Source organism: Zea mays, chromosome 5 (genome assembly GCF_902167145.1).
Source record: "Zea mays cultivar B73 chromosome 5, Zm-B73-REFERENCE-NAM-5.0, whole genome shotgun sequence".
NCBI lineage: Eukaryota > Viridiplantae > Streptophyta > Magnoliopsida > Poales > Poaceae > Zea > Zea mays.
The window spans coordinates 223,655,594-223,726,774 of NC_050100.1; the positions used below are offsets into that span (position 1 = coordinate 223,655,594).

The 71,181-nt window shown below is 45.3% G+C and overlaps 4 protein-coding genes, 1 long non-coding RNA gene and 1 other non-coding gene across 6 annotated transcripts; 3 read left to right on the forward strand and 3 right to left on the reverse strand.

Annotated features, from left to right (window-relative positions):
• The first annotated feature begins 2,163 nt into the window (after positions 1-2,163).
• On the forward strand, positions 2,164-3,994 carry LOC100284620 (uncharacterized). Its single transcript, NM_001370677.1, has 3 exons — positions 2,164-2,683; positions 2,776-2,894; positions 3,193-3,994. The coding sequence occupies exons 1-3, from the start codon at positions 2,393-2,395 to the stop codon at positions 3,689-3,691; spliced, it is 909 nt and encodes a 302-aa protein (NP_001357606.1). The 5' UTR covers positions 2,164-2,392; the 3' UTR covers positions 3,692-3,994.
• A 20,464-nt stretch (positions 3,995-24,458) lies between these two features.
• TRNAM-CAU (transfer RNA methionine (anticodon CAU)) lies at positions 24,459-24,548 on the reverse strand. The gene is given in 2 exon segments: positions 24,459-24,494; positions 24,511-24,548. It is a non-coding gene; the product is annotated as a tRNA-Met (tRNA).
• Positions 24,549-25,130: 582 nt separating this feature from the next.
• On the forward strand, positions 25,131-34,094 carry LOC100273659 (uncharacterized). Its single transcript, NM_001148073.1, has 17 exons — positions 25,131-25,268; positions 25,393-25,567; positions 26,078-26,142; positions 26,266-26,335; positions 26,475-26,546; positions 26,653-26,856; positions 27,186-27,259; positions 27,348-27,431; positions 31,251-31,338; positions 31,423-31,504; positions 31,791-31,864; positions 32,035-32,142; positions 32,220-32,284; positions 33,157-33,270; positions 33,464-33,563; positions 33,648-33,701; positions 33,791-34,094. Exons 2-17 carry the CDS (start codon positions 25,430-25,432, stop codon positions 33,884-33,886), a joined length of 1,488 nt encoding a protein of 495 aa, NP_001141545.1. The 5' UTR covers positions 25,131-25,268; positions 25,393-25,429; the 3' UTR covers positions 33,887-34,094.
• A 2,225-nt stretch (positions 34,095-36,319) lies between these two features.
• On the reverse strand, positions 36,320-39,324 carry LOC100501504 (uncharacterized). The gene has a single exon (XM_020538740.2). It carries the CDS (start codon positions 38,082-38,084, stop codon positions 36,690-36,692), a length of 1,395 nt encoding a protein of 464 aa, XP_020394329.1. The 5' UTR covers positions 38,085-39,324; the 3' UTR covers positions 36,320-36,689.
• A 6,044-nt stretch (positions 39,325-45,368) lies between these two features.
• On the forward strand, positions 45,369-45,625 carry LOC109939600 (uncharacterized). Its single transcript, XR_002262099.2, has 2 exons — positions 45,369-45,479; positions 45,581-45,625. It is a non-coding gene; the product is annotated as an uncharacterized lncRNA (long non-coding RNA).
• An 11,037-nt stretch (positions 45,626-56,662) lies between these two features.
• LOC100384188 (uncharacterized) lies at positions 56,663-57,244 on the reverse strand. Its single transcript, NM_001176764.1, is given in 2 exon segments — positions 56,663-57,026; positions 57,112-57,244. Coding segments are annotated over 2 exon segments (291 nt in total). The 5' UTR covers positions 57,227-57,244; the 3' UTR covers positions 56,663-56,850.
• Positions 57,245-71,181: the final 13,937 nt, after the last annotated feature.

Genomic DNA, 71,181 nt, shown 5'->3' on the forward strand with positions numbered 1-71,181 from the left:
TTCGGTAAGCTGAAAGCAATGAGTGCATTGGAGCACAAGGAGCCTCGGTGGCTTAGATCACTCATCGATGCTCTCTAGGGCATAAGTGACCTCAAAGAATTATATTATTTTACTCTTGGACATTTTAGGGCACTAGAACCTCGAGGTCTTAGAATGCCCGAAGCTTGAAGGGTCTCGAATCTCTTAGTGACTTTTCACTTTGGCAGCATTGACAACCTCTTTGGCTCAATAGATTCCAACATAATTCATCTTCCATGGTGACACACCATTTATCATCAATAAAAAAGAGATTGCATTAATATGTCATAGAAAAAAAACATCTAAAAGGATTGTACTGAATGGTTCCATTTGTTTAAATAAGAGGCTTGATTGGGTTATCACAAGATTGTGTGATCATGAGATGGCGAGGGGGCACATGCTCGATCAATGGGCCATCCAACCCGACCCGACCTGATCAATGCAACGGGTGGGTATGTGCCATAATTTTTGACACGCGACAATAATTCACAGGCCAAGTACAACCGTATGAGCCATTTTTTTGACCCAAAAAAACCGACCCAAAGCCAAAAACCCTGACCCAAATCCGAAAAACTCGACCTGACACATTAAACTGGGAGGCATGGGCCAACCCGACCTAACCCACCACTGGACGTCCTCCTAGTCGTCGACGCTACGCAACTCAGCCGAGCTGCTGATGTGGGGTGTGGTGCCGTGTGTGCAGCTCTAGCATGTGGCATGCACATGCTGTGGTTGGAAAATAGATGGCAAGATTAGAAATGGCAACAGTTAAATATCCATGGAGTATTAATATCCCATACATATATCTATGATGAAAAAATAGTCCAGAGATTATTTATATTCACTGATGGGTATAGATTCACCCCATATCCATACTCATGTGGGTATGACTCATCCATCAGATCACTCATACACATAAAGATTAGACATATACATTATACAAATGCCAAGTATATCTAAATACCTTACAAAATTTCTAGCATCATTCAATCATCTATTCAAGAACACCATAGATAATTGGATAAAGTAGCAACACTAAGATAGTACCACATAACACATTACATGTTCCATTATATGATCATTAAATAGTTGTTAAGCTCTGTATAACATTATCGTTAAAGGTTGTTAAATAGTCAAAAGAGATAGATGACTGAAGCTCAAGTTTAATTTTTTGGGCTAAATTTATGTCGGGTATTTTATACCCACGGCTTAACAGGTATGCGTGAGGGCCAAACGTTTTAATACTCCATCCGTTTCGTTTTAGTTGTCGCTGGATAGTGCAAAATTGAACTATCCAGCGATAACTAAAAAGAAACGAGGGAGTACATGTTTACCCATTGGGTGAAGGTTTTTATCTAATAAAAGACTTATGAGTAGAATATTTAAATCATATACATATCCTAATAGAGTATTGGGCATCATGTCGTTGTTATCCATTGCCATAGCAAGATTGATACAATAGCACGATGCTCTCCCAACCCACTACATATATGTACTGCTTTACACTGTGTATGCTAAGAGCAGCTCCAAAAGAGCACTAAAAATTTGTTCCCCAAAATCTCTTATTAGCGTCTATTGAAAAATAAAATCCACTAAAAATATGTTATCTCACAGCAGATCACTAAAAACTTGTCCCGAAAAAAATTAAAAAGGGACATGGGCCAACAGACGTTGTATTGGGCCAGTACGTACGCACTATTGCTCTTGGTTTTGTGCATGTGCCTCCACCAGCGTTCAGCAACAGACAGGAAAAAAGCGCGTGCCAGGGGAGATTGGGGGCACAACTCCGAGGCGAATATTTACGGGAGATTGAGTTCGATATGCATGGTCACGAAAAAGATTAGGAAGATAAAGAGGAGCTGTTAGAGGCATCATGAGATGAGTTTTCACCCTAAAAATACTTTTGGGATTAGTTTCCGTCACTTGTTGGAGTTGCTGTAACATTTCCGGTGGCTCAAAGTTTCCTAAACAGAAGAGATGTGGTTCTAAACAAAAGTTTGCACGTCGATCGCTTGCTTCCACGCGTGCATCCTCCCCTGTCCTGATGGCGACTGGCAGGGCAGGCCGCCACTGGGCATCCGCATATCCCTCACGCGGTCACAGTTACTCCGGGACCCACATGTCATCACGTCAACCTTCGCCATGCCCAAAGCTTAGCCTCGAAGCGTCTGTACTGTGTGCGTCCTCTCCTCGACCTCAACCCCCACCCCGCCCTACCTACAACCCTATTAAATTCCGCCTTCCGACCCGTAGACCTGATTGATCCCCGCATCGAATCCGGCGGATCGGGAGCGGGAGAGACCACTCCCAAATCGCGTCGCGTCGAGAGCGAGAGCGGAAGAGGTGCGCGCGGGGGAACCGACCGAACCGACTGATGGAGTCGACGGCGGCGCCCGCCGCCTGCGAGATCGCGCGCCTGCCGGATGACCTCCTGTCGGCGGCGCTCGGCCGGACGGGGCCGCTGGACGCCTGCCGCGCCGCCGCGGTCTCGCCGGCCTTTCGCGCCGCGGCCGACGCCGACGCCGTCTGGTCCAGCTTCCTGCCGCCCGACCTGCCCCCGCTCGCCGATGGGGAGCTCCCCGCCGACGCGACGGCCACCAAGAAGCAGCTCTTCATGCGCCTCTCCGACCCCGCCAGACCCGTCCTCCTCGCCGACGGCCTCACGGTACGGGACCTCGTCGCCATCGATGCATCGGCTCTTGTGTTGTGATGTGCTGTGCCTGTGATGTCCCGCACTGATGTGGTTGCTCCCCCCAGAGCATGTGGCTGGACAGGGCCACCGTGGCCAAGTGTTACATGCTGTCCGCCAGGAAGCTGACCATCATTTGGGGCGATACGCCGCAGTACTGGCGCTGGATCCCCCTCACCGACTCCAGGTCTGTGAAATCAAACAAATAACCCCTCTGGCTCTATTTATCCATCCATCCATCCATCCATCGTCGGCTCTGATGCGAATGTGTGGTGTGGGCTCTACATCCAGTTTGACGGTATCTCTAGTCTAGTCTGGATACACGGCCGGGCCAATAGTTGCGCGTCTGTGCAGATGTCCAGTGGAGATTATTGTTTCGAAGCAGTCTGGTAGTGTTAATTTGTACTAAAGAAGAACCGTGCCCCTGTTCATGCTTCTTCCAACATGCACAATTCCAATGCCGTGTTTTGTTTTTTGTGTGCCAGGTTCTCAGAATGCGCAGAACTCCAGCACGTTTGCTGGCTGGAAATCCGCGGCAAGATACCCTGCGACATGCTGTCCCGGAACACCACTTACGCCGCCTACATGGTGTTCAAGATGTCCGACGAATCCTATGGGCTGGACTATCCGCTCCAGGAGGCTGAAGTTAGCATCGGGGCAACCAGGTCCACTCGTCAGGTCTGCCTAGGGTACGTCGACGACGACGAGGACGGGGAAGAGGTGCCTCAGAACTACCGGTCGTTCGGGGCGGTGGGAACTGTATTTAGACCAAGGATCGGGAGGCGGAACCGTCGCCAGCCTCCTGGAGTGCACGTCCTGCACCCTCAGACAAGAGCCGGCGGCTGGATGGAGATGGAGATGGGTGAGTTCAGGAACGAGGAAGGTGAAGATGGCGAGGTGTCCGTCAGCCTCATGGAGACCAGGGGCGGCAACTGGAAGAGAGGTCTTACTGTGCAGGGCATTGAGATCAGGGTGAAGAAGTAAGGATGTGAAGGTTGTGGGGATCGGGCTTTGCGCATCAAAACAAATAAAAGGATCTTAGTTAGATTTGTAGTGCGTGTTCTACTGCACTGCAGCACTTGCGTATGTGTGTGTCTTGCCTATGCCCAGCAAAAAAAAAAAACAAAAAGTTCTTCTTGAGGCAAAAGAACTGCAGTTTTGTACACAATATTGTTGTGTCCCAGATCACTCGGTGCTCGATGACTGGCCATGTTTGCTTTTGAAAGTGTAAACTAGGTGTGCTTGTTACGATCACACAAATCACCAATGGAGAACACCAATTCTCGCTACGCCAACCGCTCCAGTTCAGCGCTCACCGTCAGTTTAGCCTAAGGTTCCAGCCTGGCTCGTTGTATGGACGATGCCGTAGTTTACCAGGTTATTACAACTGATGGGCCATGGGCCGGATAATGTGTACATCACATCACTAGAATGGACGACCAAGGAGGCAGTCGAGCGGGGTTGGGACAGGGCCACAGGGGCGTGGGCGTCCATAGCCAAGACGGCGACGGAGGAGAAGGCGATCACCACAGACACGGTATGATCTCGTCGGAGTTCACTCAAAAATGTTCTGATGCTCTTTAAACCTTTCTTTTACATTGTTTCTTCGTGTGATCTTTGTGTGTGGTTTGGTTTCGTTTTATATCTTGGACTCTTGCACGTTGTTGTATATCTTCAATGGGTATTCTAGTGTATTTCTTGACGTGTTCGTTATCTTGAGCACCACTTTTTCTTCGTTCAATGTTGCATCCTTTGAAGTATAACCAAATATAATTACAAAAATTATAAGTCTAAATTACACCATGTCATACCTTATACATAATGAGCTCTTTCTTTAACACTTAGTTGAGCATCTTCAACATGTCCAAACCATTTTCTCCTTTATGATCAAAGTTGCTCACACTAGTGTCCGTATAAACTAAACCACACGTATATCAACATAAACATATATTACTTCATATAAGATGTCACTACCAAAACCAAACAAAGTTCTTTCACATGTTGGCGCCATGAGAGATGAAAAAGGCGATCATCACGAATGTAATAGGGTCTCGTTGAGCTCCGTGATTGTGTTGCAGTGGTGGAGCTATGGTAAGACCTTACCTCGACAAAGACAGTGGGTGATGACGGTGCATGGCGTCTCCTCTCGCAGTGTCTGCGAGACGTCCCGCGACGGGAGCTCCTCTCGTAGTTCGACAATAGGTTGTCGCATGAATCATGATGCTAAAAAGGTATGATGGAGTAGTTCTGATGGACACAATTATAGACAAAAAAAATAAACTCTCATGCAAGTGATAAACGTAGTAGGGTCTCGTTACAACTCCGCAATTGTGTTGCGGTGGTGGAGCTATGAGACCCTACCACGACAAAGACGGTGCATGGCGTCTCCCCTCGTGTGTCTGTGAGACGTCCCACGAGAGGAGCTCCTCTCGTAGTTTGACAACAGGTTGTTGCATGAATCATGATGCTAAGAATGTATGATGTAGTAGTCCTGATGGACATAGTTATAGACAAAAAAAATAAACTCTCATGCAAGTGATAAATGTAGTAGGTTAGAGCTCCGCAATTGTGTTGCGGTGGTGGAGCTATGGTAAGACCCTATCGCGACAAAGACGGTTGAAAGGGAATTAGGCTTACACCTATTTTCTAATTAATTTTGGTGGTTCAATTGCCCAACACAAATAATTGGACTAACTAGTTTGCTCTAGTGTATAAGTTATACAGGTGCCAAAGGTTCACACTTAGCCAATAAAAAGACCAAGTATTGGCTTCAACAAAGAGAGCAAAGGGATAACCGAAGTGTGCCCTGGGCTGGCGCACCGGACTGTCCGGTGCACCAGGGGACTTCACGCTGAACTCCTCACCTTCGGGAAAATCCAGAGGCGCTCCGCTATAATTCACCGGACTGTCCGGTGTACACCGGACAGTGTACGATGTCCCAGGGAAGAGCAACTCTGGAACTCGCCAGCTTCGGGAATTTGCTCCGCTATAATTCACCGGACATGTCCGGTGCACACCGGACTGTCCGGTGAGCCAGCAGAGCAACGGCTATTCGGCGCCAACGGTCACCTGCTACAACATTAAATGCGCGCCAGTGCGCGCAGAAGTCAGGCACGCGCGAAGTGGCGCACCGGACACTCTACAGTACATGTCCGGTGTGCCACCGGACATCCAGACGGGCCCAGCAGTCATAGCTCCAACGGTCGGAACACAACGGCCTGGTGACGTGGCTGGCGCACCGGACACTGTCCGGTGTGCACCGGACTGTCCGGTGCACCATCCGACAGACAACCTCCGTCAAACGGCTAGTTTGGTGGTTGGGGTTATAAATACCCCCAACCACCCCACATTCAAGACATCCAAGTTTTCCTACTTCAACCACTTACAAGAGCTCTAACATTCAATTCTAGACACACCCAAGTGATCAAATCCTCTCCAAATTCCACACAACGCCTTAGTGATTAGTGAGAGAGATTTGCTTGTGTTATTTCGGGCTCTTGCGCTTGGATTGCTTTCTTCTTTGATTCTTTCTTGCGACTTGCGATCAACTCAATTGTAACCAAGGCAAGAGGCACCAATTGTGTGGTGGCCCTTGCGGGGAAGTTTTGTTCCCGTTTGATTGAGAAAAAGAAACTCACTCGGTCCGAGGGACCGTTTGAGAGAGAGAAAGGGTTGAAAGAGACCCGGTCTTTGTGACCACCTCAACGGGGAGTAGGTTTGCGAGAACCGAACCTCGGTAAAACAAATCCACGTGTCACACTCCTTATTTGCTTGCGATTTGTTTTGCACCCTCTCTCGTGGACTTGATTATATTTCTAACGCTAACCCGTCTTGTAGTTGTGATTAACTTTGTAAATTTCAGTTTCGCCCTATTCACCCCCCTCTAGGCGACTTTCAATTGGTATCAAAGCCGGTGCTTCATTAGAGCCTAACCGCTCGAAGTGATGTCGGGAGAACACGCCAAGAAGGAAATGGAAACCAGCGACAAGCCCGCTACAAGCCACGGGAAGGCTTCATCGGAAGAGTCCCGCAACAAAAAGAAAGGGAAGGAGAAGAAAGCCTCCTCCCACAAGTCGCATCGGAGTGGCGACAAGAAGAAGAAAATGAGGAAGGTGGTCTACTATGAGACCGACACTTCATCACCTTCCACCTCTGGCTCCGACGCGCCCTCCATAACTTCTAAGCGCCATGAGCACAAGAAGTTTAGTAAGATCCCCTTACACTATCCTCGTACTTCTAGACATACTCCATTACTTTCCGTTCCATTAGGCAAACTGTCAACCTTTGACGGTGAAGATTATGCTAGGTGGAGTGATTTAATGAAATTTCATCTAACCTCACTCCACAAAAGTATATGGAATGTTGTTGAGTTTGGAGCACAGGTACCATCCGTAGGGGATGAGGATTATGATGAGGACGAAGTGGCCCAAATCGAGCACTTCAACTCCCAAGCCACAACCATACTCCTCGCTTCTCTAAGTAGGGAGGAGTACAACAAGGTGCAATGATTAAAGAGCGCCAAGGAAGTTTGGGACGTGCTCAAGACCGCGCACGAGGGTGATGAACTCACCAAAATCACCAAGCGGGAAATGATCGAGGGGGAGCTCGGTCGCTTCCGTCTACGCCAAGGGGAGGAGCCACAAGACATGTACAACCGGCTCAAAACCTAGGTGAATCAAGTGCGCAACCTCGGGAGCAAGAAATGGGATGACCACGAGGTGGTTAAGGTTATTTTAAGATCACTTATTTTCCTTAACCCTACTCAAGTACAATTAATTCATGGCAATCCAAGATATACACTAATGACTCCCGAGGAAGTAATCGAGAATTTTGTGAGCTTTGAGTTTATGATCAAAGGCTCAAGGAAGATCAACGAGCTTGACAGCCCCTCCACGTCCGAAGCACAACCGGTCGCATTTAAGGCGACGGAGGAGAAGAAGGAGGAGTCTACACCGAGTAGAACACCCATCGACGCCTCCAAGCTCGACAACGAGGAAATGGCGCTCGTCATCAAGAGCTTCCGCCAAATCCTCAAGCAAAGGAAGGGGAAAGATTACAAGCCCCGCTCCAAGAAGGTTTGCTACAAGTGTGGTAAGCCCGGTCACTTTATAGCAAAATGTCCTATTTCTAGTGACAGTGACAGGGGCGACGACAAGAAGGGGAGAAGAAAGGAGAAGAAGAAGTACTACAAGAAGAAGGGCGGTGATGCCCATATTTGTCGCGAGTGGGACTCCGACGAAAGCTCTAGCGACTCCTCCGACGACGAGGACGCCGCCAACATCGTCGTCACCAAGGGACTTCTCTTCCCCAACGTTGGCCATAAGTGCCTCATGGCAAAGGACGGCAAAAAGAAGAAGGTTAAATCCAAATCATCCACTAGATATGAGTCCTCTAGTGATGATAATGCTAGTGACGAGGAAGATAATTTGCGTACCCTTTTTGCCAACTTAAACATGCAACAAAAAGAGAAATTAAATGAATTAATTAGTGCCATTCATGAGAAGGATGGCCTCTTGGACTCCCAAGAAGACTTCCTAATCAAGGAAAACAAAAAGCATGTTAAAGTGAAAAATGCTTATTCTCTAGAAGTTGAAAAATGCGAAAAATTATCTAGTGAGCTAAGCACTTGCCATGAGACTATAGACAACCTTAGAAATGAGAATGCTAATTTGTTAGCTAAGGTTGATTCTATTGCTTGTAATGTTTCAATTCCCAATCTTAGAAATGATAATGATGATTTGCTTGCTAGGATTGAAGAATTGAATATATCTCTTGCTAGCCTTAGAAATGAAAATGAAAAATTGCTTACTAAGGCTAAAGATTTTGATGATTGCAATACTACCATTTCCGACCTTAGAAGTAAAAATGACATATTGCATGCTAAGGTTGTAGAATTAAAATCTTGCAAACCATCTACATCTACCGTTGAGCACACTTCTATTTGTACTAGATGTAGAGATGTTGATATTAATGCTATTCATGATCACATGGCTTTAATTAAACAACAAAATGATCATATAGCAAAATTAGATGCTAAAATTGCCGAGCATGAAATTGAAAATGAAAAATTTAAATTTGCTCGTAGTATGCTTTATAGTGGTAGACGCCCTCGCATTAAGGATGGCATTGGCTTCCAACAGGGAGGCAATGTCAAAATTAATGCCCCTCCTAAGAAATTGTCCAACTTTGTTAAGTGAGAGCACCTAGAGGGGGGGTGAATAGGTGATCCTGTGAAACTTAAACTTATAGCCACAAAAACTTGTTAAGTGTTAGCACAATAATCGCCAAGTGGCTAGAGAGAAGGTCTTGCACAATACGATAATCACAAAGAATTCAACACAGAGAAGACACAGTGATTTGTCCCGTGGTTCGGCCAAGTACAAAACTTGCCTACTCCATGTTGTGGCGTCCCAACGGACGAGAGTTGCTCTCAACTCCTCTCAAGTGACCCAATGATCAACTTGAATACCACAGTGTTATGCTTTTCTTTTCTTATCCCGTTCGCGAGGAATCTCCACAACTTGGAGCCTCTCGCCCTTACACTTTTGATGTTCACAAAGAATCACGGAGTAAGGAAGGGAGCAACACACACAAATCCACAGCAAAATGCGCACACACACGGCCAAGAATCGAGCTCAAAAGACTATCTCAAAGTTCTCACTAGAACGGAGCTCGAATCACTGAGAATGACAAAGGAATGCGCAAAGACTGAGTGTGGATGATCAAGAATGCTCTAAGGTTGCTTGGTATACTCCTCCATGCGCCTAGGGGTCCCTTTTATAGCCCCAAGGCAGCTAGGAGCCGTTGAGAGCAAATCTGGAAGGCCATTCTTGCCTTCTGTCATCGGGGGCACCGGACAGTCCGGTGCACACCGGACACTGTCCGGTGCCCGATCTCCTTCCTAAAATGGCGCAGCCGACCGTTGCAGATCTGGGAGCCGTTGGCGCACCGGACATGTCCGGTGCACACCGGACAGTCCGTTGCCCCCTTCTGACCGTTGGCCCGGCCACGTGTCGCGCGCAGATTCCGCGGCCGACCGTTGGCCCGGCCGACCGTTGGCTCACCGGACAGTCCGGTGCACACCGGACAGTCCGGTGAATTTTAGTCGTACGTCGTCGGCGAATTCCCGAGAGCGGCCACTTCGCTCGAGCCAGCCTGGCGCACCGGACACTGTCCGGTGCACCACCGGACAGTCCGGTGCCCCAGACCGAAACAGCCTCTTGGCTGTACACAGCCAACTCTTCTCTTTTCTTCTTCTTTCTGTTTTTGATACTTAGACAAGTATATTAGTACACAAAACCAATGTACTAAGACTTAGAAACATACCTTTGCTCTTGATTTGCACTTTGTTCATCCATGGGCATAGATTCACATTTAAGCACTTGTGTTGGCACTCAATCACCAAAATACTTAGAAATGGCCCAAGGGCACATTTCCCTTTCAATCTCCCCCTTTTTGGTGATTTATGCCAACACAACATAAAGCGACTAGAACAAGTGCAATATCACTTCAAATAAAACTCAAATTTATTTTGATTCAATTTTGGCATATATGGATCATCCTTTGCCACCACTTGGTTTGTTTTTGCAAATCAAACTCAAAATCCTATCTCTAAGTCAAATCCACTTGTAGAGACATAAAGAGAGGTTTTCCAAAGAAAATTGATTCAAGATTCCAAAAACTCCCCCTTTCTCCCATAGTCAACACTTCTCCCCATAAGAGGCCAACTTTTGACAAAAGAGACAATGCAAGAGTTTTGACAAACCAAAAGCTCTATCCTACTGTTTTCAAAGTTTCTCAAGTGGTAGCTGATCCATTTATCGCTTTGGCCTTTATTTTCTCCCCCTTTGGCATCAAGCACCAAAACGGGATCAATCTTGGCCCTTTAACCTCATTGCCTCACCAATTTCTTCAATTAAGAGCAAAATAGGCAATAAGAGTTTAAAGATGAACTTGGAAAAGTTACTCTTTTCATCGGAGTGTAGTGGAAGTCTTGCATGGTCCAAGTCCACCTTTTCCCTTTCAATCCTTCTTTAAAGCATCAAACTCAAGCACAGGATTAGTCTCAAAGGGTCAAGTTGTAACACATCTCCCCCTAAACATGTGCATCACTTTGCAACGGACTTGTGAGGTCCAGGGAGTGTTTGTACACCTTGAGCACCACAAGAAGCAACAAAATGCATAAGGAAAATGATCAAAGGCATAAACACAAGTATGCTATAAATCAATCCAAGTTCCGCGAATCTAAGACATTTAGCTCACTACGCAACCTGCAAAAGGTCTTCTCATCTAGAGGCTTGGTAAAGATATCGGCTAGCTGGTTCTCGGTGCTAACATGAAACACTTCGATATCTCCCTTTTGCTGGTGGTCTCTCAAAAAGTGATGTCGGATGTCAATGTGCTTTGTGCGGCTGTGCTCAACAGGATTTTCCGCCATGCGGATAGCGGCTGTGCTCAACAGGATTTTCCGCCATGCGGATAGCACTCTCATTATCACATAGGAGTGGGACTTTGCTCAGATTGTAGCCAAAGTCCCTGAGGGTTTGCCTCATCCAAAGTAGTTGCGCGCAACACTGTCCTGCGGCAACGTACTCGGCCTCAGCGGTGGATAGGGCAACGGAGGTTTGTTTCTTAGAGTTCCACGACACCAGGGACCTTCCTAAGAATTGGCACGTCCCCGATGTACTCTTCCTATCGACCTTACATCCAGCATAGTCGGAGTCTGAGTATCCAACCAAGTCAAAGGTAGACCCCTTGGGATACCAGAGCCCGAAGCAAGGCGTAGCAACCAAATATCTAAGAATTCGCTTCACCGCCACTAAGTGACACTCCTTAGGATCGGATTGAAATCTAGCACACATGCATACGCTAAGCATAATATCCGGTCTACTAGCACATAAATAAAGTAAAGACCCTATCATTGACCGGTATGCTTTTTGATCAACGGACTTACCTCCTTTGTTGAGGTCAGTGTGTCCGTCGGTCCCCATCGGAGTCTTTGCGGGCTTGGCGTCCTTCATCCCAAACCGCTTTAGCAGATCTTGCGTGTACTTCGTTTGGGAGATGAAGGTGCCGTCCTTGAGTTGCTTCACTTGGAACCCAAGGAAGTAGTTCAACTCGCCCATCATCGACATCTCGAATTTCTGCGTCATCACCCTGCTAAACTCTTCACAAGACTTTTGGTTAGTAGAACCAAATATTATGTCATCGACATAAATTTGGCACACAAACAAATCACCATCACATGTCTTAGTAAACAGAGTTGGATCGGCTTTCCCAACCTTGAAAGCATTAATAATTAGAAAGTCTCTAAGACATTCATACCATGCTCTTGGGGCTTGCTTAAGTCCATAGAGCGCCTTAGAGAGCTTACACACGTGGTCGGGGTACCGTTCATCCTCGAAGCCAGGGGGTTGCTCCACGTACACCTCCTCCTTGATTGGCCCGTTGAGGAAAGCGCTCTTCACATCCATTTGGAACAACCTGAAAGAATGGTGAGCGGCATATGCTAGCAAGATACGGATTGATTCTAGCCTAGCCACAGGAGCAAAAGTCTCCTCAAAGTCCAAACCTGCGACTTGGGCATAACCTTTTGCCACAAGTCTAGCCTTGTTCCTTGTCACCACCCCGTGCTCGTCTTGTTTGTTGCGGAACACCCACTTGGTTCCCACAACATTTTGCTTGGGACGAGGCACCAGAGTCCAAACTTCATTTCTCTTGAAGTTGTTGAGCTCCTCCTGCATGGCCAACACCCAGTCCGGATCTAGCAAGGCCTCTTCTACCCTGAAAGGCTCAATAGAAGAGACAAAGGAGTAATGCTCACAAAAATTAACTAATCGAGATCGAGTAGTTACTCCCTTGCTAATATCACCCAGAATTTGGTCAACGGGATGATCCCTTTGAATCATCGCTCGAACTTGGGTTGGAGGTGCCGGTTGTGCTTCTTCCTCCATCACATGATCATCTTGTGCTCCCCCTTGATCACACTCCTCTTGATGAACCTGTTCATCGTTTGGAGTTGGGGAATTCACCATTGTTGAGGAAGAAGGTTGATCTTGCTCCAATTGTTCCTGTGGTCGCACATCACCAATCGCCATGGTGCGCATAGCGGCCGTTGGAACGTCTTCTTCATCTACATCATCAAGATCAACAACTTGCTCTCTTGGGGAGCCATTAGTCTCATCAAATACAACGTCGCTAGAGACTTCAACCAAACCCGATGTTTTGTTGAAGACTCTATACGCCTTTGTATTTGAGTCATAACCTAACAAAAACCCTTCTACAGCTTTGGGAGCAAACTTAGAATTTCTACCCTTCTTTACTAGAATGTAGCACTTGCTCCCAAATACACGAAAGTAAGATACATTGGGTTTGTTACCGGTTAGTAGCTTATACGAAGTCTTCTTGAGGAGGCGATGAAGATAGACCCTGTTGATGGCGTGGCAAGCCGTGTTCACGGCTTCCGACCAGAAACACTCGGGGGTCTTGAATTCTCCAAGCATCGTCCTCGCCATATCGATTAGCGTCCTGTTCTTCCTCTCTACCACACAATTTTGCTGTGGTGTGTAGGGAGCGGAGAACTCGTGCTTGATCCCTTCCTCCTCAAGGAACTCCTCCACTTGAAGGTTCTTGAACTCGGACCCGTTGTCGCTCCTTATCTTCTTCACCTTGAGCTCAAACTCATTTTGAGCTCTCCTGAGGAAGCGCTTGAGGGTCCCTTGGGTTTCAGATTTATCCTGCAAAAAGAACACCCAAGTGAAGCGGGAAAAGTCATCAACAATAACTAAACCATACTTACTTCCTCCTATGCTTAGATAGGCGACGGGTCCGAAGAGGTCCATATGTAGTAGCTCCAGGGGTCTTGAAGTGGTCATCACATTCTTGCTGTGATGCGCTCCACCCACTTGTTTACCTGCTTGACAAGCTGCACAAGGTCTATCTTTTTCGAATTGCACGTTAGTCAAACCTATCACGTGTTCTCCCTTTAGAAGTTTGTGAAGGTTCTTCATCCCCACATGTGCTAAGCGGCGATGCCACAGCCAGCCCATGCCAGTCTTAGCAATTAAGCATGCATCTAGACCGGCCTCCTCTTTTGCAAAGTCAACTAAGTAAAGTTTGTCGTCTAATACACCCTTAAAAGCTAGTGAACCATCACATCTTCTAAAGACAGACACATCTACATTTGTAAACAAACAGTTATATCCCATATTGCATAGTTGACTAACAGATAGCAAATTATATCCAAGAGACTCAACTAAAAACACATTAGAGATAGAGTGCTCATTTGAGATTGCAATTTTACCTAACCCTTTTACCTTGCCTTGATTCCCATCACCGAATATTATTGAATCTTGGGAATCCTTATTCTTGACGTAGGAGGTGAACATCTTCTTCTCCCCCGTCATATGGTTTGTGCATCCGCTGTCAATAATCCAGCTTGAACCCCCGGATGCATAAACCTGCAAGGCAAATTTAGGCTTGGCACTTAGGTACCCAACTCTTGTTGGGTCCTACAAGGTTAGTCACAATTGTCTTAGGGACCCAAATGCAAGTTTTATCACCCTTGCATTTTGCCCCTAATTTCCTAGCAATCACCTTTCTATCCTTTCTACAAATTGCAAAGGAAGCATTCAAAGCATGATATATTGTAGAAGGTCCATTAATTTTCCTAGGAACATTAGCAACCTTTCTTCTAGGCATATTATGAACAACATTTCTCCTACCAACATTCCTATCATGCACATAGAAAGAACTAGAAGCAAACATGTCATGAGAATCATAAACATATGAATCAAAAACATTATAATTTCTATTTGCATTTCTAGTATGTCTCCTATCATGATACATAAAAGCATGGTTCTTTGTAGCACTACTAGCCATAGGAGCCTTCCCTTTCTCCTTGGCGGAGATAGGAGCCTTATGGCTTGTCAAGTCCTTGGCTTCCCTCTTGTAGCCAAGTCCATCCTTAATTGAGGGGTGTCTACCAATTGTGTAGGCATCCCTTGCAAATTTTAGCTTATCAAAATTACTCTTGCTAGTCTTAAGTTGAGCATTAAGACTAGCCAATTCATCATTAAGTTTGGAAATTGAAACTAGGTGTTCACTACAAGCATCAATGTCAAAATCTTTACACTTATTACAAGTTTCAACAATTTCTACACAAGAATTAGATTTACTAGCTACTTCTAGTCTAGCATTTAAATCATCATTAAAACTCTTTAACTTAGCAATAGTTTCATGACAAGAAGATAGTTCACTAGAAAGCACTTCATTTCTTTTAACTTCTAAAGCATAAGATTTTTGTGCCTCTACAAATTTGTCATGTTCTTCATATAAAAGATCCTCTTGTTTTTCTAAGAGTCTATCCTTTTCATTCAAGTCATCAATCAATTCATTAATCTTATCTACTTTAGTTCTATCCAATCCCTTGAACAAACTAGAGTAATCTATTTCTTCATCACTAGACTCATCATCACTAGAAGAATCATAAGTGACATTGTTTTGATTACTTACCTTCTTCTCCCTTGCCATAAGGCATGTGTGACGCTCGTTGGGGAAGAGGGATGACTTGTTGAAGGCGGTGGCGGCGAGTCCTTCATTGTCGGAGTCGGAGGAGGAGCAATCCGAATCCCACTCCTTTCCGATATGTGCCTCGCCCTTAGCCTTCTTGTAATGCTTCTTCTTCTCCCTTTTGTTCCCCTTTTCCTGGTCACTTTCATTATCGGGACAGTTAGCAATGAAATGACCAATCTTACCACATTTGAAGCACGAGCGCTTCTCCTTTGTCTTGGTCTTGCTTGGTTGTCCCTTGCGACCTTTAAGCACCGTCTTGAAGCGCTTAATGATGAGGGCCATCTCCTCATTATTTAGCTCGGCCGCCTCAACTTGCGCCACCTTGCTCGGTAGCGCCTCCTTGCTCCTCGTTGCCTTGAGAGCGATGGGTTGAGGCTCATGAATAGGACCGTTCAACGCGTCGTCCACATATCTTGCCTCCTTGATCATCATTCGCCCGCTTACGAACTTCCCCAGAACTTCTTCGGGCGACATCTTGGTGTACCTAGGATTTTCACGAATATTGTTCACCAAATGAGGATCAAGAACGGTAAAGGACCTTAGCATTAGGCGGACGACGTCGTGATCCGTCCATCGCGTGCTTCCGTAGCTCCTTATTTTGTTGATAAGGGTCTTGAGCCGGTTGTATGTTTGAGTTGGCTCCTCGCCCCTTATCATTGCGAACCGTCCAAGCTCGCCCTCCACCAACTCCATCTTGGTGAGTAAGGTGACACCGTTCCCCTCATGAGAGATCTTGAGGGTGTCCCAGATCTGCTTGGCATTGTCCAAGCCGCTCACCTTATGGTACTCGTCCCTGCACAAAGAGGCTAGCAACACAGTAGTAGCTTGTGCATTTTTATGAATCTGTTCATTAATAAACATGGGACTATCCGTACTATCAAAGTGCATTCCACTTTCTACAATCTCCCATATGCTATGATGGAGAGAGAACAAGTGACTACGCATTTTGTGACTCCAAAATCCGTAGTCCTCTCCATCAAAATGAGGAGGTTTACCAAGTGGAATAGATAATAAATGAGCATTAGTACTTTGAGGAATACGAGAGTAATCAAAAGAAAAGTTCGAATTGACCGGTTTCTTTCTCTCGTAGTCGTTGTGGTCGTCGTCCTTTTGAGAGGAAGTAGACTCATCGCTATCGTAGTAGACGATCTCCTTGATGCGTCTTGTCTTCTTCTTCTTCCCATCCTTGCGTCTGTGGCCCGAGCTCGAGTCGTTGGACTTGTCATCCCTTGGCTCGTTGACGAAGGACTCCTTCTCCTTGTCGTTGATCACGATTCCCTTCCCTTTAGGATCCATCTCTTCGGGCGGTTAGTCCCTTTGTGAAGAGAACGGCTTTGATACCAATTGAGAGCACCTAGAGGGGGGGGGTGAATAGGTGATCCTGTGAAACTTAAACTTATAGCCACAAAAACTTGTTAAGTGTTAGCACAATAATCGCCAAGTGGCTAGAGAGAAGGTCTTGCACAATACGATAATCACAAAGAATTCAACACAGAGAAGACACAGTGATTTGTCTCGTGGTTCGGCCAAGTACAAAACTTGCCTACTCCACGTTGTGGCGTCCCAACGGACGAGAGTTGCACTCAACTCCTCTCAAGTGATCCAATGATCAACTTGAATACCACAGTGTTATGCTTTTCTTTTCTTATCCCGTTCGCGAGGAATCTCCACAACTTGGAGCCTCTCGCCCTTACACTTTTGATGTTCACAAAGAATCACGGAGTAAGGAAGGGAGCAACACACACAAATCCACAGCAAAATGCGCACACACACGGCCAAGAATCGAGCTCAAAAGACTATCTCAAAGTTCTCACTAGAACGGAGCTCGAATCACTGAGAATGACAAACGAATGCGCAAAGACTGAGTGTGGATGATCAAGAATGCTCTAAGGTTGCTTGGTATACTCCTCCATGCGCCTAGGGGTCCCTTTTATAGCCCCAAGGCAGCTAGGAGCCGTTGAGAGCAAATCTGGAAGGCCATTCTTGCCTTCTGTCATCGGGGGCACCGGACACTCCGGTGCACACCGGACACTGTCCGGTGCCCGATCTCCTTCCTAAAATGGCGCAGCCGACCGTTGCAGATCTGGGAGCCGTTGGCGCACCGGACATGTCCGGTGCACACCGGACAGTCCGGTGCCCCCTTCTGACCGTTGGCCCGACCACGTGTCGCGCGCAGATTCCGCGGCCGACCGTTGGCCCGGCCGACCGTTGGCTCACCGGACAGTCCGGTGCACACCGGACAGTCCGGTGAATTTTAGCCGTACGTCGTCGGCGAATTCCCGAGAGCGGCCACTTCGCTCGAGCCAGCCTGGCGCACCGGACACTGTCCGGTGCACCACCGGACAGTCCGGTGCCCCAGACCGAAACAGCCTCTTGGCTGTACACAGCCAACTCTTCTCTTTTCTTCTTCTTTCTGTTTTTGATACTTAGACAAGTATATTAGTACACAAAACCAATGTACTAAGACTTAGAAACATACCTTTGCTCTTGATTTGCACTTTGTTCATCCATGGGCATAGATTCACATTTAAGCACTTGTGTTGGCACTCAATCACCAAAATACTTAGAAATGGCCCAAGGGCACATTTCCCTTTCATTAAGGGCAAGGCTCCCATGCCTCAAGATAACGAGGGATACATTTTGTACCCTGTCGGTTATCTAGAGAGCAAGATTAAGAGAATTCATTCTAGGAAGTCTCACTCTGGCCCAAATCATGCTTTTTATGTATAAGGGTGAGACATCTAGCTCTAGACAACCAACCCGTGCTAAGTTGCCTAAGAAGAAAACTCCTAGTGCATCAAATGATCATGACATTTCATTTAAAACTTTTGATGCATCATATGTTTTAACTAACAAATCTGGCAAGGTAGTTGCCAAGTATGTTGGGGGCAAGCACAAGGGGTCAAAGACTTGTGTTTGGGTACCCAAAGTTCTTGTATCTAATGCCAAAGGACTCAAAACCATTTGGGTACCTAAAGTCAAGAACTAAACATGTTTTGTAGGTTTATGCATCCGGGGGCTCAAGTTGGATCATCGACAGCGGGTGCACAAACCACATGACATGGGAGAAGAAAATGTTCTCCTCCTATGAGAAAAACCAAGATCCTCAACGAGCTATCACATTCGGGGATGGAAATCAAGGTTTGGTCAAAGGATTGGGTAAAATTGCTATATCTCTTGACCATTCTATTTCCAATGTTTTTCTTGTAGATTCATTAGATTACAATTTGCTTTCTGTATCTCAATTATGTCAAATGGGCTACAACTGTCTATTCACTGATGTAGGTGTCACTGTCTTTAGAAGAAGTGATGATTCAATAGCATTTAAGGGAGTGTTAGAGGGTCAGCTATACTTGGTAGATTTTGATAGAGCTGAACTCGACACTTGCTTAATTGCTAAGACTAACATGGGCTGGCTCTGGCACCGCCGACTAGCACATGTTGGGATGAAGAATCTTCATAAGCTTCTAAAGGGAGAGCACATTTTAGGATTAACAAATGTTCATTTTGAGAAAGACAAGATTTGTAGCGCATGTCAAGCAGGAAAGCAAGTTGGTGCTCACCATCCACACAAGAACATCATGACGACCGACAGGCCACTGGAGCTCCTACACATGGATCTATTTGGCCCGATAGCTTACATAAGCATCGGCGGGAGTAAGTACTGTCTAGTTATTGTGGATGATTATTCTCGCTTCACTTGGGTGTTCTTTTTGCAGGAAAAATCTCACACCCAAGAGACCTTAAAGGGATTCTTGAGACGGGCTCAAAACGAGTTCGGCTTAAGGATCAAGAAAATTAGAAGTGACAACGGGACGGAGTTCAAGAACTCTCAAATTGAAGGCTTCCTTGAGGAGGAGGGCATCAAGCATGAGTTCTCCTCTCCCTACACGCCACAACAAAATGGTGTAGTAGAGAGGAAGAATAGAACTCTATTGGACATGGCAAGAACCATGCTTGATGAGTACAAGACTTCAGATCGGTTTTGGGCTGAGGCGGTCAACACCGCCTGCTACGCCATCAACCGGTTATATCTACACTGAATCCTCAAAAAGACATCTTACGAACTCCTAACCGGTAAAAAGCCCAATATTTCATATTTTAGAGTCTTTGGTAGCAAATGCTTTATACTTGTTAAAAGAGGTAGAAAATCTAAATTTGCTCCTAAGACTGTAGAAGGCTTTTTACTAGAATATGATTCAAACACAAGGGCATATAGAGTATTTAACAAGTCCACTAGACAAGTTGAAGTTTCTTGTGACGTTGTGTTTGATGAGACTAACGGCTCTCAAGTAGAGCAAGTTGATCTTGATGAGATAGGTGATGAAGAGGCTCCGTGCATCGTGCTAAGGAACATGTCCATTGGGGATGTGTGTCCTAAGGAATCCGAAGAGCCTCCAAATGCACAAGATCAACTGTCCTCCTCCACGCAAGCATCTCCACCAACTCAAAATGAGGATGAGGCTCAAGTTGATAAAGGAGAAGATCAAGCAAATGAGCCACCTCAAGATGACGACAATGATCAAGGGGGAGATGCAAATGATCAAGACAGGGAGGATGAAGAACCAAGGCCGCCACACCCAAGAGTCCACCAAGCAATCCAACGAGATCACCCCGTCGACACCATCCTCGGCGACATCCAAAAGGGGGTAACCACTAGATCTCGTGTTGCTCATTTTTGTGAACATTACTCTTTTGTTTCCTCTATTGAGCCACACAGGGTAGAGGAAGCACTACAAGATTCGGATTGGGTGGTGGCGATGCAAGAGGAGCTCAACAACTTCACTAGAAATGAGGTATGACATTTGGTTCCACGTCCTAATCAAAATGTTGTAGGAACCAAATGGGTGTTCCGCAACAAGCAAGACGAGCATGGTGTGGTGACAAGGAACAAAGCCCGACTTGTGGCCAAAGGATACTCCCAAGTCGAAGGTTTGGATTTCGGTGAAACCTATGCACCCGTAGCTAGGCTTGAGTCAATTCGAATATTATTAGCCTATGCTACTTACCATGGCTTTAAGCTTTATCAAATGGACGTGAAAAGTGCCTTCCTCAATGGACCAATCAAGGAAGAGGTCTATGTTGAGCAACCTCCCGGCTTTAAAGATAGTGAGTACCCTAACCATGTTTATAAACTCTCTAAGGCGCTTTATGGGCTCAAGCAAGCCCCAAGAGCATGGTATGAATGCCTTAGAGATTTTCTTATCACTAATGGGTTCAAAGTCGGAAAAGCCGATCCTACTTTATTTACTAAAACTCTTGAGAATGACTTGTTTGTATGCCAAATTTATGTTGATGATATTATATTTGGGTCTACTAACGAGTCTACATGTGAAGAATTTAGTAGGATCGTGACACAAAAATTCGAGATGTCTATGATGGGGGAGTTGAAGTATTTCTTAGGATTTCAAGTAAAGCAACTCCAAGAGGGCACCTTCCTAAGCCAAACAAAGTATACTCAAGATATTCTAAGCAAGTTTGGGATGAAGGATGCCAAGCCCATCAAGACACCCATGGGAACCAATGGGCATCTCGACCTCGACGAGGGAGGTAAATCCGTCGAACAAAAGGTATACCGGTCGATGATTGGATCTTTACTCTATTTATGTGCATCTCGACCGGATATTATGCTTTTCCGTATGCATGTGTGCAAGATTCCAAGCCGACCCTAAGGAAGCTCACCTTACGACCGTAAAACGAATCTTGAGATATTTAATTTATACTCCTAAGTTTGGGCTTTGGTATCCTAGGGGATCCACATTTGATTTGATTTGTTATTCGGATGCCAATTGGGCGAGGTGTAAAATTAATAGAAAGAGCACATCGGGGACTTGCCAGTTCTTGGGAAGATCCTTGGTGTCTTGGGCTTCAAAGAAGCAAAATTCCGTAGCTCTTTCTACCGCCGAGGCCGAGTACATTGCCGCAGGACACTATTGCGCGCAACTACTTTGGATGAGGCAAACCCTTAGGGACTACGGTTACAAATTAACCAAAGTTCCTCTTCGATGTGATAATGAGAGCGCAATCCGCATGGCGGATAATCCCGTTGAGCATAGCCGCACTAAACACATAGCCATTCGGTATCATTTCTTAAGGGATCACCAACAAAAGGGAGATATCGAGATTTCTTATATTAATACTAAAGATCAATTAGCCGATATCTTTACCAAGTCACTTGATGAACAAACTTTTAACAAACTTAGGCATGAGCTAAATATTCTTGATTCTAGGAACTTCTTTTGTTGATTTGCACACATAGCTCATTCATATACCTTTGTTCATGTCTCCTTCATATGCTATGACTAATGTCTTTTCGAGTCTATTTCCAACCAAGTCATAGGTATATTGAAAGGGAATTGGAGTCTTCGGCGAAGACAAAAGCTTCCACTCCATAACTCATCCTTTGCCGTCGCTCCGAGCCACTCTCCATCTTTGGGGGAGAGAGCATAAGTCCAAAGCCAAAGGACTCCGTCTTTGGTATAATCTTCACTCATTTATGACCAAAGGGGGAGAAAGTAATACTAAGGGCTCTAATGCCTCCGTTTTTGGCGATTCATGCCAAAGGGAGAGAAAGTATCAGCCCAAAGCAAAAGGACCGCACCACCACCTATTTTTTTAAAAAATGATTCTCAATTGAAAATTTCAAGTTGGTATCTTATTATGTTCCAAAGGGGGAGAAAGTAGTATTTCAACATTGATATATTAAAACCCTCTTGAACACTAAGAGGAGGATTTCATTTAGAGGGAGTTTTGTTCAAGTCAAAGGAAAAGCATTTGAAACCGGGGGAGAAAATTTCAAATATTGAAAATGCTTTGCAAAATCTTATTCATTTACCTTTGACTATTTGCAAAAGAACTTTAAAAAAGATTTACAAAAGAATTTGCAGAAACAAAACATGTGGTGCAAGCGTGGTCCAAAATGTTAGAAATAAAGAAACAATCCATGCGTATTCTATAAGCATTTATATTGGTTTAATTCCAAGCAACCTTGGCACTTACATTATGCAAGCTAGTTCAATTATGCACTTCTGCACTTGCTTTGGTTTGTGTTGGCATCAATCACCAAAAAGGGGGAGATTGAAAGGGAATTAGGCTTACACCTATTTCCTAATTAATTTTGGTGGTTGAATTGCCTAACACAAATAATTGGACTAACTAGTTTGCTCTAGTGTATAAGTTATACAGGTGCCAAAGGTTCACACTTAGCCAATAAAAAGACCAAGTATTGGGTTCAACAAAGAGAGCAAAGGGATAACCGAAGTGTGCCCTGGGCTGGCGCACCGGACTGTCCGGTGTGCCACCGGACAGTGTCCGGTGCACCAGGGGACTTCACGCTGAACTCCTCACCTTCGGGAAAATCCAGAGGCGCTCCGCTATAATTCACCGGACTGTCCGGTGCCCCAGGGAAGAGCAACTCTGGAACTCGCCAGCTTCGGGAATTTGCTCCGCTATAATTCACTGGACATGTCCGGTGCACACCGGACTGTCCGGTGAGCCAGCAGAGCAACGACTATTCGGCGCCAACGGTCACCTGCTACAACATTAATTGCGCGCCAGTGCGCGCAGAAGTCAGGCACGCGCGAAGTGGCGCACCGGACACTTTACAGTACATGTCCGGTGTGCCACCGGACATCCAGGCGGGCCCAACAGTCAGAGCTCCAACGGTCGGAACCCAACGGCCTGGTGACGTGGCTGGCGCACCGGACACTGTCCGGTGTGCACCGGACTGTCCGGTGCACCATCCGACAGACAACCTCCACCAAACGGCTAGTTTGGTGGTTGGGGTTATAAATACCCCCAACCACCCCACATTCAAGACATCCAAGTTTTCCTACTTCAACCACTTACAAGAGCTCTAGCATTCAATTCTAGACACACCCAAGTGATCAAATCCTCTCCAACCACACAACACCTTAGTGATTAGTGAGAGAGATTTGCTTGTGTTATTTCGAGCTCTTACGCTTGGATTGCTTTCTTCTTTGATTCTTTCTTGCGATCAACTCAATTGTAACCAAGGCAAGAGGCACCAATTGTGTGGTACCCTTGCGGGGAAGTTTTGTTCCCGTTTGATTGAGAAGAAGAAACTCACTCGGTCCGAGGGACCGTTTGAGAGAGGGAAAGAGTTGAAAGAGACCCGGTCTTTGTGACCACCTCAACGGGGAGTAGGTTTGCGAGAACCGAACCTCGGTAAAACAAATCCACGTGTCACACTCCTTATTTGCTTGCGATTTGTTTTGCACCCTCTCTCGCGGACTTGATTATATTTCTAACGCTAACCCGGCTTGTAGTTGTGATTAACTTTGTAAATTTCAGTTTCGCCCTATTCATCCCCTCTCTAGGCGACTTTCAACGGTGCATGGCGTCTCACCTCGCAGTGTCTGTGAGACGTGAGGAGCTCCTCTCGTAGTTCGACAACAGGTTTGTCGCATTAATCATGATGCTAAGAATGTATGATGTAGTAGTTTTGATGGACACAGTTATAGAAAAAAACTCTCATGCAAGTGATAAACGTAATAGGATCTTGTTGGAGCTCCACGATTGTGTTGCTATGGTGGAGCTATGGTAATACCCTACCGCGACAAAGATGCATGGCGTCTCTCCTCGCAGTGTCTGTGAGACGTCCTACGAGAGGAGCTCCTCTCATAGTTCGACGACAGGTTATCGCATGAATCATGATGCCAAGAAGATATGATAGAGTAGTTCCAATTGATGCAGTTATAGACGCAAAATGAACTCTTATTTTAGAACTATCAAACAACTACGTATAGAAGTACGATGGTTCTCTTTTTATTAGTATATGTTATAAGTTAGAAATATAACATAGAAAAAACTATACTACAAGATATAAATAGAATCTTGAAAGAGGATAGTGGCAATTTTAAAATCATCACGCATGTTATCAGATGTTTCCTCTATTACTTTTTACGTGTTATATTAGCTTTATTCTATATAAAATATTGTTATTCTTGATCAACAATTATTTAAATATTATAGTTTTCTAACATATTTCTCTTGTAGTGATGACATCTAATATATAACAAAGTTAAGACGACGTCAATTTTTGAGAAGTTTTAAAAGGAGCGGAGAAGACCGTGTCATGTTAGAACCATGACGCAGTTGGTAACATTTTTAATTTTAAGTAAACAAAATCAAACAAGTGAAAACGACAAAAAAATATTGGGGTGAGAGAGGCTCGAACTCTCGACCTCAGGATCACTCAAATCATAAGCTATGAGACCTACGCGCTAGCCAACTGCGCCACCACCCCAACGTTGTTTCTTGTTAAGTTTCAATATTGTTATGCATAATATAAGAGGACAGTTATATTCCTTGTGCATGTGAGATTCGAAGATTCAGAATTCAGTCCTATAAAAGTGAACAAAGGATTTTATACTCTACGGAAGTTGTATCTGCCATGCCTCTGCTAACAAGAACCACGGCAAACAGGTAGACAGCAAAGCATCATGCCTTGCAGTTGCAGAGTTGGTTCGGCAACTAGTGCAGCAGTAATGAACGCGACCGATACGGGTTCAGACTTGCTGCCTTCCACTTCACACGTGGTCGCCAGACAAATCAAAGTTGAACAGGAGGAACATCAGCACGGTGCCGAATCGCAAAATCCACAGGAGATCCGGGGGACGTCACTGGTGATGCGATCTTGCGCCCTCCCTTGCCGCCGTCGGATCGCGCCAGCACACCAGCGCAGCGTGTATGACCAGGGGTGGGCTGGGACGGGAATGGAAGACCGGGGCAGAGCTGGCAAGTGGCAAGGCTGCGCAGAGGGACTTTTTGTGTAAAATGCGGTGGGAAGGTGCGCTGCACCTGCAAGCAGAGGTGTGCTCTACTGACAGAGTTTGAACTCAAGAGGAGGCGAGGCAGAACCGCAATCGCGACCGCGACCCGCAGGTGACATACATACGGTGCGAGCGCCGGAAGCCGGAAGCACCGGTGACGAAGCCTTCCGTGTCATCACTCATCAGGATCTCAGGTGCATATTTCGAGCGGAACAGCTTCGTATTATTTGCGCCGGCGAAATTTCTGGCTCGTTTGTCCCCGCGGTTCTGCTGAGGCCAGATTTCCTCCTGCGGCGTTGAATTGCGCGCTCGACCTAGGGTTTTGTTTCGTTTCGCGGGCGTTGGGAATCCATCCATGGCGAGGAAGATGCTCATCGACGGGGAGGTGGCGGCCGTCGCGGATGGTGGGCACTATGACTACGATCTCTTCGTCATCGGGGCGGGCAGCGGCGGCGTTCGCGGCTCTCGCACCGCCGCCTCCTTCGGAGCTAAGGTTCGTTGCTTCCCCACACCCCACCAGCTCCTATGCCTGACGTGATGCCTCCTAGCCGTGATACCCGAGCCCATCTACTGTCGCCTCGCTGCTCTATCCGCGGTTCCGCCGCTTCCATTCCCCTGCTAGCCCCACCGGCTGCCACTTCCATGGTCGGCGCCCCGCACGCGCTGCCTGCTGCTCCCCTGGGGGGAAGGGGGTATAGGATTAGATGGCTGCCGCCTGCCGCTGACGGCTGGCTCGACCCTGCGGCTGGCTGGGCGGTTGAATAATGGAGTTCCGTGGTGTGTGGATTATTATGTTCCAAACCGCGTGGAATTGGATGCAGTTCATAGGATGTCAACGGCTCAGAGTGAGGTGTTCCTCGGCTGGGTGTTTGTACTTTGTAGGGCCTCCCCTTTTCATATATCGCCCTGCAACGCAATAACAATCGTATCATGTGTTTGGTGTCCTACAATGGTCGGGTCTGTTGCTTCTTGTCTTTTTGACTCCTTGTGGGATTTCTGGCAGGTTGCGATTTGTGAGCTCCCATTCCACCCCATCAGCTCAGAGTGGCTAGGAGGACATGGTGGGACGTAAGCATCTCCTAGTTGTTTTCGTGCATTTCTCGTGCTTACTCAAAACATGCAGCTATTCTGCTTGGTATATTAACTACATTCTAAATCGACATGTTCATAATGATTTTATTATTGTCCTAGTTGCGTGATACGTGGTTGCGTACCTAAAAAGATACTCGTGTATGGTGCATCATTCCGTGGAGAATTTGAGGTTAGTCATGTTACTGTCTTATTATGATAGAACTAATGTGGGTATCCAAAATGGTTCTGAAGTGGCTATCATGGAATCTAAGGACACACTTGCCTTGATTGTAGATTGTATGTGAACTGTAGTTTTGTTACAAATGCAGGATTCGAAGAATTTTGGGTGGGAGATTAACGGAGATATTAACTTCAATTGGAAAACGCTATTGGAAAATAAGGTCATGTTTAAATCTCTACCATGACTGTGAGCATGTTCTCCGCAACTGCTGACCCTGAAGGAATATCATATTGCCCAAGGTCCTAATTTTTTCTTCTTCTCTTCAGACTAAAGAAATTGTTAGATTAAATGGTGTGTATCAGAGGATCCTTACCAGTGCCGGTGTGACAATGATTGAAGGGGCAGGCAGTCTAGTTGATGCTCATACTGTTGAAGTTAGCCAGCCTGATGGTTCAAAGCAAAGGTATACAGCGAAGCACATTTTGATCGCGACTGGTAGCCGTGCTCAACGTGTCAACATACCTGGAAAGGTTTGTAAAATTCCCCACCTACCTTGTCACTAAAACTTGCACAGTTTGATTCCATTAATACTTGTTTATTTTCTAGCTGATTGATGCTGAAGATGGGTGATTGTTCGGATTTCCAATATGCTTAATTACACACTGCATGTTTGAATTTGCTCTTGCACAGTGCTTCTTTCTTGAACTGTATTGAGTGAGCCAAACATTAGCTTTTATCTAAGGAAGCATACTGCATATCATATTTGTTATGTTTTGGCCTTTGTTCGTTTTCATTTTGTCCTTCATTCATCTGGTGAATTATTGTTAAAAACTAGTGAAAACAATCTGTCTTTTTTCAGGATCTGGCTATTACTTCTGATGAGGCCTTGAGCTTGGAGGAGCTTCCAAAGCGCGCTGTAATCCTGGGTGGCGGGTAGAGTACTGTGTGCTACTTTAAAGATACATTGTGTTGTTGCTCCAATTCTCTTACATACCTTTGTTCATGTGACCAAATAATGCAGATATATTGCTGTTGAATTTGCTTCTATCTGGAGGGGGATGGGTGCTGAAGTAGATTTGTTTTATCGAAGAGATCTTCCTCTAAGGTTTGTAATTAATTTTCGGGAATCGCTTCTCTTACTAATTCTTTAATGGCTAGCACAGCTTCTTGTTCAAGTAATACTCTTTTATTCTTGCATTCTGGTTATATCATGCTCTACTTCTGTTTGCATTCGGGTAATTTATTATCAATCCTGGTAGTGAACATAACTAGACTGGACAACCTGTCCTCTGCCCATATTGTACATTGATGCATTTTTGAACAGCCATATTAATAGTGTCGATTTGAAATGTTAGCCTATGTTCCGTGATTAGTAGAAATAAAAAGTCCAAAAACTGTTTTTTTGCTCTTCTACCTGAGTTGGTTATGTGGCCTGAGTAGCACTTCTCGGGTCCTGAGTTCGACTCTCCACAGGAGGGAATTTCAGGCTGTGGTTAAAAAATCTCCTTGTCTGTCCTACGCCAAAGCAAAGGTCGAAGGACCGACCCCGGTCGCGGTTGTTCTCACATAGTCTACGGTGCCGCTGTGTATTGGGTGGGGCATGGGTTCGTGGTTTACTGGTTTTTCTCGACCTGCTTGACTTCTTAATGTAATGCCGAGGGGCTCTCTTACCCCCAAGTCGGGTGTTTTTTAACTTTTAAGAGTTAAATGCTCCAGTGGCCTCAGAACTTGTCAAGGGATGTAATTTAGGTCCACGAACTTTAAAAATGCATTTCTAGGTCATTGAACTTTTTTTTTTTCGAAAACGCAGGAGAGCTGCGTATCAATATATTAAGAAGAAAGGGTGAGGCAAGGAAACCTCGTACAACTCCACACGAACCCACAAACACTAGGCTATAGGGAGAAGGAGAGAATTAACATCAACAACAACAAAAGACATCTACTCCCGTGACCATGGAGACTCAAATTAAAGAATACCCACTGAAATTACTGGAGCATAAGGATGTTAGATAAATCCCTGGCTCCAGCCCTATACCAGAGATGAGCCTCCTCCTTGACCCAATTGATGACCATGCTTTGACTAGGCTGCACACCATTAAAAACACAGCTATTGTGGTGATTCCAGATGGCCCAAGCACCAATAATGATCAAAGAGTTCAAGCCCTTGTGCAGCCCTTTGTTTACTAGACCAGCAGAAAATGCAGCAACCCCTTCCCACCAATCTTCAAAGGAGGAGCACGCAGGGTTAGGAGCAAGATGCTGCAACCCAACAGATTTCATCATCTGAAACCAGACAGCCCGAGAGAAAACACAGGAAACCAGCAAGTGGTTTGTCGTTTCTTCCTCTTGGTCACAAAGTATACAAAATTGAGGGTGAGGCAGTCCTCTTTTTGCTAGTCGATCTGCTGTCCAGCAGCGATCGTGGGCCACGAGCCACATGAAGAACTTGCATTTATTTGGAGCCCATGATTTCCAAATCCTTTTCCAGGGTTTAAAAGTTGTTGCTCCAAGAAAGAAACCGGTATATGCCGATTTGGCCGAATATAAACCTGAGCTTGAAAGCCTCCAGCTATGCTTATCCTCCTGATCTGGTGTTAAGACCCAGTCTGTAGTGAGGTCCCAAACCTTGAGGAAGTCAGACAAAACATTTACAGTGATAGCTCCTCTAATATCATGGACCCAGCTCCTTGAGATGAGGGCATCGTGGACATTCCTCATTCTAGCCCTAGAAGAGACCATCTGGACCAAATGAGGGGCCAGCTGACATAGACTTTGGCCATCGATCCAATTATCTGTCCAAAACAAAGTGTTTCTGCCGTTGCCCACCACCGAGGAGATTGCTACCGAGAAGAAGGCCTTAACTGAAGGATGAGCATTTATTTTAAAGGATGCCCAAGGTCTGCCAGTATCGGTTTTTTCCAGCCAGAGCCAGCGTAATCTAAGAGCCCAATTCTCCAAATTCTTTTGGCCTTGTAACCTTGTTCCAAGCTACCAAGCAATGTCCTCCCAAAGCTTCTTTCCTCCCTCTCCACAGGAAATTCCTTCTGATCTTGTCAATTGCTTTGAAAACCCAAGAAGGAAGGTCCATGGCCATCATTAAGTAGATATTCATTGAAGACAGGACAGTCTGGACTGTAATCAGTCTTCCAGCTCTAGTCAACAGATCAGCTTTCCAGCAGGGAAGACGATGTGCAATTTTATCAATGAATGACTGAAAGTGTTGTCTGCCGAGCTTCTTTAAGGATAGAGGTCCACTCCTTATATATGCACCAAAAAAGACAGGACAGTCTGGACTATAATCAGTCTTCATGTGCAGCGGCGGCGTACCACATATTCTTAAACTTACAAATTTGGTGCATCTTAGGTTTATTTTTGGATCATACTGATCACTGCGGTGTGTCACTTAACAAGATCAAAGACCTAAAAATGCATTTTCAAAGTTCATGGATGCCACTTATCCCTTGACAAGTTCAGGGGGCGCTGGTGCATTTAACTCTTTTTTATGGATTCAACTGCTGTGACATTACAGTGAAATTTGTGATATAATAATGCCAAAAACCATGCATTGATTCCATCATTATGTTCTGCACATGAAGGAGACCACAGAACCAACTTCTCTTGAGTTGCATTGGTTAGACCGTTGAAGCCCAGAGGTCGAGAAACCCCTATCGGTCTGTCACCAGTACAGGTTCAAAGGCTGGCCGTAAGGGCAAAGTTGGGGGGGACATCTCTCCCTCTGGTTGAGTCCTTTTGTTTTTTTTAAAGAACTCTGTGAATAGTATTTTAATGGGCCAGTGCGCACGTGTGTTGTTTTTGTTTTTCAGCTAAGGAGTGCAAATGGTCTGTCTTGTTTTTGAAACCTGGACTTGCATATCTGATAACACACTGCCTAGCAGGCAATTATCCCTCCATCCATCTTTGATCTGTGTATTATAATAAGTAAGCACTGGGATGAAGGATATGTGTTCGCCAAGGTGCTATTCTGCACTCTCCTAGTTGTGCTTATGCGCAGGGATGGAGCCAGGAAAAAAATTATGAGGGGCTCTATGGGCTCGGGAGCGATAGGGGGGCTGGAGCCCCATCCGTCCCACTGCTAGAATTGTCCCTGACTTGCGCGTTGGGCAGCGGGGGTACTGCAGACCTAGGGGGCGTTGGTGGCACCACTCATGCGTATGTGACGTAAGGTGGGTGGACATGTCATTTCTGGTGTCTTCCACAAGCAGATCTGCTCTGGCCACGATGGGGAGGTGGGGAGCTGGAGACATTGAGAAGCGGTGCAGGGGACATTGGGTGACATTGGTGTGGGTGTGCGTGATCCGGTTGGGGCAGGCGACGGCAGAGGGCACAGGCGGGGTGACCGAGCAGGGTATACCAGGAGAGAGCAAGCCAGCGAAGGATAATGTGGCAGTGGGAAGCTTGGAGATGGTGTTGTTCAGATTTGGGATTTGGCTGTAATTTTATGGCCCTTTCTCTTCAAAGCTTGGCCCACTAGGCCCTTTCTTTAGAGTACATGTGTGTATATGGCAATGCCTAGGCGGAGGGTCACCGCTTAGAGAGCACCTAGTGGTTTTTTAACCTTGCCAAGGAGTACATAATCTCCTCCGTAAAACCATTACTCCACAGGAAACTAGCTGCGTTTTTGCTGCAGACCAATTGGGATAGGTATGGCATTTTTTTGTCCTGCATGCTAACCGAAGCATCATGCAACTCCCACTTGAGATGCAACTGGCTTCTGCTGTTCCATATGCAATGTGTAGATCAAATTTGGTTCTATCTTTTTACGTACGCGCAGATCAAGATGGATGGAGTAGTATGTCATGTGCTGATTGTATGATACTTTCAAGTTTAGAAACAGGAAGCTTGTTGCTATGATTGATGTGGACAGGAAATATGGGCATACCATTATTAACAAACTCACTTGCAGAGGTTTTGATGATGAGATGAGAGCTATTGTTGCAAGCAACCTTGAGGGAAGGGGAATCAAGTTGCATCCAGGGACAAATCTCTCTGAGGTGATTTTTACTGAAGTACAACAGTGCATTTTGATTTCTAAACATAAGTTCTAAGTTGGGTCAGTTTCATTTTATTTTAACCAGTTGAGTAAAACGGCTGACGGAATAAAAGTTGTAACTGATAAAGGAGAAGAGCTCATTGCAGATGTTGTCCTATTTGCGACAGGTATTTGGGATATCTCGGTAGTTGAATTTTATCTTTGTTGCATAAATACAGTTGCTTAGACGTCCAGTTTTGGACTGTAGTCTTCCTTGGCAATTTGGTATCTTTGTTCAGAGGAGTTGGGTGTCTCCTACAATGCTTCTAAGGTTTACCACAACAAGAAATACGAAATAAAATATTTGTAGATAAATGTTTATTTTCTTATTTGCTTTCATATTTATTGCAATACATGGAACCCAGTATTTTTAGTTTAATACTATATCCATGCCTTGTATTTAATTGGTTGCAGGGCGCACACCAAACTCCCAGAGACTGAACTTGCAAGCTGCAGGCGTTGAGATTGACCGGGTTGGAGCCATCAAGGTTATCTTTTCTTTCTTCCCTAGCTTTCTCTTCTTTGCCTGTGGGGCGTATTTACACCTGTCCACCGATAAATCTGATTGAGATTGTATTGGGAAGTTGAATTTATCACTAACACAAGTTTCAGTTTATTTTGAGTAATTTAAATGTTTGTTTCAATGTTGTCTATTTAGGTTGACGAATATTCTCGTACTTCTGCTCCTAGTGTATGGGCTGTGGGTGATGTAACAAACCGGATTAATTTAACACCTGTTGCATTGATGGAGGCAACTTGCTTTGCTGTAAGTGGTTGCAGTAGAGATCGCTTTAGTTCTTTGTAACTGGTAGTTCCTTACCCTTTTCACACTTTCAACTGCAGAAAACTGTGTTTGGTGGCCAGCAAGTTAAGCCTGATCACAGAGATGTTCCTTGTGCTGTTTTCTCGTTAGTCACACAATCTTATTCACTTTCAGTTGAATGGTGTTGTTTGCATCTTTCTAATCCAGCCAAGTTGCATGGTTGCACATATGCTTTACAGTTTGCAGCACAATGATTGCAGTTTTAGTCAAACTAGATTGCATATTTTTTGTTTAATAGTTCTTTCAACGAAGCACCTGTGGTTTACTTGGCATCACAGGTGTTTGCATGTTTCTGGTTCTCTGTGTAGATTTTTTGTACTCATTTTCTTCTAAACCCGTTGCTGAAATATTTAACTGATAACATGGGAAAATGCTGGTGGTTTACTTGTTTCTGCCTCTGTAGTTTTTTTGGTATTAGTTTAACACTTCTAAGTCCATGTTGCTGAAAGCCTGAAACAATAAACAACAACTAATACAACAACAAATAAGGCCTTTTAGTCCCAAGCAAGTTAGGGTATGATAGAGTTGAAACCCTACGGAAGACACAAACCAAGGTTCTGCCACATGAATAGCTAATTTTCACGCACCCCTATTCAAGGCCATTTTTTTGGTGTATATTTCATCATTTCAAGTCTTTTTTAGTATCTCTCATCCCACGTTAACTTTAGTCTTTCTCTCTTTTCCCATTACTATCGTGTATAGGATCCACTACGCACCGGTGTCTCTAGACGTCTTCTTTGGACATGTCTAAACGTCTCAAAATAACAACTAGTAACGTTGGAAAATTGGTAGCATAAATTTTCAGCTGTTTTGGGCTCTCTGAGTTGTACTTGTTCTATGAGGCGTCATGTTATAGTTGACGCAAATATTCAGAGAGGTGTTCTTTTAAGAATATATGCTTTCCTCCTTAATCATCGATCATCCTGTAATAACTTGGTTCTCTGTTATTTTCAATAGCATTCCACCACTATCTGTAGTGGGCCTCAGCGAAGAACAGGCCTTGGAGGAAGCTAATGGTGATATTCTTGTTTTCATCTCATCATTCAACCCAATGAAGAACAGCATATCCAAGTAAGCATAGTAGAGCATGCCTGTTAGATTTTCTTGTCTGCTCCATTTGCAGGCTTACACCCTGTGAGCTCTGACATATATGTCTTGTACCACATCCAAAGATCTGACTGTTCCCTGTTTTCTTCAGTCATGCGCTCTGCTTTGTAGTTTCTATATCTCCTATAGAAGTTTGTAATTCGGTCTATGTTTTCAGGCGCCAGGAGAAGACTATCATGAAACTGGTAGTTGATGCTGAAACTGACAAAGTACTTGGTGCATCCATGTGTGGACCAGACGCACCTGAAATTATCCAGGTAAAGCATATGTACAACTATCTGGGTAATTTTTCTCTTCCTTTGTTCGTTGTTATCTTATGATTGAGCTTTGGCATGATCCAGGGCATCGCTATTGCGGTTAAATGTGGAGCCACCAAAGCAGACTTCGACAGCACTGTATGTTCGTCTAAAGAGACCTCTTGAAGTAAAGCAGCTGCTGATATCTTTTCGCCTAATGGTGTATTATGCTTCTGTTGGCTTTTCAGGTCGGAATCCACCCTTCCGCTGCTGAAGAGTTCGTGACCATGCGCACCGTGACGAGGCGCTTGAGCCCGACATCCAAGCCAAAGACGAACTTGTAAGCAAGAAATTGGTATTCTGGGGAAATGTTACACCGGACAAATACTCTGGTTTCATCACGTTGGTAATTTTTACGTCATTGGAACTGGAACCATGTATATTGAAGGAATAAGTTGTTTTTTTCATGGCAACACACCGAAAATAATGAGACCGTGGACTTTCTTGATACAAATAATGAGCTCAAGCAGAGAACGTTTATGGTTGGTTCTCATCTGAATTCTTTGCGGCGTTGGCAGAAAAGTTGCTATGCTAGCTTGGAACACATTTCTAGTTAGTTAGTTAGTTCGGCCGTAACTGTATAAGGTAATGGCGATTGGTGAAGTCGTGCAGGTGATACTCGCTAACCTGTCATACTCGTGGCACTGTGTTTTGATAAAAAAAAACAGCTCATATCCGGTGACGTTAGTCTCTGACTGCAATCAATTTAGCACATGAAATCTGACCCACAAGTGCAGAAACGCGTCTTAAAATGACTTCTAGTGGCGCGCCAGTACAATACTGTTAAGCTGAGATCGCTTTCCAGCCGCCGATGAGAATGCTGAGCTGCAACCGATATCTGGGCCAGGGCAAGTTGCCATGCCGAGCCGTCTAGCGCGACGTGCGTGTATAAGAGCAATCACGTGCGTGCTGGGATGGAGTTGGAAGTCCTGGGCAATTTTATTGCGCGAGAGGTCAAGACAAGTACTACTGCATGCCGTGTTCACTCCCGTCCCGTGTTCCCAACCTCCCATCATGCGATTGCGAAGAAGAAGCACCGCGAAGCAGCAGATGCGGAGGACGCCGCCGCGCGCGTGTTCCACCGAACCGCGGGCGCGGGTGTCACCTTGACGATGACGCCCATGCAGTGCAGGCAGGACACGCCAGACGACAGACATCGCGCGCGGGGTTGTTTTACCCCTGCTGACGAGGTGCCTGGCCTGGATATGTAGCTACTCCTATTTGCAACAGTATATATTGGCCTAGCTAGTCCTGATTGCGGTGCTCGCATCGCAGGTATAGTATAGTACGTCCGTACACTGTTGCCATGATTGGGCCGGGTGGGAGGTGCTGTATCATGCATGCATGCCAACGGGACGGGACCCCTCTGCTGAAGCAGAAGCACAGTGGTGCCGCCGCCTTCTGCCTCAGATTGGATGAAGCTTGCTTGCACTAGCAATTAGTCACAACTCATGTAAATGTCCTATATCTTAAGCGGTATCAATAGGATAAGTGCGAAAAAACATAACAGAAAGTATCTTAGTGAAGAACGTATATAACACAGTTCTCTAAGGTAGTGTTTGGTTGAAAAGCCAAGTACAACGGAGCCGTTCTGTCCTAGTTTTGCTGTTGTTTGTTTATAAAGTAACTAGAACAGAATGACTCCAATTAGAGAATATTCTCCTCAGATCCGGAACCATTCCGCTCCAAAAAATCAACCGGACGGAGCCGCTCCGTTCCCATCCCGCTCCGTTCCGTTCACTCTGCAACCAAACAAAAAACAGAGCCGCTCCGTTCCAGATTACCAAACACAGAACAGAGCGGCTCCGTTCCTAGAATCAGGGATGGAACGGCTCCGTTCTACTTAACTCCTCAACCAAACACTACCTAAGTCTAGATATGGTTTTAGCTATACAACCCACATAAATAAGTTGTATATTGAGAGATTCTAGTAGTGAATAAGATATAAGACTTAGATACATTGAGTTGTATGAAGGGGTTTTTTAAGTATATCTAATGCGTTAATAACCATAATCTAGTATCTAAGTACTCCCTCCGTTTTTTTTGCACTATCCAGCGACTAATAAAAAGAAACGGAGGGAGTAGTATGTACATAACTTTAGACAGATAGAAGCTTTGTTTGATGGGGTCTCTGACTCTCTGTCTCTATCGCTCGTTCCCAGCCGGCCCTCGCAGCCGCAGCGAAGCAAGCTTTTTGTGTGTGACTGGGTGTAGTTGTGTACGTCCGTGTCTCTATCAATGCAACCTGCATTTGCACTCACGCCGGCCCGGTGCTACAGTCGCTACGTACGCTAACGATTTGGGAGGATGATCACATATCAATGCAGGTTGCTCCAACTTTACGCAGAAAAGGAGAAAATCAAATTTCAGCGAAAATGTACTACTGTCCCCTCCACCACCTGTGTGTGTACAGCTTATGATTCGGTGCCACAGGTACAAAATAGTGAATCTCTTTAGGCCCTCCTCCATGCACTTTCGTCCTCAACATGTCACCTAGCTTTTCTCTGGTCGCCATTGCAACCAACGCAGCAGCAGCAGCAGCAACGTTATTAATGGCGGCTCGTCATGTCAGTTTGAAATATTATTGCTAGCTAGCTGTTGCCGGCAGGATGAAGCAAGCAGCAGGAGAGTATAGCAGGTACTGTACAAGTTTGCATCGGCGAGTAAACAAACGTACAGTCCGGTCGGCACCAAAATGAAAAGGCAAGTACAAAGACTTCAGCACAAATGTTCCTTCACAAAACTTTAGCACACTTTGTATATATTTTTTTTCTTTCATGCACGCTCTACTATACATTTACAAATTACAAGTATACTTACTATACCTGTATACTACCAGACAGAAGAGAACTCGCTCGATCGCCATTTGTATTTCATATACACGTACGTACGTACACTTGTCCATTTTCTTTTTACCCACCTTCGCCTGTCTCTCGTCTCGTCGCAAAAAAAGAAAGAAGTATTTTTATAATTCAGGAATTTTAAGTTTTGTTGATGAAACTTGGTCGGATTAATGATATTTGGTGGCGTTAATTAATAATTAAATAATGGAGTTGTTATATTTTTTTCTTCCAAAAAAATAGACATTTAAAATACGAAGCCGCTCCCCTGTCCCTGGACGTCGTTAACCCATCCGAACTTGTCCATGTAGGGGTTGACGAGCGTCTCCGGCGGGTACTGGTCGATGCAGTCCTCCCACGCGCCGGCGTCGGCGAGGTCCCTGGTCACCTCCCAGTAGCAGCTGTTGCACTTGAAGCCGGAGCCGAAGGTGACCATGAGCACCCTGTCCCCGCGCTTGAGCCTCCGCTTCGCCTCCATGTAGGAGAGCACGTACCAGAGGCTGCTCGCGGACGTGTTCCCCCACCGGTGCAGCGTCATCCTGGCCGGCTCCACGTCGTGGGCGGTGAGCCCCAGGCTCTTCCTGACCGCCTCGATCACCGCCGTCCCGCCGGGGTGGAGGCAGAAGTGGTCCACGCCGGCCTTGAAGTCGATCTTGGGGCTGCCGCCGGCGTGCTTGTTGCGCGGGGTACCCGCCGGCAGGAGCTTGCGGAGGAGGAGGCGGGACGCGAAGCGCGCGAGCTCGCGGGCGGGCAGGATCCGCGGCGCCAGGCGCTGCAGGTTCTCGGTGAAGGCGCGCACGGCGGCCTTGGGCAGCGCCTTGCTGAGGCTGACGCCGAGGCGGCCGTCGGCGTCCTCGCGGTGCACGGCGGCGGCGTGCGCGTCGTCGTGCGCGCCGATGTTGGCGCGCACGAGGCAGCGCAGCTCCATCTTGGCGCGCGCCCGGAACGCCCGGTCGTTGGTCAGCAGCGCCGCGGCGCCGCCGCAGCGGAAGAGGCAGTTGCCGAGCATCATGGACTTGTCGGTGCCGACGTACCAGTTGGGCGCGCACGACTCGGAGGTGACGACGAGCGCCATGGTGCGCGGCCGCGTCAGCATCACGCCGCGCGCGAGGTCCACGGCGACGAGCCCCGCGCTGCAGCCCATCCCGGAGAGGTTGTACGCCATCACGTCGTCCCGCATGCCGAAGCGGCGCACGAGCCTGGACACCAGGGACGGCGCCGGGGAGAAGGAGCCCACGTTGAGGACCACCAGGTCGACGTCGCGCGCGCGCACGCCCGTCCTGGCGAGCACCCCCGCCACGGCGTCGGCGAAGAACTCGTCCATCTCCTCCAGCGCGTCGCCGTGGGTGGGGCTCTCCTCCCGGCCCTGCAGCACGTTGCGCGGGCAGTAGGTGTGCTCGCCGATGCCGGAGTTGACGATCACCTTGAGGAGGAAGCGGTACTCGGAGAGGCCCAGCCGCTTGTTGCGCTCGATGACGGCGCCCGCCGTCTCGGTGGTCACCTTGCGGTCGTCGGAGGGCTTGTGGCACGCGTAGTCCAGCAGGTAGCAGCACGCGCGGCGGCGGCGTGACACGGCCTGCCACGCCAGGTATGCCGCGGTGTGCGCGAGCAGCAGTACGGTGAGCAGGGCGAGCAGCTCCATGGCTGGAATGGAACGTCGGCGGTGGGTCAGTCAGTCACAATAAGTGACAGAGAGCGCGCACACACACACACACTTGGTACTCAGCTAGCTGGGCAGCAGTGGTGTGTGGCGTTATATAGAAGCTGGGGCGATTGCATGCGTCTGGCAGCCAGTATGCGCCGTGGGTCGTAAGCTGCTTCTGCTTGCTTGGGCTGTGTGCTCTGCTGGAGAAGGTTAATACGGTCGCCGTAGCCTCCAACGGCCAACCAACCACTCACTGCTGGTTGGCTTTGCTTGCTTATCTCAGTTAGGCTTAGGCAGGCCCAAGGCCGAGGCCGTGAGCAAAAGTCTTCTCATCTCAGAGCTGCGCCTAAACTGTCGCTTCAGAAAGCGGCATGCCCACCAAGGCACCACCTTGATCATAAATTATTAACATCATTTAAATACATTCATGAAAACTGCCAACCTGTTTGGGAAGACCCACGTCGAGGCGAGCTGTGGCTGGAAGATTTATTTCAACGGTCGCCTGTTGTGTGCCCGTGCAAAAGATGGATGATACAGTGGCATTGCTTTCCAATGCAATCACAAGATGGTAATCATACTATGCTATGACACTCATACGAGGTCAGGGACTGTGATACTTTTAGATAGTCACAATCACAATAACCATGCATGCTAATATTTGCAAGAATAATTCAAGCATGCAGCTTGTTCCTTATGCTACATATGAAGTGGATCAAATAAGACCGGATAGTTACTGGGCTAAGTTTTCCAACCAGAAGATGGTTGAAAACTGTCGAAGGCAAGTAATGGTGTCCTACGAGATTTGATAGCTAACGTTTAAAATATCAGAAACAATAGAAAAGCGGTTACGCTGACACGAATGAAGCATGAACGCCCAAAACTCTGCAAAGCTTACCGCAAGATGCATACAGCTAGCGATCTCCTGGAGCGAAATCAGTTCATTCCTCTCAACATTTTGGTATGCCTTGGTCATGATAGCAACGCTGCCGAAAAGCAAAGTAAAAAAAAAAAAAAAAACTCACCGGAGGAATACATTCCATCTTGTGCAAGCCAGCAGGCCAAAAAAGAATTGTTCAGCTTAACTGCGGAAGGAGTAGACCGCGTAAGGAGTTAGACCGCGGAGAGACGTTGGCGGTGACGCAGAGCATCGCTGCGGCGGCCGTTGCCCGTGACGACGATGAAGCAGTGGCAGAAAACGAGGACCGGGTCGGAGCCAGCGAGACGGATGGTGCTTGCGTGTGGTCCTGCAAGCGGCGGCGCCGCCACCACAGCGGGGGAGGGGGGGCGGGGCCATGGACGGCGAGCGAATGGGCCGCAAGTGGGCCGAAAGTGAGCGAGTGGCAGCACAGTTGGACCAGAAGAATGGGCCGGACGGGGAAAAGGCAATTGATTTTTTTGCCTCTTTATTAGTATTATTAAGTATATATATCTGTACTACATTAAGAGCGGTGTGTAGACCGCCCCCGCCCCCGATAACCACGCAACTGCCCGACCTCCGTTTTCATCGCCGCCGCGCCGCGCCGCACGCCCCCGCCTCCGCCTCGAGCAGCCCGCAACGCCCGCGCCGAATCCGCCTCCCTACGCCCGCAGGAACCGCCAGCACAGCCCGCCGCGACCCGCACGCCCGCCGCGAAACGCCCGCGCGCCGTCCATACGCTCGCCGCGAAACCCCCGCCGCGAAATGCCCCCGCTCTTCATCGGTCGGCTGCTGAACCCTAACCCACTGGCCCACTGCATCCTCTACCCCATCCTGAAATCCACCTCCACCTCCCAAGCCCCACCTCCTCCTTGGCCGCGCCACGGAGGCACTCGACGTGCCCTGCTAAGTAATTTGAGTACACGCCGTGCGAGGACGTCGAGCGGTCGCTGCGGTTCCCACAGGACCACCTGGTGTACCGTGAGCGGCACTGCCCGGCGTCGGAGCGGGAGCGGGAGCGGCTGCAGTGCCTGGTGCCCGCGCTGGTTGGCTACCAGACCCCATTCCCGTGGCCTGCCAGCCACGACGTCGCCTGTTTCGCCAACGTGCCACACAAGGAGCTCACCGTCGAGAAGGAGGTGCAAGAATTTGATCCATGTCGACGAGAAAAAGTGGTTTGCAGTTGACACATGTCTTACTCAGAAATCAGCTATGCCATCCTGCTATTGTGCCACATATTTTGGATTCAACACAGATGAATTGGGATATTATTGCCTTTCTATATATATTGCATGGGATACAAACTTTAATTTTGAATTAATATTTTGCTAGCTTAATTTCGTTTCTGTGATGCCTTCTTTCTCTTCTGGTAGGGCATGTAAATAGGATTGCCTTACTTTTTCAGCTACTTCATTCTATTGTTGTGTAAAATTGCTTATATCACTATTTCACACTCTCTCTCTCTCTAATTTTTTCACTAGGCAGTAAATTAAAAAAACAGGTAGCACATTGCATAGGAGCTGAGGGCTTCTAGACACCCAACTGTTTTTGGCTCCTAGGGGTTCTTTTCGCTACAGCTACAGTAATGGAGGTAGGACCTCAACACAGTTAACAGATTTTAGATGCCTTTAGATATTTTTTGTAAAAGGAATGAGGAATTACTGTATTGAGCTTTGATAACCTCCTTAGCATTTGCCCCTGGTCAGTATTAATTGTTCTGGTTCAACCTCTTATTTTCATAGGTTGTATCTACTAACCTAGAAGTTCAGACAGGGACATTAGATTTGATCTTTCATTTCCTATCATCTGATGTAAATACTTGCACCCTACTTCAAACTTTGATCGATGAAAATGTTGATGATCACATATTTGAGGTTCTCGGGTCATCAGGTAAGAACTTCACCTTTTTGTAGTCGTGAACTTTTATGAAGGATTATGATCAAGAAGACTTACAAAGTTGCACTCCTGCTATACATCTTCAGGAAATAATGATCTGCTTGTCATTTCCTCTGTTCGAGTACTATTATTTTTTTGCGAGATCAGAGGAAAAAATCAAAGAAAAGCTTTCTATTGGATTTCCCACTCCTTCACTATGTTGCAAAGGTACCATTTTATCCAGTCCAGTCCATGTTTTATGACTTTCTTGGATTTGCATGATCAATTGTTCTCGTATCCTCTCACTGCCCCAGGAAGAACAAATAGCATGTACTTTGACTACAATATTGAAAAAAAGATTTTGCATGTTTGTGGATCAACAGAGTAGTTATATATAAAAGAGAAACAGGCACGATATTTTGGCAATGAGCAAATGCAGCTTACAGTGTAGATGTCTCTCTCAGGTTCAGATGCAAACACATCCTTAACTAGATCGATGGCCTCTGACTCCGACAATGGTGTGACAGCATCTTGTGCACATTGAAAATATTTCTTAGGCTATCTGCTGTTAGCGTTATTTGTAGTCACCATTCACTTGTATTTGTGAATGCAAATTTGATTAAATAGGTGCTCATTGAACAGAACCACCGCGAGAAACACACAGAAGATATAAATGTGCAGGGCTTACCCTGGCAGGGAGCAATATATGACTTGGTGATTTTAGTTGATTGTTCAGGACTGGCATAATCAAAGTAGATCTCGTTCCCTGAGCACTATAAATAGTTCTCTCATAGGAACCTACTGCATCATAGGCGAAAACACACCCTTACCCTGTGCAGGTGCACAACATGCTTATTTGAGTGTTCAAATAATAAATGTGAGAAAGTAAAGCAACAAACTTTACCCTCGCTGTCAAGCCCACCGAGCACATTGAAGGCGTAATATGGGAAGAAGCACTTGTAGTACAGGGTATTAGAGAGGAGCTGTGCCATGGCAGGGCAACTCATCCTTTTGTTATGCTGGTGTTGGTATAGCTATATACAGACAAATGAAAGATATTATTGAATCAGTACTGGTGCAGTTTATGGCGCTTGATATAACCGCTTGGTATCAACAAAAAGGGTGATAGAATGAACATATAAAACAATTTACAAGTTGAGTTTTAGTTGTAATTTTTACCAATTCTCTGACAGCTAGGTTCTTGTGCAGAGCCTTAATATCACCCTGAAAGCCAGAAGATGTGATGGAGACATGTTCACTGTATTATTAATGGTGTTTCCATAGTTTGTAGGTGCCCTTTGTGCTCACTGTATAACAACCATCGCATACTTACGGCGTGTTGTAAGGCTGATAAGGCTACTACATTTCTGTAAATTTAAGTTATTTACCTGCACTTTTTCCCCTTCCTGTTCCTGCTTGCGCATTTGTTGCGGTTGAGGGGTGCTTTGGATATGGGGTTCTTAGTAATTAGTTCTTACACTGGTTGTAGACTTGCAGTGTGGTTAGCCTAAGATCTGCCTGTGGCCAAGCAGGCATGACCGGTCACTGTGGAGCCAGTGGTGGTGGGTGAGCTATTGCTGGGACTCATGAATTGTTGTAATGTCGCTGATTAGGAAAGGGAATTGCTTCTCAATTGTTCAGGTTGTTAGTAGTAGCAATGGTTGATGTAATGATAGTGACATGAGTTACAACCCAAGCGGGTGCTCACAAGCTAGGCATTGTAAATGTTGGTGGTCACTGCGAGCCAATTCTGGACCGCAAGCAATACTAATAATCTTCTGTTGCTCCATGCGTTCAGGATTTTGTTTTCGAGGAGTTGGATGATGTGCTGCGCTACTACCCTCAGGGCTACCATGGTGTGGACCGCGAAAGCCGGCCCGTGTACATTGAGAAGCTAGGGATGGTGGATCCCAACAAACTCATGCAGATCACCTCTGTGGATCGCTACATCAAGTACCATGTCCAGGAGTTTGAGAGAGCCTTCAGGGAGAGGTTCCCTGCCTGCACATTGGCTGCCAAGAGGCACATTGACTCCACCACTACCATCTTGGACGTCTAGGGTGCGATATGAGAACGGTTCAGTTTGTGCTGTGCTTACAGAATACATATCTGTTTGTAGTTTATTCGGTTTGATTGTTATTGATTTCTTCAGGGGTTTAAGAATTTCTCCAAGACTACAAGAGAACTTGTGCACCGGATGCAGAAGATTGTAGCGACTATTATCCCGAGGTAATTATTCTTTTCAATGGGTAATATGTTATCTTGGCATTTTCCCTGTTGACCCAGTTAAGTAATATGTGATGAATGCAGACACTCCACCAAATGTTTGTTGTGAATGCTGGCAGTGGATTTAAGTGGATCTGGAACAGCGTGAAGGGCTTCCTTGACCCAAAAACTTCATCCAAGATTCATGTAAGGCCCATAAATTGTATACCATCCTTTAGTGGACACTTGTTTGGTAGCACAATCATTAGTTTTTGTTTCTTCCGTGTAGGTGCTTGGTTTGAACTACCAGAGCATGCTTCTTGAAGTAATAGATTCGAGGTACTCATAGTTGTGTTCACCTGAACTTGTTCCCTTTAGCTGTTTCCTAGCTTCAGCATACCAACATTTAATATTGCTTGTTTTTTCTCAGTGAGCTGCCAGAATTCCTTGGCGGTTCATGCACATGTAGTGACAAGGGTGGTCCGCTAAGAAGTTGCTGATGCGGTGGACGGTGCTGTCATCAGATTTGTTGGTGTTCTTCCCAGCTGCTTTGTGGTTTGTGTGGGCGTACATCAAACTTGGAGTCGGTATTAGTGGAGAGGAGAGACGGGAGGGGTGGATGTGGCTGCTAGCCATGGTCCTGAGCAGTCCTTGCTTGGTATTGATCGATCATGGCCATTTTCAGGTGAGTTTTACTACACTAATAATGTGTGTGATTTAGGTGGGGCAAGTGCGTGGACCAGCAGAGTGCTTTGTGTTGCATTTTGTTTGTAGGCTGACAACTAGGTGTTGTATTGCAGTGTAATTGCATTAGCCTTGGACTTACTCTTGGAGCAATTGCTGGTGTTCTGTCGAGGAATAAGCTCGTCACTGCAACTCTCTTCACTCTTGCAATCATTCACAAACAGGTTTGCCTCATGTTTAGAAAATTGTGTTCATCCAGTCATTCATAAGCTTTGTTACCATACATGTACAATTAATCATCCTGGAGAATGCTATGTTTCTCTAAGCCCATGCATTTCCAATTACACAATGTGAAATAGAAGTTCTTATGGTGGATACTTCCTTATTTAGATTAGGATGTTGTCACTGTGAATACAAAGCAGACCCTATGATCCAACTGAAAATCATGCCAACGACCAACCAAATTGTTAATTTTATTATTTACCTTTATGGTACATCAGGAGCGTCGCTGTGCCGCTCCTCTACCTGCTCGACTCGCTCTCCTCGCAGTACCACGAGCTTCGATTTGGGGTTTTCCTTTGGGAGGTCGTTTGATTGATCGGTGTTGTTGTTTTGCTTTGTGGATGCAGTGACCGCTCACGTTGAGCGTGGATCTGTTGAGCGTGGATCTGGTTCAGGGGCAGACTGAAGAGTGAAATGTGGCAGTTATAGTGCAAGGTGGGATGCCATTAGTGCTTTGTCTGGGGTTCGGTCTATTCCTCGGTTGTAGATCTGGAAGGTACTTATCTACCATGTGTTATTCTTTTTTCTTTCTTGCCTTCTTCTTTTTTGTCGAGTTGCAACTTTCCATCTTCTTCTTGCTGCTACTAATCTTTATGGCTAATTTGTATGCACAGAGGAACTTCTTGATCTTAATCGTGATTATCAGTCCGAAGTTCTGAACACAGCTGCACCACAATTTCTCATCTCTACTATTTGGGGTTTTTGCCAGGCCTTCTTGTTCCCAGATTCTAATATGTTCCTTTTTTATTACAGACGCACTATGTATTGCTCCTTTGCTCATTCAAGGAGCAGTTGCAGTAGCATGTACGTGTTCATGCAATGGAAGCAGTGATGGGATGCTGGGAGCTTGAACAATCTTTACAAAGCCTAACAGGTGGATTGTTTTTAAAATCTTGCGTTAATTCAGAAACTTGGCTGAAGCTTTCAGATATACACTACTTGCTTTTATCATCATTTCAATAATTGTAGCATTGCTGTCAGATGGAAAGATGACAAAGTGCTTTCAGTATTTATTGCAATCGTGTAGTAATTGAATGAATGGAAACATCAACATTAACTAAAAGGAAACAGTGAAAAGGAAGAAAAAATATTTTGCAAAAGTATGAGTATGTGACAGCTCTTTAATTGCACGCCAAAAATATTGCATGCCTTTTCAACAAGCCAACATTGAAGAATATCTGTTTAAAAATGTGTGGCAACTTCTGTAGTTAATATTGAATACCTAAGTTTCTAAGGTCACACTCAGAACACAAAGTCTAGAATACGAGCTGCTATAAATCGATTTGTGGATGCGGCTGCCTGCAGGAGCTGGAACTGCTGAGCGATGGGGCCAATGTGTACAAACTCATCGGACCGGTGCTGGTCAAGCAGGACCTCGTTGAGGCCAAGGCCAACGTCAAGAAGCGCATCGAGTACATCTCCGCAGAGCTGTCAGTCGCTTTCAGCTGGCCTACTTTGCGGTTTCATTCATCAGCTCATGGTGTAAAATTCGTGTTCTTGTGCTCACCTTGTGGAACTGCCTATTTTGCAGGAAGCGGATGGATCGGGCGCTCAAAGACTTGGAGGAAAAGCAAAACAACAAGAAGGAATCGGTATGTTATTGCCCCTTATTTTTTACTGTAACTTTTACTAGGTGGTATACAAAGTTTGGTGCCTGCAATTAATTATATGTTCAAATCTGTTGAATTATACTCGAGTTCAGTAGCCGAGTTGAATTGTATGTTGAATTAATTATACTTGTGCTCATCTTTGTGATTTTGTGATCCACTATAATATCTGTTTATTCAGAACATTCCAGATGTTTACCCTTTTCAAAATCATAGTTGGCAGTACAATTTCTGTTATAATATCCTTTGTGTGGAAATTAAAGTATGCTCCCGAAAATCCCAAATTTGAGCGCAGTTGTTATAATCTGCAGGTGGCCGTGCGCGTCCGGATTGTGCTCCGCCGGCCTGGCACCTACGCCTGATATTGTTTGTGGGTTGAAAATTCAGCGATTATTAGGCTCTGTTCGATTCGGTGCTTCGTTGTGTCCATGGGGGGTTTTGAGCTGGGCCTCTACAGACTTTTGCGCAGCGAGGGGGTCGGCGCTGGGACTCAAATTCATGGTGCTCCTAATACACGTGTTGTTCGTTGGCGCTGTCTTCATCCTCGACTGGTGAATCCACAGGGAGCCGTGGTACGACTCTCTCTTGTTTTTTTTCTTCTAAATTTGGTCGTGTGCTTCTACTTGATGTGGAGAAGCGTGTTCTAGACCTTTATTCTATCCTAACTGTGCTCAAGGTTGCCTGCTGCGAGTATGTTTTTATGTTATCGAGTGGAGTATGTTTATAGTTGTCTTACTATTAACCGTTTGCCTGATTTGTTTGCGGAAGAGCCTTTGGGCTGCTTGCAATTGTTTCTTCATCTAATCGTTGATATAGCTGAATGGTTCAATTCGTGGCAATCTGGAAACATAGAAATGTAAGGATTACTCAAGATAGAAGGAAGATTAAGATGTTCGTGCGTCAAGCGCATCCTGGGTGTTTGCTTCGGCCACCAGGTGCTAAATCAGTTAGAGTTAACAATGAATTACTCGACAGTTCTGTATAAATCAGTTAGAGCTAAATAGTTGTTCATTTAGGTCCTTGTAGTGCAGCACATAATATGTTCCAGCAGTCCTCTTTTATGTAGTGCTTTGTGCTATTCCATGCAGTTAAAGCCGTGACTTTTGTAGCCGTTCAAGGACATTATTTTGAATCATAGAGTAGTTAGTAATTCATTGATGATTGTACTGCTCGGTGGTTTTAATTTGTAGGATGGTATATAATAACTTTGCCCTTATACTATGGCTTATTGGACTGATTTGTTATTCCTACACACAAATCTCAGGAAACCAAATGATTGAAAGACTTCAACATATATTTGCTTCATCAAGTCACACATATGGTGGCTTGACTCTGGATTTTCATTATAATCGACTGGGTCCAGCTGCTTTATTTCAAGTTTTTACAATTCCAGAAACTTATCTATCAAAGTGAAATAATATGATACTCCTATCATCTCATTGGGATTTTGGCTTAAATTCTCCATTCAGCTCCTGCACATTTGTAACTCGCCCTTCGTCGCCGCTGACCAGCTTGGGTACGACGACGGTGCCGACACGTTCTACGCCGACGAGTACGGCTGCTGGTCCCCCGCGGGTGCCGCCGGCGCCCACCGCCGGAGCTTCTCGCTCAGCAACGCCGAGGCGACCGCGTCGTGGAGGCCCTACATGTACTACGCGCGCGGGTACTGCAAAAATGGCTCTTCCTGCCGCTTCTTCCATGGCGTGCCCGAGGACGACGCTGCGGAGCGGGAGATGGCTGGGACATGAGTAAATTGCATGTTTTGATGGCTTTTAGACTTTTTGGGAAAATGTATCTATACTGAAATAAAATAATTGAGAATAATCAAACTATAACTGAATTATCAAACATATGAAAAGGCAATTGTATTGACCTCCAGTTATGCTCTCTTTCATACAGGTTGTCATCGCTACTAGCGCAAAGAAAGCTGACATGATCTTTGGTGAGATCCAATCACAGATAAAGAACAAGAATAGATGTGAAAGCAAACTCGGTCAAATGTAAATCTCTCTCTATGTTAGCACTATATGGTTAGTAGGTGGGCATTACCGCATTAGTGGGAGGGCAGTGGGCAGTCCTTTATTGAGTATAATAACTTCGCTGTCAACCTACTCAAGGGTCTTGCCGTGCAGGTGGATGTAGATCCTTTTTTAATTAATCTTATAAATTTGTCTTACTGATGGAGTTGAAGGTTGATTATATTGTGCACTAATTACTTAACTCTGAATGAACATGGTTAAGGGTACCCTTTGTTTTCTTTCTCTTCTACTTAACTGGCTTTTGCAAAAAAATGGTTGTGTGGGTAGTTTCAGATAGAGTTGTCAGTGAGGAAATGTCAAAGTATAATCTTGATGAACCTACTATGAGGGAAAAAATAGCAATCCTGAATTTGATCAATAGAGAGAATTGGGGTTTGGAAATATATTACAATCGGCATTTACACTAAAAATTGTCCCTGTGGGACATTGAGACAATGTCAGTGTTCAAAATGGCATATGTTTGTGTCTGTAGGTAGGCATGCACATTTTTTAGGTGGCCGTATAGTACCATGGTGGACTTGAGAAGTTCGTCAATTGGATTGGATAACTAGATGAGATTTTTTTTGCTCCTGATAGTAGGGGAAAATTAAAACAAAACTAGAAGAGAATATCTAAGTTAATTTAATTCAACGCGCCGTCGCAACGCACGGGCATACACCTAGTAATGATAATAATTGTCAAAGTGAATTGAGAACATTTTGATTGAGTTTGTTCTGAGTTAGTGTTTCTGATGACTAGCCGTAACTACTACAATATTACTACCTTTTCCCCCTACCCCACGGCCACTTGGCCTGATCGAACGGACGTGGCAGTGGTAGCAGTGCCATGCCCCGTGCATGCATGCATCGCGCGCGGTGGCCATACAACACAACGCGGGGGCGCACACACGCTCTCCGTGATCCACCAAAGGGAGTGCATGCATGCAGGAAGAACACGAGGGAACCAATGGATCAAGTGCGCTGCTTTTACTGCCTTTTCTGATTCATTTCAGCCTTTACGGGGATCACGATCTAGCGGCCGATCACGTACCCGGATCGAGGATAGATATATCCACCGTACGTACTTTTTTTTTATCTGTACAACACCGCCCGGCCTAGCTATTTGTATCACTTTAAATAATTAATTAATGTCTAGAAAGAAGTTCATTTTATTTTGAGACCCTATATATGCAGATAACTATAGCCGTCGTTGCACCTTCAAATTTTTGAGGTCGTCCAATGAATCGTCCACTGACGTTGAATCACTCAGCTGGCGTTTTCGTAGCGTGAGGCCGTAGTACTGGAACATATAGAATAGGACGTCGAAATCTGGTGCAGATCTAGTCGTGCATGCATGCATTCATGCTCGACTACATCATGCGGCCTGCTGCCCGCCTTCCATGGAAATAATGAAAGCCGTCCTCGTCGTCGTCGTCCAGCCGGATGGATGGATGTGTACACACAAGACGTTAGACGTAACACAACTGGTTTCATATGGATAGGAAAGAAAAACTGAAATGCAAATTAGCTAGCTCTGGGGCGCACATGATGAAGCGCACAGACTGGCCTGTGTTCATCATCCAATGCAAATGGATCAAATGTTGGATCTTTTATGGGCTTGGCCCATTTATTGAATAAACTCTATGGTGTGTAATGGTGGAGAATACCATTAGTACCACATTGGAAGTCCAAGGGTCCTTTGCCTTGACTTATATGGTGGGATTTATTCCACTTAAGGGCTTGTTCGGTTAGCTTCCAATCCATGTGGATTGAGTGGGATTGGATGGGTTTAAATCCCAATCAAGTCAATCTTCTTCTTAATTTTTTCCAATCCCATCCAATCCATGGGTAACGGGATTAACCGAACAAGGCCTAACTTGAGAAGTCAAGAAATGGACAAGGGCGTGCCACACGCGCGCGCGCGCCGCCGCCGGCCGGGCCGGGCGAGGCGTGCGTGCGTGCGTGGTGTGGTTGTGTTAATTTTTAGCACTCACTAACCGCGTACGTTAGCCGAGTGACTCTGTCTCTTCGTCTGCCGAGTGACCCTTCTCCTTCAGCTGCCGACTTATGGCGTGACTCGGCGAGAGCTGGCCGACTCATGGCATAACTCGGCTAGAGCTGGCTGACTCTTGGCGTGACTCGGCGACCTTTCTCCTTCAGCTTCCCTCTGCGAGAGGTTAAATAGAGGAGCACCTCTGTCACTCGGTACACGCGAGAAACACTTTCAGTCTCACAGTCCAGCCGCCGAGTAAGGGTATTTCCATCTCGTGACTCTGCGCGCACAGAGAAGCGAGAGGGCAGGTGCCTCCGAAGCCGGTGCCGTTCGAGACCTTGCACGGGGGATCGGCAATTAGGTTTTTAGGGAGCGTCCTCGCGACTGCCCAAAACATCTCCAACATGACAAAAGAAGCTGGTCAAGGATCTGGATCATCAGAGCGCATCGGAGGGTATGATCGTTTTATTTATTTACTGTTTTGTGTTCTGGATATTATATATGTTTCATACATTCATATATGCTGCTTCATATGTAGGAATGATTTTATCTTATCTGTTCTGTCTTATTATAATATGATAGATCCCATTATGTGGAAAAGGTATTGAGTCGCTTTGGTTTTAGTGACTGTGATCCTGCTCCAACACCTTATGATCCTAGTGTGCTATTGAGAAAGAATCGGAGAATAGCAAGGGATCAATTGACATACTCCCAGATCATTGGCTCGCTCATGTACCTTGCAAGTGCAACAAGGCCAGACATCTCTTATGCTGTGAGTAAGCTAAGTCGGTTTGTGTCGAAACCAGGAGATGATCACTGGCGTGCTCTTGAGAGAGTGTTGCGGTATTTGAAAGGTACTATGACATGCGGTATTCATTATACCGGAAACCCAAAAGTGCTGGAAGGCTATTGTGATGCCAACTGGATTTCTGATGCTGATGAGCTTTATGCCACAAGCGGATATGTGTTTCTGTTTGGAGGTGGCGCTGTTTCCTGGAAGTCTTGCAAGCAGACTATCTTAACGAAGTCTACAATGGAAGCAGAACTCACAGCATTAGACACTGCTGGGGCTGAGGCCGAGTGGCTTCGTGATTTCCTATTGGATTTACCGGTAGTTGAAAAACCGATACCGGCTATTTCCATGAACTGTGACAACCAAACGGTGATTACAAAGGTTAACAGTTCTAGGAATAACATGAAGTCTACAAGGCATGTTAAGAGGAGATTGAAATCTGTCAGAAAGTTGAAAAACTCCGGAGTTATTACTGTGGATTATGTCCACACATCGAATAATCTGGCAGATCAATTCACTAAGGGTCTATCACGCAATGTGATAGAAAGTGCATCGAGGGAAATGGGTATGAGACCCATGTGAGATCTACTCTAGTGGTAACCTGCTCTATGTGATCGGAGATCCCGTGAAGTAGAGTGGAGAAACAAGCTAGGAGTAGATTGTGAGGAAAGATCCCTTCTTTAACTCATTTCTGATGCACATCTTTCCTATCTGTAAGGCAGGATGGTTTTTACCTTAATGTATTCCAAGAGTCTTATAAAGGTGAGATGTTGTCCTACAGAACATCTTCTGAGGAATACACCTATATGAGTCAGACTGCTAGTCACAGTCTATGGGATTTGGGTAATCCCTAAATACTCATGAAAGGCACTGAAGTGTGACTTATATGCTTCTAAACAGCGGGAATATCCTTCTGCAGCCTAGTATCAGCAAAGGATTTGAGTGAATCTTATTTCGCACAAAACTGTCAATTCAAGGCATAGTCCATTGTTCAGTTGTGAATGAGTGAAACTCTTATTCTAGATGGATGTTCAACTTAACAGTCTCCATCGAAACACTGGTATATCAAAGGATTGTGATTCTGATACTTCATCATTACAAACCCTAGAGTTTGGTGGGGATTGTTGGATCTTTTATGGGCTTGGCCCATTTATTGAATAAACTCTATGGTGTGTAATGGTGGAGAATACCAATAGTACCACATTGGAAGTCCAAGGGTCCTTTGCCTTGACTTATATGGTGGGATTTATTCCACTTAACTTGAGAAGTCAAGAAATGGACAAGGGCGTGCCACACGCGCGCGCGCGCCGCCGCCGCCGCCGGCCGGGCCGGGCCGGGCCGGGCGTGGCGTGGCGTGGCGTGGCGAGGCAGGCAGGCAGGCAGGCGAGCGGGCGGGCGTGGTGTGGTGTGGTGTGGTGTTCACTAACCGTGTACGTTAGCCGAGTGACTCTGTCTCTTCGTCTGCCGAGTGACCCTGTCTCTTCGGCAATCAGCCGAGTGACCCTTCTCCTTCAGCTGCCGACTTATGGCGTGACTCGGCGAGAGCTGGCCGACTCATGGCATAACTCGGCTAGAGCTGGCTGACTCTTGGCGTGACTCGGCGACCTTTCTCCTTCAGCTTCCCTCTGCGAGAGGTTAAATAGAGGAGCACCCCTGTCACTCGGTACACGCGAGAAACACTTTCAGTCTCACAGTCCAGCCGCCGAGTGAGGGTATTTCCATCTCGTGACTCTGCGCGCACAGAGAAGCGAGAGGGCAGGTGCCTCCGAAGCCGGTGCCGTTCGAGACCTTGCACGGGGGATCGGCAATTAGGTTTTTGGGGAGCGTCCTCGCGACTGCCCAAAACATCTCCAACATGACAAAAGAAGCTGGTCAAGGATCTGGATCATCAGAGCGCATCGGAGGGTATGATCGTTTTATTTATTTACTGTTTTGTGTTCTGGATATTATATATGTTTCATACATTCATCTATGCTGCTTCATATGTAGGAATGATTTTATCTTATCTGTTCTGTCTTATTATAATATGATAGATCTGTCTGTTTTAATTTTACAGTCATGCTATTTATGTTTCTATCTGTATACTTTCATTTGTTCAGTCAGTATACATGTTTATCGTATTTATATGATTTATATAATTCACATGCTCTATGTTCTCTTGATTCATATGGATATGGATCAATTTAAGATCACGATTTCTATGGTTAATCATTTATTATATGTCATCATCATAATGTTAATTTATGGAATTAAAATAATACGGAAAATGCCTATATTTCTAACATCAAACACATCGATTATATATTTAAAAGCAGCAGGCTGTAGCAACGGTAAAAATATATATACAACGGCCGTTTGGAAATTACGGGCCTGTTTGGTTCAGCTTTTTTCTGACCAACTTTTCTGAAAATCTGGCTGTGGAAAGAATCTGGCTATGTGGAGAATCTGAGTATCATTACGATTACGTATGGAAGAAGATAAAGTTGTTCATAGGGCTCAGGATCTAGAAAGTGACGGATTCCTGTTATTACAACGACTCAACCGATTATGTGTTTATGTTGATTTTGGATGGTTTTTGTCCCAACGAATTTTATAGAAGCTGGCTGAAAAGCTGACCGTTTGACAGGCCGCAGCAGCTTTTGGTGGCTAAAAGCTGCCAGAAGCCGAAACAAACAGGTCCTAAAAACAGCCGCGTAACGGACACACGTACGGTGAATTTGCAGTCCAATTTTCACTCCACCGAATAATAAACCACAACCCGACGGTTCAAAAGAAAAAAAAAGTGTTCGTTACACGCGTACCTACTCACACATGGGGCAATTCTGACCGATCGGCCGATGCAATGCGTGCAATAATGCAAGCTGGAAGTTAAAGTTTGGCCGCACATTTCGTGTGCCGAAAAGTGCTGCTTTTACTTTGTTATCTCGTCACGAGGAAGCTAGCTAGCTAGTTGCGAGTCCGATTGTATTTGAATTTACTAAAGATAATAATTACCTACTAAAATTACTTGAATACATCCAAACAAAATAACTAATAGTTTAACTATTAGTAAATTAATTAATAGTGACTTAGTTATTTGTAGCTAGCTAATTTCACCAGCAAATTTTTTTAGCCCACTAACTATTAGCTACATTGCATTATTCAAACACCACCACATCACATGTCACTATCGGACAAAACTGTTGTGCCGAGTGTTTGAAGCACTCGGCAAAGACTAGAAAACATTCGGCGAAGTCTTTGCCGAGTGTCGTTTTTTGCCGAGAGTTTGACACTCGTCAAAAGGGTTTTTACCGAGTGTTTGTCTATATCGAGTGTCCCACGCTTGGTAAAGGAGATCTTTGCCGAGAGTGTTAGTTCGTCGAGTGGCCGACAAACTGTACTCGGCAAAGCGTCGATCACTCAGCAAAGAGCCAGATTTCGGTAGTGTATGAAAAGCACAATGTTGATGGACCAAAATTGGCTAGGAGGATAAAGTTTAAATGACTTATGTAGCAATGCCAATGATCTTAGTGCCAAAAAACGATCATTAATAACGTGTTTGGTTTGAGGTCAAAGTGGGATGAGACAGGGGCGACACAACTCCCTCGATTTTTTGGATCACGTTGTTACCAAAAACTACTACGATGTTTTTTTCTCGCCTCTACGCGACTCTCATCTAAACATTATATCTACCCCTTCCATCCATCCACGTACATCCAACCAAACATACTCTAAAATGTATTGGATCATTACGCTTCTCTGGGTGCAGCGGACAAAAGAAGAAAAAGGAGGAGCAGCGTTGCCACCCTGCCTGCCTCCGCTCTACATGTGCATCTCCCCAACATGTTACATGTCTGTTTCAGGGGTGTTTCCGAGCTCCATGCAAGTAGATTGGTTCTTCTAGATATTGGTTTCATAGCCGGTTTGCTAGTTGCTTCTATAGCTAGGAGGATACAGTGGCGAAGCTAGAGTAAATTAGGGGAGGGTGCATATGCCTTGAGGGTGCATGGTAACAATTTGTAGGTGGTGCATATATGGTGAAAATTTGGTCCAAATCACTAGATTTCTAATTTTTTGTGGGTGCATGTGCACCCCCTAATTTCTATGTAGCTCCGCCCCTGGGAGGATACATGCATGTAGCTGTTGGAGCCGTCCTGACGAAGGTACGTACGTGACCATCACCATGCACAGCACAGTTATAAGCTAGCGAAAACTGGCCTGTATCTGGCTGGCTGCTGGTAGGTATAGTATAAACCTAGCTAGCTGTCGCCGGCCTGTCGGCAACGGAGGCCTTTGCTTTCTTCTCAATCTATCTATCTCTCTCTCTCTCTGTACATGTGCTTGCATGACCTATGCCTGTCCATGGTTTGCTAGTCTATATGGCACTCCTGCATTTTAATCTATTGTTGATCGATAGCCCATTTTGGTTGTTGGACCACAATACTCAGTAGTATAGTAGTCTCTCCGTTCTTTTTTTATTTGTCACGGTTTATTTTAAAAATGAACTACCAGATCGATGGCAAATATTCGAGATATATACTTCTTTCCATCGTGAATTATATTAATGAAACCTCGACAACTGATGTGCATGCATGCATTGACCTATTAAGTGGCATGGGTTAGCTGGTAGCTAGCTGCTGCCTTAATTATGAATCGACCAGCCGATCTATCACGGCTCCTATTAGGGGGTATTTGGTTGCTCCTGCTAAAGTTTAGCTTGGATCACATCAAGCGTTTGACTTTTAAATACGAGTATGAAATATAGACCCAACCAACTGGACTAGATTCGTCTCGTCTTTTAATCTTCGGCTGACAAATTAGTTTTATAATCTGACTATATTTAATAACCGGAACGGATGTTCAAACATTCGATGGGACATGGGCTAAAATTTTAACGGGGTGTAACCAAACACCCCCTTAGTCACGACTCACGACCGACACCATGCATAATGCATGTCGTCGTTCTCTTGCTCTACGACTTTGACTTCTTCTGCGTACAGTGCCCACCATGCATGATAAATGCAACAAGGATGGGCACAAACGACGCGCGCATGGCTGATCGACGCTGTCACATTCCAAGTACGATGATACAAGTTCAGAAGCATGTTCGGAAGCATGCAGTTGAAGAACCTGCAGCCTGCACTAGGACACTACAGTCAGTCGTTGCAGAGGTTTTAAGAGTAGCAGCTAGAGAATGGATACCACCAGGTCCACCATATATTCATCATCAATTTCATCCCAAGTAGCAGATATTTTCTTAATTACTAGACCAGTTAGCAGGGACAACCCTCCTCAACCCAACAACTTCATATATACTCATACTTATTGTACACACACTCTATTCAAAGCTTTCATTTTAGCTTCTAAACACTCTATTCAAAGCTTTCATTTTAGCTCTATAGGGTACAATAAAGCAAAGGTATGTCCCTTCGGTACTTATTATTTCTATCCATCATAGGTTAAATCATAGGTCTGATGTGAGTATCATTAGCATAATTCTTTAGATGCATAGCAATATTAACTAGATAATGAATCATAAGTGGAGATGTACGATAATACACACCAAATAATGTAAGGGTTGAATCATAGAACAGTTCAAAAAATCGTAGTATTTTTCTACCTTACCCCCAATATAATGTTCTTTAGTTAAAAGCAACTGGCCACCTTCACGACACCTAGGATACTAAGCATGGATGACAGTACTCAACGAGGCCTTACGAGGAAACAAATGCTTAAGAATTAGATATGTACAACTCCATCTAACATCCATATCCAAACCTAATTTTATCAGTGCGTGACACCAACGGCAATGCAAAAACTCTTATATGCAACAATTCTTTAATTAGATGAGTTTAAGAAAGATATTGCATACCTAAATGCAACAATTCTCTAATTATTAGACCGGTACGTGCATGCATATGGATCTTCTTGCCATTAATAGTTTTGAAGATCTTCTCATAATTCTGCCACACAGTAGAGGTAGAGGGCGATGGTAGAATGACTAGGATTCCCACTGAAGACGGGAAGATAGGGACGCATCAATGGCTAGTAAGCCATGGCGCCGTGTCGTCCTTGTGCCAGCTTTATAGGCCGTATCGTGCCTCGGTCGAAATAGAGGCACTACCATTGATCGCGCTTGGCAATGGCACTATGGGCCTCATGTTGGGTCATGTTTGGCCATGCTTTCTAGTGTCGTGTTGGTGCCGGTCCAACAAGGCCCATTTGGCAATGCAAAAACTATATGTTTTGCACTTTGGATGATCCGCTTATATATATTACAGATTCCAGCACCATAGTTCAACCGCTTGCACGATTCATCCATCTATATATATCGCTGCAGCTAATCTGCATAGAGATCGTATCTTCTCTAGCAGGGCTGCAGATTTAGGTGTGTTGACGAGGAGCTATGATGCTAGGGGATGACGCAGCAGCAGTAGACCTGCATGTTGGGCTTGGAGTTGCAGAACCCCTTGGGCTGCAGCCCGATGCTGACGCAGTACTGGATGCAGCGCCTGAAGGTGCAGGGCACCATCTCCTCGCACTTGGGGTCGTCCCGTGCCACCATCTCTCTCGCTCCCACTCCCAGGCCTGCATGCAATGCAAGCACGACAACGACATGAGAAGCGCGTGTCGCATCGATCACGGTGAAGAAACAGGAGAGAGGCCTGCCTACCTGGAGCATCGGTGGTCGCGGAACAGGAGGAAACGGCAAGTGCTACGACGACTATGGCGACGGCGGCGAGTGCAAGAGGCAAGGGAGACGACGACGGCACTGCCCTCGGCGGCATCGCCACCACTTCTTCTCTGATCTGGCTCCTTTTCTTCTTGTTGCTGTGGTGAACTCAACTGATCGTGACCCTGCTTTTGTATTATGGAGTGCCCATAGATAGATATAACAGCTTGTTGAACCTTGCAGCCACATTCAATAAATGCATGCGATATTGCAGATATATATCTCCAACATATATCTTCTATTTCTGATCGGCTAGACTATATGTATATCTGAAAACGGTGGGCTCAGAGCTTGTGGATTGATCTCATACATATTTATAATGATAGATATATCCGTGGGTGGATAAATATATAGAGAATCATGTTCATTGTGCATTGCAAACATGCCACCAGAAATCTAGAATACGGTTGCACGAGAGATGACCTCTCGCAACCTTGGCCTGTACACCAGTATCAAGGGCGGATCCACATGTTGGCAAAAGGGGTGTGGTCCCCTCAATTTTTAGTACCTCTTTATATCTAATCTAATGTTTATTTATTGTTAAGTATAGACAAAATAAAAGTCTTAGATAGATCAAACCAGTTCCGTCCTAGGCATTCTATTCAGATCGGCCCAGTCCTCCTAACTCTCGTCCTCATTCTCGCTCTAGTCCTTGCATTTATCTGTCCGATCTCATTCTTTCTAACACTATCCGAACCAATCTGCCTCAATGACCTTGTCTGCCGCTATCACTTCCCAACGTGCATTACGTTCAACCCCTACCCGACGCCCCACCCTGCTCGTCGTCGTCGCGGCGTCGGCCTATCCAATAGGCTTGATCTCGCTTGTCGCGACGATGCGATCCATCTCCGACAGAGGACGAGCTTAGAGAACCAGCGAGCATTGACTCTCTGTCGGAGAGGTCGCCTGACCCTGCCTCCTTTCTGGTGGCTCCACCCTTCGAGGAGATCGACATTCGATAAGGTATATATGGTTTTGTTTCGGTCAGCAAAAGGTTCTTGGTATGTTGCTTCTTTGGTTCATATAGTTTTCTTCTTATCGTATATTGGTATGAAACTTGAATTCTATGTAATACTAGTTTTTTACGAGCTTGCTTAATTTTTTCATACAATCTTATTGGCCCCCTTTGAATTCTCCTTTTGCGTCTGCCACTGATCTGTATCACTACCTGTAGGAAACGGGTGACGCCTAAGAGGGGGGGTGAATTAGGACTTCCAAAACTTTTACTAAACTAGGCCACAATTAAATCTCTAGAGCAAAACCTTTGCAAGTAATCAAACTAGAGTGTGCAAACTAGGTTTTGTCTAAGTGTTGCTATCTCTACCGCAAAGGTTAAGTTTCAATCTACACTAAACAAGTATGACTACAAGATTGAAACTTAAATGCTTAATATAAATATGGAAAGTAAAGAGCTAGGTAGAGAAGCAAACTCTCGTGGATGACGCCGGTATTTTTACCGAGGTATCCGGAACCACGCAAGGTCCTGACTAATCCTCGTTGGTGCCCCTACGCAAAGGGAAGCCCACGCGAGGGCCAAGCACCTCGGTCGAGTAACTCCGTAGAGAGCCACGGGCCTTCTCCACGCGCAAGTGGTGCTCCGCTTCCGGCTCCTCTCGGACGCTCCCCGCCGTCTCCACTATCGAGCTTCCGGCCGAAACGCCGCGGGCCTCGTTCCCTCCGGTACACGGTGGCGGCCGTGACACAAACGCGGTTGTCACGGTCTCGCAAGACTCTCGCCCCACTCGGTACAATTACAACGACTCACGCAAGAGCCGAGGGGTTGTGTGGTTTTACAAAACTCACTCAACTAACTAGGATTCACCTAGAGCAAGCGCTAATGCGGTCTAACTAACCTAAGCACTTCACAAAGCACCTACGCTAATCACTGAGTGATTCTATTAAGCACTTGGGTGTTTGAGCACTTGGAAATGTCTACAATATGCCTTGGTATGTTTCTTGGGCTCCCACTCATCCAAATGGCCGGTTGGGTGAAGTATATATAGGCCCCAACTCAAATATAGCCGTTGGAAAGCAGTTCTGCAGCTTTCTGCGGCGCACCGGACAGGTGCACCGGACTGTCCGGTGGTGCACCGGACATCCCACGTGTACTAGCCGTTAAAAGTAGCCGTTTGAGCTTCCGAAGATGGCGCACCGGACATGGCGCACCGGACGGTCCGGTGTGCACCGGACAGCTCATGTCCGCTTGTCGTATTTTGGCCGTAACTTTTAGCTCCGAACTCCGATTTCGATGATCTTGTACTTTTTGGAAAGCTTATGAAATTCTCTACATCCCAGAGTTGAAGCCATATCAGTTTGAGCAAATTTGGCACACCGGACAGGCCAGTGTGCACCGGACATCCCATATGCTACTGCAGTTTTTCAGCAATTCCGACTTCGTATTATGGGCATAACTTTTAGCTCCGAACTCCGATTTTGATGATCTTGGACTTTTTGGAAAGCTTATAAAATTGTCTACATCTCAGAGTTGAAGCCATGTCAGTTTGAACAGATTTGATGTTGTGAAACACTTCCAATTCAGTCAGCCCTTCCTCTCAACTTTATCAACTTCACTTTTGTTTTGTAGTTTTGTATCTCACTTCTACTTCTTGATGTGTTGGACTCTTAGCATATATAAAGTGTCTTCAATATTACTTTGTAATGTCTTCTATGAGTCTTATAATGTCTTCTTTGAGGTGTTGCATCCTCAGAGCCTCAGTGCAATCCACTTTGCATCCTGTGAACTACAACACACAAACACTTGGGAAATACATTAGTTCACGGATTGTGTTGTTCATCAAACACCAAAACTCAATTAGCCAAATGGCCCGGGGTCCATTTTCCTTACAATCTCCCCCTTTTTGGTGATTGATGACAACACAACCAAAGCAAGCAAATATTACAAGTATTTGAATGAAAATATGCAATCTACTTGCTAGGATGCAAGTTTGTCCCCACAATGTGATATTATGGACTTAAGCCTCCCCCTAACTCCATAATTCACTTACTTCCTATTTTGGACCAAATAACCAAAACCACTGGAAAAACCATTTGTAGATATAAAATTTAAAATTGGTGGTGTTTGGTGTTTGATATAGTTTTCATTGCTTTGGTCCTTAAACTTCTCCCCCTTTGGCATCAACCACCGAAAAGGAAGACATTAAAAGCATGTAGGAAGTAAAAAAAGCTTGCCCTCATCAAGAATCTTATCAAATGATATCACTTAGAAGGATATTAAATTAAACCACATGAATGATACCAGTTGAAAGGAACTCCCCATAAATGAGTGTTCTCTTTAGAAAGAAGTTTCTCCCCCTTTTTAGAGATGAAGAAATACTCCCCTGACAGAGATCCTCTACTTAGGAAAAAGCATGTGAAAATTAGAGGTGCAAGACATGATTTGAAAAGACTAACTTCCCTTATGCATAGGTAACAGAATATGAGTTAACTACTTATGCATTTTTAGCAACATGGAAGCATATGATATGAAATATAGTCTAATCAAATATTGGAGAAGACATGTAAACGATACTGAATGTAGTCTCAAAAGATACCGATTGAAGATCAATGACGAGCTTGAGAGACATGAGAGTTCTTGGAGATTTTGCAGTGGAAGATTGTTGTCTTTCTCCGGGGACCTTATTTTCCTTACAATGAGACTATCACAAGAAATAGACTTGAAAAGGTGTTAGTCTCAAAGTGTTAGATTATAGAGTAACCTCCCCCTAAAGGTGTGCATACAAGTTTTGAATACTTGTAGGAGACATGCACTTTGATTTGATATCAAGAGGGGTAAATTATCCATAATCCTAACTTTGGCACATATAAGTTAAATGATACAACTTGTAGGAATCAAAATTTTCAATTTATGCATCATTTACTATGGAGAGATATAGAAGCTATGTGTCGTGCTTAAATAAACATTTTAAGCCATGTAGGTTTGCTCAAGTATATGAATTTAAAAACAAGCAATCCTACAATATGATTTACCTAGTATGCATGATTTTGAACAAAAGTACATAACAAATGTTATACTAGGCAAGAAAGGTAAACTAGATAAAAGGTAAATAGATACGCATATCTAAAAACGAGAAATATAATACAACTAGTTACCTTAGTCATGGGTGGGAAATTTGGGTCAAAAATTTTCACTAACCCACTTGGCAATAAACTTGATCTAATATGATGTATCCCATGATATACATCCAAATTTGCCAAGTCTCCAAATTTCCCAAAGACCTTCGGTCCACTCACTTCCCTTTCGGGATCCAAACCTTCTTGGTGCTTTTCATGGTTGAAATTATCTCCTTTGGCACCCAGATGCGTTTGGCCCCCTTTCCTTTGTTGGCTTGCTTGTTGGCCTTGATTGCTATCACCTTTCCGTTCTTTTTCTTCTTGATCAAATATGGTGTAGCATCCTTTTTGTTCACCTTTTTGATGTAGGTGTTGGAGATTTTGCTTGATGGCTTTTGCTTGAGCTTTCGCCTTTGTTTATCCCCGATCATCGCCTTGCATTGGAAAGACTTGTGGCCTTCCATGTGGCATAGTCTACAAATCACAGTTTCTCCCTCCATAGGCTTGTTCACTCCCGCAGTGGTGTTATCCTGTGAAGGTCGGATTTGTTTGGCTTTGCCTTTCTTGTCATACAAAGCCTTGCCAAGGCGAGCCACTTCTTGCTTTAATTGTTCATTTTCCTTTGCAACCTCATCCGAACATGTCTTTACAACAATATTCTCAACAACGACTTGGTTGCAGGGGTTAGAATCATCAATTAAATCAAAGCAGGAAGTAGAAGCATCTTTCTTAATTATTTCAGGTATTTCAACTAAAGATGCTGCTGGGGTGCTACCAATGTTTTCTAGCTTAGTAGTTAGCTCATTATTGTGTATGCTAAGAATTTCCATTTTCTCTAGCAAATTTTCAATAGCTTCTTGGGAGCTAGCTAACTTAGCCTTAAGTTTTTCATTCTTTTTAATAAGGCTATCATCGGTAGCAGTGGATGGAGCACTAGATTCTAATAGCTCAATTTTAGTTGATAGCTCACTATTTAAGTTTGCAAAAGTTTCAAATTTTTCTAGCAAACCTTTGTAATCATTTTGAGAGCTAACCAACTTATTTTTCAAAGTTTTAAGTTGAGCTTTTTGCTTAGTGCAAACATCCTGGAAAAATTCTACGGCTTCCGCAAGCTCATCTAGAGAGGGCTTTCCCTCACCTTCATCATTACTACTACTTTCATCACTAGAGGATGGAATGCTTTTGTTACCTCTTGCCATAAGGCATTTGTGTGATGACCGTGATGATCGTGACGAGGACCGGTGGCTGCGTGTCCTTGGAGGTTCATCTTCACTTGAAGAATCATCCCAAGTTCTAACACTTGTTAGCGCCTTGCCTTTGCTCCTCTCCTTTTTGGGTTTGGCCATATTTGGACAGTTGTCCCTGAAGTGACCCTTCTCCCCACATGCGAAGCATCCTCTCTTCCTTTGCTTTTTCCTGTCAATGTTAAAGAGAAGATCCTCGACCTGCAGGGGCACACCCATTAGATTAATCTTGCGGATCATCCCCATTACCTTTCCGACGCGTCGGATCGTTTCTTCGTCCTCGGAGGATGATGTGCATGGTTGATTATCTTCATCATCATCACTTTCTTCTTCTTCCTCTTCTTCACTTGAGGAACTTGGAGTGGGAGCCTTCTTTTTGCCCTTCCTTTCATCACATGCAAAAGCATATGGTCTTGAGGAAGTTGGCTCCTCTCCCCGACTCATTTTTCGCGACATCTCAAAGGCCGCGATTTTCCCAATCACAATGGTCGGGGTCATGTTGCTTAAGTCCTCCATGTTGTGAAGGATGGTGATGATGCTCCCATATCTTTGTTGTGGTAGCAGGGAGATAATCTTCCTCACAATGTCCGCATCACCTAGCTTATTAATGCCAATAGAATTGAGCTCATTGATAATTAGATTCAAGCGAGAATACATGTCTCTAACAAGCTCATCATCTTTCATAGCAAAAGAATTATACTCATTTAAGACTAGGCAATGTTTTTGCTCACGGACATTGGATGTGCCGTCATGGAGCTCATGCAATTTTAGCCAAATCTCATTAGCAGTTTTCAGGGTAAATACTTGATTGAAAATATCCATGCTAAGAGATTCATACAAGCAATTTTTGGCTCTAGCATTTAAATGAATTTCTTTTTCTTCACTCGTGGTGGGTTTCTCGGGATTCTTGAGGGGTTTCATCCCGTCACGAGTGACTCTCCAAACACCTAGATCAACGGCCTCTAGGTAACAAGCCATTCTAGCACTATAATATGGGAAGTTAGTGCCGTCGAAGTGTGGTGGCCTATGGGTATCCATCCCTTCCTCTAAAAAGCGTCGTCTCTTTTAGCGGTGAAGCTAAAGCGTTTCAAATGAGCCAAACCGGGCTCTGATACCACTTGTAGGAAACGGGTGACGCCTAAGAGGGGGGGTGAATTAGGACTTCCAAAACTTTTACTAAACTAGGCCACAATTAAATCTCTAGAGCAAAACCTTTGCAAGTAATCAAACTAGAGTGTGCAAACTAGGTTTTGTCTAAGTGTTGCTATCTCTACCGCAAAGGTTAAGTTTCAATCTACACTAAACAAGTATGACTACAAGATTGAAACTTAAATGCTTAATATAAATATGGAAAGTAAAGAGCTAGGTAGAGAAGCAAACTCTCGTGGATGACGCCGGTATTTTTACCGAGGTATCCGGAACCACGCAAGGTCCTGACTAATCCTCGTTGGTGCCCCTACGCAAAGGGAAGCCCACGCGAGGGCCAAGCACCTCGGTCGAGTAACTCCGTAGAGAGCCACGGGCCTTCTCCACGCGCAAGTGGTGCTCCGCTTCCGGCTCCTCTCGGACGCTCCCCGCCGTCTCCACTATCGAGCTTCCGGCCGAAACGCCGCGGGCCTCGTTCCCTCCGGTACACGGTGGCGGCCGTGACACAAACGCGGTTGTCACGGTCTCGCAAGACTCTCGCCCCACTCGGTACAATTACAACGACTCACGCAAGAGCCGAGGGGTTGTGTGGTTTTACAAAACTCACTCAACTAACTAGGATTCACCTAGAGCAAGCGCTAATGCGGTCTAACTAACCTAAGCACTTCACAAAGCACCTACGCTAATCACTGAGTGATTCTATTAAGCACTTGGGTGTTTGAGCACTTGGAAATGTCTACAATATGCCTTGGTATGTTTCTTGGGCTCCCACTCATCCAAATGGCCGGTTGGGTGAAGTATATATAGGCCCCAACTCAAATATAGCCGTTGGAAAGCAGTTCTGCAGCTTTCTGCGGCGCACCGGACAGGTGCACCGGACTGTCCGGTGGTGCACCGGACATCCCACGTGTACTAGCCGTTAAAAGTAGCCGCTTGAGCTTCCGAAGATGGCGCACCGGACATGGCGCACCGGACGGTCCGGTGTGCACCGGACAGCTCATGTCCGCTTGTCGTATTTTGGCCGTAACTTTTAGCTCCGAACTCCGATTTCGATGATCTTGTACTTTTTGGAAAGCTTATGAAATTCTCTACATCCCAGAGTTGAAGCCATATCAGTTTGAGCAAATTTGGCACACCGGACAGGCCAGTGTGCACCGGACATCCCATATGCTACTGCAGTTTTTCAGCAATTCCGACTTCGTATTATGGGCATAACTTTTAGCTCCGAACTCCGATTTTGATGATCTTGGACTTTTTGGAAAGCTTATAAAATTGTCTACATCTCAGAGTTGAAGCCATGTCAGTTTGAACAGATTTGATGTTGTGAAACACTTCCAATTCAGTCAGCCCTTCCTCTCAACTTTATCAACTTCACTTTTGTTTTGTAGTTTTGTATCTCACTTCTACTTCTTGATGTGTTGGACTCTTAGCATATATAAAGTGTCTTCAATATTACTTTGTAATGTCTTCTATGAGTCTTATAATGTCTTCTTTGAGGTGTTGCATCCTCAGAGCCTCAGTGCAATCCACTTTGCATCCTGTGAACTACAACACACAAACACTTGGGAAATACATTAGTTCACGGATTGTGTTGTTCATCAAACACCAAAACTCAATTAGCCAAATGGCCCGGGGTCCATTTTCCTTACACTACCGAAATTTGTTTCTTTGCCGAGTGTCTCAAACACTCGGTAAAGGCTTTTTTACACTCGATGAAGCCTTTGTCGAGTGTGACACTTTTGCCGAGTGTTATTTTTGGGCACTCGGCAAAGGTTTTGCCACGTGTCAGAAAAAACACTTGCCAAAGAAAAGCACTCGGTAAAATAAGAATCGCAAAAAACCCAAAAAACAATATTTTTTTAATTAGAGGAACACCCCCACCTTAAGCCAACCAAACCCCATTGCCCAACCCATCGCCCTATCAATTTTCACCATTTTTTTTGAAACAAATCCATGTTTTTTGTGGCTAGTGAGATTCATACTCTAAACCTCTCTCTCACACATAATCTAGCACTACACCACTTCCTCAATTACGTCTATATCACGTTTTTCTTCTCCACATATTATAACAAACCAAGTGTAAATTGATTATTTAAGGCACTAAATGGATTTAAATGAAAAGTCTGGCAACTACAAAGTTACATAACATTTTGAGATCTATAACATTTATTTTGACAGTTTCTTAATCTGAGGTTGTTTACAAAATTTGAATTTCAAATTTCAAATTTTAAATCTTTAAACATATTTTTATATTGAGAGCACCTAGAGGGGGGGTGAATAGGTGATCCTATAAAACTTAAACTTATAGCCACAAAACTTTGATTAAGCGTTAGCACAGTTTATGCCAAGTGGCTAGAGAGGAGTCAAAACACAATAACCACAAGAATTAAATCACAGAGATGACACGGTGGTTATCCCGTGGTTCGGCCAAGTACAAAACTTGCCTACTCCACGTTGTGGCGTCCCAACGGACGAGAGTTGCACTCAACTCCTCTCAAGTGATCCAATGATCAACTTGAATACCACAGTGTTCTTGCTTTTCTTTTCTCAATCCCGTTTGCGAGGAATCTCCACAGCTTGGAGCCTCTCGCCCTTACAAAAGATGTTCACAGAGAATCACAGAGCAAGGGAGGGATTAGCAACTCACACACGACACAAAGATCACAGCGAATACGCACACACAAGACCCAGACTTGAGCTCAAGAGACTAGTACACTAGAACGGAGCTCAAATCACTAGAATGTCGAACAAGTGCGCAAGATTGATGTGTGAGTGATCAAGAGTGCTCAAGGAATGCTTGGTGTACTCCTCCATGCGCCAAGGGGTCCCTTTTATAGCCCCAAGGCAGCTAGGAGCCGTTGAGAACAAATCTGGAAGGCCATCCTTGCCTTCTGTCATCGGGCGCACCGGACAGTCCGGTGCACACCGGACACTGTCCGGTGCCCGATTTCTTTCCTTAACAGGCGCAGCCGACCGTTGCCGACCGTTGCAGATCTGGCGCACCGGACAGTCCGGTGCACACCGGACAGTCCGGTGCCTTCTTCCGACCGTTGGCCAGACCACGTGTCGCGCGCAGATTCCGCGGCCGACCGTTGGCTCGGCCGACCGTTGGCTCACCGGACAGTCCGGTGCACACCGGACAGTCCGGTGAATTTTAGCCGTACGCCGTCGGCAAATTCCCGAGAGCGGCGTCTTCAGGTCGAGGCAGCCTGGCGCACCGGACACTGTCCGGTGCACCACCGGACAGTCCGGTGCCCCAGACCGAAACAGCCTATTGGCTGTACACAGCCAACATTCTCCTTTTCTTCTTCTCTCTGTTTCTAACACTTAGACAAATATATTAGTACACAAAACCAAAGTACTAAGGCTTAGAAACATACCTTTACTTATGATTTGCACTTTGTTCATCCATGGGCATAGATTTACATTTAAGCACTTGTGTTGACACTCAATCACCAAAATACTTAGAAATGGCCCAAGGGCACATTTCCCTTTCAATCTCCCCCTTTTTGGTGATTTATGCCAACACAACATAAAGCAACTAGAACAAGTGCAAAATCACTTCAAATAGAACTCAAATCTATTTTGATTTATTTTTGACATATATGGATCATCCTTTGCCACCACTTGGTTTGTTTTTGCAAATCAAACTCAAATCTCTATCTCTAAGTCAAGCACACATGTTGAAGCATAAAGAGAGTTATTCCAAAAGAGGTTGATCAAAGATTTCAAAAACTCCCCCTATTTCCCATAATCAATACTTCTCCCCACAAGAAGCCAACTTTTGACGAAAGGGACAATGCAAGAGTTTTGAACAAACCTAAAGCTCTATTCTACTATTTTCAAAATCTCTCAAGTGGTAGCTGATCCATTTATTGCTTTGGCCTTTATTTTCTCCCCCTTTGGCATCAAGCACCAAAACGGGATCAACTTTGGCCCTATAACCCCATTGCCTCACCAAAATCTTCAATTAAGAGCAAATGGCAATGAGAGTTCATGAGATGGACTTGGAATAAGTTACCCTCTCATCGGAGTGCAGTGGAAGTCTTTCATGGTCCAAGTCCACCTTTTCCCTTTCAATTCTCCTTCGAGACTAAATCAAGCAAACTCAAGCATATGGTTAGTCTCACAGGGTCAAGTTGTAACGCATCTCCCCCTAAACATGTGCATTACTTTGCAACGGACTGGTGAGGTCCAGGGAGTGTTTGTACAACTTGAGTACCAAAATAAGCAACAAAATGCAGAATGAACATGATCAAAGGCATAAACACATGTATGCTACAATTCAATCCAAGTTCCGCGAATCTAAGACATTTAGCTCACTACGCAGCCTGCAAAAGGTCTTCTCATCTAGAGGCTTGGTAAAGATATCGGCTAGCTGGTTCTCGGTGCTAACATGAAACACTTCGATATCTCCCTTTTGCTGGTGGTCTCTCAAAAAGTGATGCCGGATGTCTATGTGCTTTGTGCGGCTGTGTTCAACAGGATTTTCCGCCATGCGGATAGCACTCTCATTATCACATAGGAGTGGGACTTTGCTCAGATTGTAGTCAAAGTCCCGGAGGGTTTGCCTCATCCAAAGTAGTTGCGCGCAACACTGTCCTGCGGCAACGTACTCGGCCTCAGCGGTGGATAGGGCAATGGAAGTTTGTTTCTTAGAGTTCCACGACACCAGGGACCGTCCTAAGAATTGGCACGTCCCCGATGTGCTCTTCCTATCGACCTTACATCCAGCATAGTCGGAGTCTGAGTATCCAACCAAGTCAAAGGTAGACCCCTTTGGATACCAGAGCCCGAAGCAAGTGCGTAGCAACTAAATATCTTAGGATTCGCTTCACCGCCACTAAGTGACATTCCTTAGGATCGGATTGAAATCTGGCACACATGCATACGCTAAGCATAATATCCGGTCTACTAGCACATAAATAAAGCAAAGAACCTATCATTGACCGGTATGCTTTTTGATCAACGGACTTACCTCCTTTGTTGAGGTCGGTGTGTCCGTCGGTTCCCATCGGAGTCTTTGCGGGCTTGGCGTCCTTCATCCCAAACCGCTTTAGCAGATCTTGCGTGTACTTCGTTTGGGAGATGAAGGTGCCTTCCTTGAGTTGCTTCACTTGGAACCCAAGGAAGTAGTTCAACTCGCCCATCATCGACATCTCGAATTTCTGCGTCATCACCCTGCTAAACTCTTCACAAGACTTTTGGTTAGTAGAACCAAATATTATGTCATCGACATAAATTTGGCACACAAACAAATCACCATCACATGTCTTTGTAAAAAGAGTTGGATCGGCTTTCCCAACCTTGAAAGCATTAACAATTAAAAAGTCTCTAAGGCATTCATACCATGCTCTTGGGGCTTGCTTAAGTCCATAGAGCGCCTTAGAGAGCTTACACACATGGTCGGGGTACCGTTCATCCTCGAAGCCAGGGGGTTGCTCCACATACACCTCCTCCTTGATTGGCCCGTTGAGGAAAGCGCTCTTCACATTCATTTGGTACAACCTGAAAGAATGATGAGCGGCATATGCTAGCAAGATACGAATTGATTCTAGCCTAGCCACAGGAGCAAAAGTCTCCTCGAAATCCAAACCTGCGACTTGGGCATAACCTTTTGCCACAAGTCGAGCCTTGTTTCTTGTCACCACCCCGTGCTCATCCTGTTTGTTGCGGAACACCCACTTGGTTCCCACAACATTTTGCTTCGGACGAGGCACCAGTGTCCAAACTTCATTCCTCTTGAAGTTGTTGAGCTCCTCCTGCATGGCCAACACCCAGTCTGGATCTAGCAAGGCCTCCTCTACCCTGAAAGGCTCAATAGAAGAGACAAAGGAGTAATGCTCACAAAAATTAACTAAACGAGATCGAGTAGTTACTCCCTTGCTAATGTCACCCAGTATTTGGTCGACGGGATGATCTCTTTGAATCATCGCTCGAACTTGGGTTGGAGGTGCCGGTTGCGCTTCTTCTTCCATCACATGATTATCTTGTGCTCCCCCTTGATCACACGCCTCCACTTGAGGTACCTGTTCGTCATCTTGGGTTGGGAGATGCACCATAGTTGAGGAAGAAGGTTGATCTCGTTCATCTTGTTCATGTGGCCGAACTTCTCCAATCACCATGGTTCGTATAGCGGCCGTTGGAACATCTTCTTCATCTACATCATCAAGATCAACAATTTGCTCTCTTGGAGAGCCATTAGTCTCATCAAATACAACGTCGCTAGAGACTTCAACCAAACCCGATGATTTGTTGAAGACTCTATACGCCTTTGTATTTGAGTCATAACCTAATAAAAATCCTTCTACAGCTTTGGGAGCAAACTTAGAATTTTTACCTTTCTTCACTAGAATGTAGCACTTGCTCCCAAATACACGAAAGTAAGATACATTGGGTTTGTTACCGGTTAGTAGCTCATACGACGTCTTCTTGAGGAGGCGATGAAGGTAGACCCTGTTGATGGCGTGGCAAGCTGTGTTCACGGCTTCCGTCCAAAAGCACTCGGGGGTCTTGAACTCTCCTAGCATCGTCCTCGCCATGTCGATGAGCGTCCTGTTCTTCCTCTCTACCACACCATTTTGCTGTGGTGTGTAGGGAGCGGAGAACTCGTGCTTGATCCCTTCCTCTTCAAGGAACTCCTCCACTTGAAGGTTCTTGAACTCGGACCCGTTATCGCTCCTTATCTTCTTCACCTTGAGCTCAAACTCATTTTGAGCTCTCCTGAGGAAGCGCTTGAGGGTCCCTTGGGTTTCAGACTTATCCTGCAAAAAGAACACCCAAGTGAAGCGGGAAAAGTCATCAACAATAACTAGACCATACTTACTTCCTCCTATACTCAGATAGGCGACGGGTCCGAAGAGGTCCATATGCAGCAGCTCCAGGGGTCTTGATGTGGTCATCACATTCTTGCTGTGATGCGCTCCTCCCACTTGTTTACCTGCTTGACAAGCTGCACAAGGTCTATCTTTTTCGAATTGAACGTTAGTCAAACCTATAACGTGTTCTCCCTTTAGAAGCTTGTGAAGGTTCTTCATCCCCACATGTGCTAAGCGGCGATGCCACAGCCAGCCCATGCTAGTCTTAGCTATTAAGCATGCATCTAGACCGGCCTCTTCTTTTGCAAAATCAACTAAATAAAGTTTGTCGTCTAATACACCTTTAAAAGCTAGTGAACCATCACTTCTTCTAAAGACAGACACATCTATATTTGTAAATAGACAATTATACCCCATGTTGCATAATTGACTAACAGATAGCAAATTATAACCAAGAGACTCTACTAAAAACACATTAGAGATAGAGTGCTCATTAGAAATTGCAATTTTACCTAACCCTTTTACCTTGCCTTGATTCCCATCACCGAATACAATTGAATCTTGGGAATCCTTATTCTTGACGTAGGAGGTGAACATCTTCTTCTCCCCCGTCATATGGTTTGTGCATCCGCTGTCAATAATCCAGCTTGAACCCCCGGATGCATAAACCTGCAAGGCAAATTTAGGCTTGGGTTTTAGGTACCCAACTCATGTTGGGTCCTACAAGGTTA

What these genes read in the sequence shown, in the direction of transcription:
- LOC100284620 (NM_001370677.1), top strand. Translation starts at nt 2,393, where the DNA reads ATGGAGTCGACGGCGGCGCCCGCCGCCTGCGAGATCGCGCGCCTGCCG. An exon ending in TCCTCGCCGACGGCCTCACG is followed by an intron (nt 2,684 to 2,775) that starts GTACGGGACCTC and finishes TGCTCCCCCCAG; the next exon opens with AGCATGTGGCTGGACAGGGC. An exon ending in ATCCCCCTCACCGACTCCAG is followed by an intron (nt 2,895 to 3,192) that starts GTCTGTGAAATC and finishes TTTGTGTGCCAG; the next exon opens with GTTCTCAGAATGCGCAGAAC.
- LOC100273659 (NM_001148073.1), top strand. Translation starts at nt 25,430, where the DNA reads ATGGCGAGGAAGATGCTCATCGACGGGGAGGTGGCGGCCGTCGCGGAT. An exon ending in CAGGGACAAATCTCTCTGAG is followed by an intron (nt 31,339 to 31,422) that starts GTGATTTTTACT and finishes TATTTTAACCAG; the next exon opens with TTGAGTAAAACGGCTGACGG. An exon ending in GTTCCTTGTGCTGTTTTCTC is followed by an intron (nt 32,285 to 33,156) that starts GTTAGTCACACA and finishes TATTTTCAATAG; the next exon opens with CATTCCACCACTATCTGTAG.
- LOC100501504 (XM_020538740.2), bottom strand. Translation starts at nt 38,084, where the DNA reads ATGGAGCTGCTCGCCCTGCTCACCGTACTGCTGCTCGCGCACACCGCG.